General features: G+C 45.6%; 1 protein-coding gene across 1 annotated transcript; it reads left to right on the forward strand.

Annotated features, from left to right (window-relative positions):
- Nucleotides 1–1,331: 1,331 nt before the first annotated feature.
- On the forward strand, nucleotides 1,332–54,116 carry C5H17orf67 (chromosome 5 C17orf67 homolog). The gene is made up of 4 exons (XM_075347515.1): nucleotides 1,332–1,444; nucleotides 14,594–14,694; nucleotides 34,729–34,871; nucleotides 53,717–54,116. The coding sequence occupies exons 1-3, from the start codon at nucleotides 1,390–1,392 to the stop codon at nucleotides 34,843–34,845; spliced, it is 273 nt and encodes a 90-aa protein (XP_075203630.1). The 5' UTR covers nucleotides 1,332–1,389; the 3' UTR covers nucleotides 34,846–34,871; nucleotides 53,717–54,116.
- Nucleotides 54,117–72,089: the final 17,973 nt, after the last annotated feature.

A 72,089-nucleotide genomic window follows, 5' to 3' on the forward strand; every position in this document is an offset into this window, starting at 1 on the left:
ACAGGATGGGTGACATTACTACATAACGGGGGGAGGGCTACTCTTATGTCCCTTATAGAATTTAGAACACTAAATGTATACATACATGTACATGGATCTGACTAACATGCATTGATGGGGGGGCCCAGGTCCAAATTTTGCACTGGGGCCCATCAAACTTCACTGTAGTTACACCACTGAGTTCCGAGCAGTGGCGAGCAGGCTTACTCAACACTAGTTGTCGCCTGTCATACTGCAGATTCCCGTTGGGTCCTGTTGGTTCTATTGAAATGTTTTCTCAAATGTTTTCTCAAAAAATCTTGTTTTCATAAGGCCTGCAACACACATCCGTGCCGCCGCCACGTGTATGTCATTTTTTACACGTGCCGCCGGCACGGAGACACGTTAAGCAATGCTACCCTATTGTAGCAGGCACACACACGTAAAACCACACGGAACGTGTGTCCGTGTGCGTTTGTACGTGTGTGCGTTTTTCAAAGCGCTGACATGTCAGTGTTTTCTCCCGCAGCACGGGTGTCACACGGCCCGCACCCGTACCACACGGGTGTAGTGTGGATGCGGTCCCGTGTGACATGCGCCGGAGAAAACACACGTGTCAGTGGAAAAAAAAAAAACAAACATTTACTCACCTTCTCCAGCCCTCCTGTCTCTGCCGCTGCTGCCTCTTGCTGCCGACCGCCGCTCATTATTCTCATTGAATATTCACTTCACTGCCTGCCTGGCAGCAGCAGCAGCTGGGAGACGGGAGGGCTGGAGACCGAAGATCAGCACCGCGGACAGCAGGAAGGACCAGGTGAGTATGTTAATTACCGGTTCTACGTGTGCTATCGCGGATAGCACACGTAGAACACACGTGTCCCGCACGTACCAGAGGCACGTACTTACCTGCACGCAACACGCAGGGGAAATACGTGTCTCTCGGCACGTGCGTGATTTTCACGTGAATGTGGCAGAGGCCTAAGAGGATGAACTGATATCTATAAGTAAAACTACACTAATACTTGCATTTTCATCAATATTGTTTACTACCTGTGCAGCTAGTGATCACTGCATCATATGTTACAGGTAAATCACAAAAGATGGAGTAGAAAAAAGACCTACTTTTCTTTGATTAGTAAAAATGAATTGGATATATTTACGTAAAGGAGAAAGTATGAACTACATCCCAAATTTATTTAGGTGGCAAGTTATCTGCGACCGACTGGAAAGGTTACACATACTGATCAAATTCCTAGAATCTTTGCACATATTCCCAAACTCCTGAGCACCGGAGAGAAGCTCCAGCCAGGAAAGGGAGGAGGGATTTTAGCTGACGTTGAATCTTTAAGAGGTCTAATTTTTCATAAGCTGTATTCATTTCTTAAACGGTGTCCAAAGGGAAGAACCAAAATGAAGTTTTTTGTGGCACTGATCGCTTTTGTGGTTCTTCTGGCAATTTTTGCAGGTAAGCAAATTCTAATGATGAAGTTAACCAAATGTCATATTCCATGTCTGTATTTTTCATACTTAATACTTTAATATTTGTGTAATGTTTTAATATTAGATTTTAACATTTTTATAAATTATTATTTTTTGTGATAATATACAAAGGAAATGTTTTATAACTTTGTAAATAAGGGATTAGAAAAACACCTGCATGCGGAGAATCAAGTTTGTCATGGGTATATAAACTAATGTCTGACCAGTAGTCAGTGTATACTGGGAATAAGTAGCAGTGTTGAGAAATACGTGTCAATCCCCATCGTCTTTTTACTGCTTCTTAGCATTTCTTTTAGCAAATAGTGAAGGTCCAGACCTAGCCCATCAGTCGTTGGTGCGTTCTCCACAATACATTACTTCAGAACAAGTCAGAGACTTCTCCTTTTTTTTAGTCACATCAAGCACAAATGAAAGCCTACTTGGTCCATACGGTAGCCCATCTTGTTATGTTGCCCTCTAATACCAACTATGAGCAGCTCAATCACCGAACAGATTGAAAATTCTATTCATGTCATGTGGAATCTAATTTCTCAGGAGAGGAGCACTTCTCTGAAAGAAGACTTTTGTCCATTCAGTCTTAAGTCAACATACTGTAGAAACAAGCCGTTCCTTGTTGTATCCAGATTTTGCATTTTTTTCAATAAAGAGCAGGGCCAAAAATTCTTTAAGTGTTAAAACACTAATTATTAAGTAATGACATATACTAGCGGTATTCTATCACCTTATGAGATGGATAAACTCCTTTCATAAATTGAAATTAAACTATTTAATATGCTGTTTCTAATTTGTTGTTAATGGCACTCAGTATTTTTCTGCAACAGATTCTCTACTCTGTGAGGGGGTTATCTCTTGTATAACGCTTTATTAAAGCTGCACTTTTTATTTTTGCAGGATCCATATACCCTTTTCTCTCAGAGCATGTGCACACATTGAGTATTTAGTGAGTTTTTTACCTCAGAACTTGTAAGCCAAAACCAGGAGTGGGTAGAAAATACAAAAGTGGTGCCCGTGCTTCTATTATACTTTTCCTCTGAGGTCACGTGCACACGGTGAGTATTTGGTGAGTTTTTACCTCAGTATTTGTAGCCAAAACCAGGAGCGGGTAGAAAATACATAGTGCCCATGTTTCTATTATACTTTTCCTCTGAGGTCGCATGCACACGGTGAGTATTTGGTGAGTTTTTTACCTCAGTAAAGCCTAGGTTCCACTTGCGCATAGCTTCCAATGCGAGAGTATCGGAAGCGATATGCTAATTACCCTCTGCTGCGGGTGTCAGCCGAGGGTCATGCGACTGTGATCTGATCTTGCGATCGTATCACAGCTGCGGAGAATAGGGAGGGAACACTTTCCATCTCCTCCGCTGCCTGTCTCTGTGTATATTGCACTGCAGTCGGATGACATACGAGTGCATTGCGATGCTTCACACACTCTCATAGACTTGTATGGGAGTGCGTGAGCCGAGACTTGCTGCCAAACACAGCATGCTGCGATTAATTTCTCATGCCGATATGGCATGAGAAATCAATCGCAGATGGACACTGCCATAGTACTGCACTAGAATGAGAGGAATCTGATGTATTATCGGATTGCACACGTCCGTGTAAAACGCAAGTAGAACCGTACCCTTACATTGTAAATCAAAACCAGGAGTGGAACAATTAGGCTATGTGCTCACGTTGCGTAATGTTATGCGTTTACGCTGCATATTGCACTGCAACGTAAACGCATGCGTCCTGCGTCCCGAGGACAATCTATGAAGATTGTGCATAATCCATCCACACGTTGCATTTGAGAGCGCAGCGATTTGCATGCTGAAATTATGATCCAAATCTCTGCTCTCAAAAAAGCAACATGTCACTTTTTGCGTGCGCTTTGGATGCTGCTCCCACTCTGTCTATGGCCTCTTTCACACGTAGGTGCCTCCGGTATATGTTTGGCAGTCTTCTCACGTACTGGAGACACGTACACACGTAGACTTATGTTTCCTATGGTTTTGCACACACGTAAGTATTTTCGTACGGAACGTGTGTCCGTTCCGTACCTATGTGTTTCCATGTTTTTCTCACGCTGACATGTCCGTTTTCTCTCTGGCATCACGGGTGTCACACGGAACGCAAACGTGTCACACGTAATGCGAACAGACAACACGGATGTGTTCCGTGTGACATGCGCCGGAGAAAAGACATGTGTCTGTGAGAAAAAAACAAAACATTACTCACCTTCTCCAGCCCTGCATGCTCTGTCGCTGCTGTCACTTGCTGCTGACCGCCGCTCATTATGCTAATTGAATATTCACTTCACTGCGGCCGGAAGTGTTGCGGGCGGAGGGGTTGGGAACGCCGCTCGCCTGGGAATCGCTGGCGCTCGGGTCCGGTGCTTCTGCTCCTCGGTGACTCGAGCACGGGGCCGGACCCGGGGGCTCAAGCAGCGCCTCCTCGCCCACGAGTGAAAAGGGGAGGTTTGTGGTGGGATGTCGGTCGTCATGCCACCCACGGGGTCGTGGTGATGGTGGGCACCACCGCTGCTGGTAACGGGGGTTCCCGGGAGCGATGGCGGAGAGCAGCTAAGGTGTTGACCCCTCCGTGGGTAGGGGCTGTTGGTCCCGGGGCCCCGGTTGGAGAGCAGGGAGGAGGTATAGGTGCAGGTGCTGATGCGGGGAGGCAGCGTGGGCGCGGGTGAAACGTTGCGGTGCAGCGCGGTTCCGGATGGCACCTTTGTATTCATTCAGACACAGAAGGACAGAGTCTCTGGTAAACCAAATGGCTGGATGGACGGGGCCCGCAGCCGGCTGCGGTGTTCTCACTCTCCCCGGACGGGTTGATGGTGGCTGTCGTTTCCTGCACCTGTATGTGTGTTTGACTCCTATGCCTGCCCACGGGTAGTCCGCTCCCCAGCGTATACGTGTCGGGAGAGCCCGTTTTGCCCGCAGGCACTGGCCCTTGGATCTCTGGCCTTTGGTGGGGGCACTTATCCGGACAGGTTGGGCTGTTGCCTTCTGACGGGACTTGTTTGGGAATGAACCCCTGAGGTCCAGACCGCAATCAGAGAATTTGACCTTTTCGGCGGCTCCTAGCCTAGTTGGGGTCTGAGTACCCTGCCTTGGTGCTTGGCTTCAATCTGCTCACCGGTTCGGTACCGGCGGGCCACCGCCCGACCCCGGTCCTACGGTTCCGCTAACCTCCACCAACTCCTGCAGACGGCCACCACTGTCTGCCGACCTTGCTGATTGTGCCTGGGCTCCAACCCAGACACACACAGTCTTTGCTCCTCTCACTTCCACCTCTCAACTTCAACTCCAACTTTCAACTCACTGGCTTTTCCCGCCTCCAGGCCTGTGAACTCCTGACGTGTGGGGTGGGATCAACCGTCTGGCTCCGCCCCACCTGGTGTGGACATCAAGCCTGGAGGGAGGCAGCAAGGATTTTGTTTGACTGATGTACCTAGCCGGGGGAGGGGTGTCTGTGTGTGTTGCTACTGTACTGTGACCCCTGGGGTCCAGGGCGTCACAGAAGCTGCAGCAGCGGGGAGTCGGTAGGAGCGGAAACCGAAGATCAGCAACATGGACAGCGACGCCAGGGACAGGTGAGCAGAAAGTTCCGTTCTCCGTGTGTTATCACGGATAACACACGGAGAACAGACGTGTGCCATAAATACGGCTCACGGAGGGCAAAACGCACCTCTGACACGTCCATGAAAAACGTGCGTGGTTTTTCACAGACATGTGAGAGAGCCCTATGGGAGAGCAAGCATCCAGAGTGCATGAAATCGGCATCTATTCTGCAGACACACTGCATCCATTACGCAGTGTTTCTGCAGCGATTTGAAGCACACATGCACTGCCAAATCGCTGTAGATTTTTCAGCATGGACACTATGCAACGTGCGCACATAGCCTTAGAGGAAAAGTATAATAGAAACATGAGCACCATTTATTTTCACTTACAAACACTGAGGTAGAAAACTCACCAAATACTCAACGTGTGCATTTGGCCTCAGAAGAAAAGTATAATAGAAACACAAGCACCACTTCTGTATTTATTACCCACTCCTGGTTTTTCATACAAACACTGAGGTAAAAACTCACCAAATACTCAAGAAGTGCACGTTGCCTCAGAGAAAAATATAATAAAAACATGTCCTCCACTTCTGCAGTTTTTACCCACTCCTGGTTTTGTCTTACAAATACTGAGGTAAAAAACTCACCAAATCCTCAACGTCTGCACGTGGCCTCAGAAGGAAAGTATAATAGGAACACGGGCACCACTTCTGGATTTATTACCCACTCCTGGTTAAGCTACAAATACTGATGCAAAAAACTTGACAAACACTCAACATGTGCACGTTACATCAGAGGAAAAGTATAATAGAAACACGGGCACCGCTTCTGCATTTTATACCCACTCCTAGTTTTGGTTTAAAAATTCTGAGGTAAAAAACTCACCAAATACTCAGTGTGCACATGACCTTAACTTACTTGCATTTCTAGTTCAGCTCTTCTTAGATTTTGGTCATTGTTTCAGCATCAGTGATGCCATAATAATGATGTCTTGTGGATAAAATAAACATAATCTACAAATAACAAAAGCAGATTTGTCCTTCCTTATGTCTAAACCCGCCATATCCTGAGAGGAAACTGCCATGTACTCTTTTGGAGTGGGCGCTTACTCTTGATCAGCAGTCTGTAAGCACTATAGGTGCTGGAAATGTATTTCTATATTTCTCTGCATGTATTGTATATAGCATTGCCCAGTAGTTGGGAACTTACAATACGCTCTGAAGATTATTTAAGATATAGCAAAGAGAGATAAAACATACTGTAACTTTTAATAGATATAATAAAATGACAATGACCCTAGACTAAAGTGACTAAGTAAAGTGCAAAGACATTAGAGTCCATCTCACCCATTTAAAGAAGACCAGGGATTACTCTAAAATCGGTCGGGGGGGTATGCTTTATACCCTTTCATGGCCCATGCATCACTTCCACCCTGAAAGGGTATGAAGCATACTAGGCTCGTTTGAAACTTCTTAGGTTTGATCAAACATCTGAAATGGTCCTGCTAAACTCATGGCCAGACCTATGCAATTTCATAAAGACTAGACTGCCATTAAAAAAAAAAATCACTGTGGAACCCTAATAAACACTGTCCAAACATACATCAAAGTACATCCTCATAGTGTCATCTCGTGAGCATTGCAATGCGGTGCTTCTATTTGAATGACAAATCAGTAGGTGGTTAGGGTTTCAGTATTGAATGAGGGCCTTGGACTTTACATGTCATGGCTTCTTGTATTCTAGTCTTACATTTTGTTATGGTGCGAGAGAAAAAAAGAACTGAAACTCTAACAAATTGTTGGGTAGATAATAACTATTGGATCCCATTGCTGGGACCCCCACTGGTCACCAGAACATGGGGCAATAGCTCAAAGATAACCAAGTGCAGCATTTAGCTATCTTCAGTGTCATAGATAGACCTTGCTCACATCCTCACTGTCCTTGTAGCCAGAATACCCCACTCAGAGTCACTGAGCTCAGTTATTGGCTACCATGCAGTCAGCATTGCAGCCAATAAAGGACATTGGAGACTCCTCTGCAATGGACCCGGGGATGATGAGTACACAAGGTTTTTATTTTTAGGAGAAACTGTGCCCTGGGACCAGGATTTTCTGAACGGGAAATACCTGCTTAAAGGGAATCTGTCACCCTTTTGTGTTTTTTTTTTTTAAGTTATTAATATGGACATACAGGTAGCATAGAGGTGAAATTAGCCATACCTGTATGCCTACTAGAGGATAGGCCGTTTTTGAAAAATTCTTATTTACATCTTCTATCTTCCGGGCAGTACACGCCCCATAGCCCAGAAGATAGAAGATGGACATACAGGTAGCATAGAGGGGAAATTAGCCATACCATCTCCATCCTGGTTTATAGCCCCCTCATCCTTTTATATAGCCCCATCATGCTATATAGCCCCCTCATCTTTAGTATATAGCCCTACATCCTGGTATATAGCCCCCATCATGCTATATAGCCCCCTCATCCTAGTATATAGCCCTCCATTCAGGTATATAGCTCTCCATCCTGGTATATAGCCCCCATTATGCTATATAGCACCCTCATCCTGGTATATAGACCCCATCATGCTATATAGCCCCCATCCTGTTATGTATCCTCCATCATTCTATATAGCACCCTCATCTGGTATATAGCCTCCCATCCTGGTATATAGCCCCCACATCCTAGTGTATAGCCCCCTCATCCTGGTATGTATCCCCAATCATGCTATATAGCCCCCTCATCCTGGTATATAGCCTCTTCATTCTGGTATATAGCCCCCATCCTTGTGTATAGTCCCCACCACGTTGCACACAGTATAAAAAAACTATTGTACTCACCTACTCTGCGCTTACAGCACCGGCAGCTGTCAGAATATTCTCTGCTCACCCATGCCCAGGATTCTGTGCGTGGGGAGCAATGACTATTCATTGGCAGCTGGCACATCTCAGTGCAGGGACTTGAACAGATCTTTTTAGGGGAGAGTGTAATAACAGCTGCTGTACTTAGTGGCTATCCAGTAACAACATATACAACTCTACAGCCCTGTCTGTAACCTACACATGGCTTTGAATAGTTTTACTTTGTGCAGATACTTCATCATAATCGGCAATAAGCATGAAACTTTTCTTAAAATTGCAATCGGAATCGTCAGATAATTGCTTTCAAGATGCAGAGAACGAAGATATCTGTGCACTCAGCGATATAATAGTTTGGCTCTAAGAAGGTTGAGAGTAGCAGCAACCTGCTAAAACAGTCTAGAAGAAATTCCACTCATGTCCTGTGCATTCTGATTTCCCATGAGGAAGATGTTTCTCTGAAAGAAGACTTTTGTCCATTTATTTCAGCATAGTGACTGTAAAAACAAGCTGTTCTCTGTTATATTTAGGAATGTTTCTCAAAGGTTTGAGCATCTCTAAGTAGCTCAGTGTTCTTTAAATTAAAACAATTAAACTAAAATACAAATATTTGTTATGGAGAATTTAACTTTCAATGTACAACTAAGGATATATTCACATAGCATTTTTGCCAATAGTTCGTTGCGCAGTAGCTTTGGTCTGAAGCCCAGTGAAAAAATGACTGGAATCTCTGATGGGTTCAATGACTTAAGGATATTTTCACGTTGCATTTTTAGCAATAGTTGGCTCCACAGGAACTTCCATCTGAATGGGACCTCAGACAGGACCATTGATTTGAAAGAGGCACACCGAAATTTAGAAAAATTATTGCACCCAGAATATGATGATCCAAAAAAAATGGCACCAATAATAGTCCACAAAGACAAGCCCCCACTGAGGTCCATCATCAGATAATGGAGATATATAATGTTTCAATATTACTTATAGCACAAAAACTCTAGGAAAACAATATGGCTCTCCGTGAAAGAAATTCGGCTAAATCTGTGCGCTAAAATCCAGATGTACGCCTCCGTTTTGAGCCTCACAGTGTGCCTAACTGCACTTAGCATCCACCTATTTGCCATTACAGTAACGAGGAGAGACCGCTTAATTTACAAGGTGTGTTTCTCTAGAAGCTCAAGCTGGACACAATGTATGGACACTACGATGTACTGGGCACTACAATGGCATATTTGTAATTTTTGCTCTGCAACATTCCCTGCTTTTTTCTGAAAAACATCCGTGAGTTGAAATCATCATTACACTTATAGATGAATTCCCAGAGGGCTGTAATTTCCAAAATGGGGTCACTAGAGTGGGTTTTCGGCTACTCGGGCACTTAGAGGATCTGCAAATGGAGTCTCCAAACTACGCTAGGAAAATCTGTGCTCTAAAGTCATGTGGCCAAACAGTACTGTAGAGCCGCATAAATAGTATTGCAAAGTTCAGGAAAATCGTCTAACAAACTTTGAGAACAGTTTTACCTATTTTACCCTCTGAAAATATAAAATCTCAGGCTAAAACAACATTTTAGTAGTAGAAATGTAATTATTTTTTCTTCGCTGCTCAGTGAATTATGTGAATGTGGTGTAATACTGCTCCCCACCCCTCTAGATGATTTCATTAAGGGGAGAAGTTTGTAAAATGGGGTCACATATGGGAGAGCTCTGCTGTTTTGGCACCTCTGGGGTTTGGTGAATGTGGCATGGCACCTGCAAACCATCTAGTAAAATCTGCACTCCAATATGGCCCTCCTTCCCTTCTGAGCTTTGCGCTGTTTTGGAAAGTTGTTTCCAACCACATATAAGGTATCATCGTACTCATATGAAGAAGTTACATTTTATGGTCCGTTTTCTCCTATTTTTCTTTTGAATATTAAAAACTTGGGGCTAAAACAACATTTCAATGCAAAAAAAATGTAATTTTTCATTTTCACAGCTCAATGTTATACAATTCTGTGAATCACCTGTTGATTAAAAATTAACACTACAACCCTAGATGAATTCCTTAAGGGGTGTAGTTTCCAAAAATCGGTTCACTTTTGTGGATTTCTTCTGTTTTGGTATCTCATGAGCTCTACTAATATGAAGTGGTGTCCACAATGAAGCAAACATTGGGTTCAAAAAGTTAAATGCTGCTCCTTTCCTTCCAATCCCTCCCGTGTGCCCAAATAGTAGTTTCCGACTACATATGTGGTATCCTTATACAAATTGTGAAATTCTTGTGAAAATCAGGGCTAATTCAACATTTTCGTGTAAAAACACCCCATAATATTTCATTTTCACAACCTAATATTGTAAGTTTCAGTAAATCACTGATGGCTACAAGATGTTCAACATATCCCTAGAAAATTCATTAAAAGCTGGAGTTTCTAAAATGGGGACACTTCTGCTGTTTTGACACCTAAGGGGATCTGCAAATACAGATTGTGTCTACAATCTATTCCAACAAAAATTGTGCTGCAATTTCCCTTTAGAGCCTTTCGAGTCCTACTGTTTTCTTAGAGTAGTTTCTAACCACATATCAGGTATCTGTGTACTCAGGAGAATTTACATGACAAATTGTGGGATCCATATTTTCCTTTTTACTTTGTGAAAATAAGAAAAGCTAAAGGAACATTTTAGTAAAAAAAAAACCAAACATTTAATTTTTACTTTTTTTTCCTTCTAGTTTGCATTAAATCTTGCAAAGCACCTGAAAGGTTTACAAACTTTTTAAATGCAGTTATAATTACAGTGGAACCTCGGTTTACGAGTAACTTGGTGTGCGAGTATTTTGCTAAACAAGCAAAGGTTTCTGTAAATTTTAACTCAGTTTACGAGCAAGCTTTGCTGTACGAGCAAATACTCACCGCACATACTTCCGGTTCCGTACTTTCAGTGCGCTCTGACCCGCTCTTGCAGTCCACACAAACACGCACAAACACACACAAACACGCACAAACACACACAAACACGCACAAACACACACAAACACACACGCACACACACATATTATGCTCACCTTACCTTCCTTTCCTTCGCCAGCCTCCCAGTTCTTGTAGTTTGCCGATACAGGATGTGTATCGGGTAACCATCGTGACGATGGAGGAACTTCCGCTGTCAGCCGCTTCTCAAAGGCAGCGAACTGACCAATCAGAGGCAAGCGGCTCATGCCTTTGACATCAGCGCTCTGGCAGAGGAAGCTCCGGCATCGGTCGCGATGGTTACCTGCTGCACAACTTGTACCGGCGAACTACAAGAACCGGGAGGCCGGCAATGGAACGGAAGGTAAGGTGAGTATAATGTGTGTATTTGTCTGTTTGTGCGTGTTTGTGTGTGTGTGGAATGATACAATAGGGGACCAGGATGGGACATTGAACAAGTTGTGGAATGAATTATCTGAGCTTGCATTATTTCCTATGGGAAATTTTGCTTTGCTAGACGAGTAACTTGGTTTACAAGCACACTCCCAGAACGGATTGTTCTCATAAACCAAGGTTCCACTGTATTTTCATGGGTTCAAATTTAGAAATGGGGTCTTGTTAGTGCATTTTGTGGCATGTAAATGTTATAATGATTCTGGGATATCAGGGAACTGGGGTCCCTAGGCTGTTTTTCAAGCTAGACAGTCCTATGCTATCCCTAACCTCCGGGATACTCCTGATGGTAGAGAGGTCTGAGTCTCCTTCCTGGCCTTGTTGTTGACCAGTCCTGATCTGATTCCCCTCCCCACAAGGAGGGACATGATAGGTGTTACGAACCGGCGCCGCCATAGCCGCAAGTAGCCTGCTGCGGTTCCTGTTGCGCCCAGGCGCTGGCTGCCGTTCTTGGCCGTGCCTCGAGTCATCCAGTTGGCTGCTCCTTCCACCACGTCTAAGTGTGGAGAGACGGCTAGTGCGCATGCGTGCGCCGATTTACCCTAGCCAGAGTCTAAGCCCGGTGTTTTGCCTAGTGAGCATGCTCAGCCTGATTGTGTCATTTCTGAGACTAAGTCCTCAGTTCAGGCTACTGAGCATGCTCCCACAATTAACTCTAACAGCCTCTTTGCACAGGTACTTGGACTTCGTGCTGTGTCTAAGTTCTGTGATGTACCTACTGAGCATGCTTTCTGAGCCTGTTGCTCAGGCTACTGAGCATGCTCAGGCACTTAGTGCATCAGAGGCTAGGTCTGGTAAGGACCTCACTGAGCATGTCCGTGAGGTGGCAGGCCCTGATAGGGCAGAGGGTGTCAGGTGTCCTGATGACGTGGCAACTCCGGACTGGCTCGCAGAGGCCCACCCCTATGATCTGGCACCTCACCATTGGTCATCAGACGATGACTGGTGAAGTGTTTGGGGCGTGGCTGCCATGAGGTCATCAATGACGTGGCGGTTCCGGATAGGTCGCATGTGATGTCACTGATGACATGGCACTCTGCTATTGGACCTTGGTGGTTCCACCCTGGGTTTGGGGCGGACCCAGGTTATAAAAGGGGCTAGAGACAACATGGAGGTGCGCAGTCTTCATTTAGAGTTCATGGTGGCATAAGCCTTGTTGGAAGCGGTAGGTAGGGCTAGGCGAACGGTGCCTGTCACGCCAAGATTCGTGGCTCAGCACATGAGGGTCAGGCGCCATGCTTCCTTGCTACCGTTCCTGTTGTGCTAGATCAGTCCAGTGGCGTTAACTGGGCTGCGGCTGCTGCGTCACCTCTCCAGTTGTGCCTCCTACGCACACGGACAGAATACCTGTTGCGTCACCTGTCCGAGAGTGCCCTCTATGCACACGGACAGTGTACCTGCTGCGCCACCTGTCCGGTTGTGCCCTCTACGCGCACGGACAGCGCACCCCAGAACCCCTGTGAAGTTAACAGGGTGTTCCTGGATTGGGTGTGTGAACCCTATTATCCTCCTCGGCTTCCCAGTCAAATGCTACTGGTGTGACTACCTGGTCTGACGTGTCCTTTACACACGCGGCCAGTCGAGTGGTGGCCAGAAACGCTAATCGGAGGACTGCTCGGCCTGACGTGTCTTACACACGTGGCCGACAGGGCGCTGTCACAGCGGTCTTCTCGGTCAACGCTAACTGGTTACCATCCGGCCTGACGTGTTCCCTACACACGTGGTCAGAGAAGCGTCCGCTCCACCGAAACGCTAACTGGGTTGTCGTCCAGTCTGACGTGTCCCTATACACGTAACTGGTTCCCTGGGTTATCTCAGAGCCGTCCAGCTCTATAGTCTCCGCCTAACCCACAGGGTGCCAGCAGCTCCATTGCTATCTGGAGCACGGTGGGCCCCGACTGGCGATTGGGATATATACCCCCTGGTCCTAATCCGCCGGTCCCCCCGTAATAATAGGAGTGTAATGAAAATCACACATATAGACACACAAGGGAAAACCAAAACTCTGTCACACAGTGCAAGCACTTGTAGAAATTCAGGAGGAAACACAAGAGTTGGAAGGAAGAATAAAATATCAGGGGTAAAATATACAACCGCACCATGCAATAAGCACAAGTTTCAGTACAGAATCTGGAACACCACACCACGCAGACTAACATAAAAACTATAGCTGGCATGGGTAGAAAATTTCATCCAGCTTAAATAGAAGGAGAGCAGATGTGATAGGTCTCCCCACAACATGTGACCAAAGGAGCAAGCAGACCAGCAGAGATTAACTCTTGCTAGCCTGCCTATGAATCAGCACACAGAATGTCTATGCCCGAGTCTGCCTGTGTTTATCCCTGACACCAGAGAAACCGAGTGTCAGAATCTGCAATGTGAACAGAGCTTGACGCCACCATGACAGTCTGCAAAGTTTGTGCAAAACTTTGTGTGGCAATAAGCACGTCAAAGTCACTTTAAAAGAAAGTGGTCCCTAAAAATGTAAATTTATTGAAAAACAGCTGTTAAACTTTTAACACTCTTAACATCCAAATAAAAATATAAAATATTTTCAAAAATTGTGCTGATATAAAGTAGACATATAGTAAATATTTTTTCTTAAATATTTTGGGTGGTATGACTATCTGTTTTAAGGGCATAAAAATTTAAAGTTCAAAAATTGCTAATTTTTTCACATTTTTGTAAAGTTCTTGATATTTTCATAAAAAAACAAAATCATATCAACATATATTTCCACTAATATAAAGTACAATGTGTCATGAAAAACACAATGATAGCATCAATAGCATATGCGGAAGCATTCCATAGTTATTATTACCACATAGAGTGACACTCAGATTGAAAAATTTTGCCTGGTCTGGAAGGTGAAACCAGGCTTAGGTGAGAACAAGTTAAAAAAAAATTTCAGAAAAAGCTCAGACACTATTAGAAGTTTTAGTTTAAGCCATCTAGCAGAGCTGAGTGACCTTCCACGCCTACACTAGATTCTCTATAGAGATTATACATTGACAGTGAGGTGTCAATCAGAGAAGGTTGTGATGGACTGCTGTGCGTGTGACTTTGTGGTCCGAGCAATGATAAGAGTCCTGCTGCTTAAACAAAATAGCAAATAAACAACAGATTGGACATTGACAAGACATGCATCCCTGAATTCTATCTTTTAACCCTTGCAGAATGCTGTCTTCAGCTTACATAGCAAAAACTTGCTGACAGATTCATTTTAATTGGAATAAGTACAGAAGAAAAGTTCATTTTGTAGACATAAGTCTAAGTTCTGTAACTGTTCTTCCATTATTGCAGATGCATCCCCAATTCTTACGGAAAAACAGGCCAAACAAATGTTACGGACCAAGCGATCTGACAGACCATTGAAGCCAGGACATGCCGATGAACCAATGAGGGTATATATTTTCCATTTATCATAGGTTAATACTTTCTAACATGAAGCATGTTCTTAGATATGTAGAAAAGTAAGAAACAATATCTTATGAAAAGGACAGATATGGTTCAGTTTGTTGTCACATCAGCATTGTGTTCTGTTTTTATATGGAAAAAATTGTGTAGTTGGAAGAGCTATTACTGCCTTCCAACACTCCAGAAACATGAAAATCCTGACTATAAGACAAAATACATCAAGATTAATTTTATTCTGCTTGAAAATGTATCCATTACACCTGTAATGCCTCAAAATGCAATACTGCCATGACGTCTGTATTTCCAAAATAATTAGACAGTGTAATTTTAATAACTAAAAGACACCAAGTATCACTAAAAAGGCATGGCAAAAAGGATCACAAATAGTGATGAGTGAGCACTACCATGCTTGGGTGCTTTGTACTTGTTAAGAGAAGTTGGATGCTTGGATAGGCACAACTTGAACACCCGGGTATAAAGGATATCAATGGGGGACTCTAGCATTTTTTCTGGAAATCTTCCCTCATGGTAGTGATCGCCCATCACTAGTCACAAACACATATTATCTTTATTAATCATTAAAACCATAACATACTAATGATATAAACAAGATTGGAACATAAATAAATAAATATATATATATATATATATATATATATATATATATATATATATACACACACAGTATATATATATATATATATATGTATATAAAATATAAATATATATATATATAAATATATATATAAATATATTATATATATATATATATATATATATATATATATATAAATAAAATATATATATATAATATATATATATTAAAAAGCATGTAGCAATCAAAATATTTAGATGATGACAGGAGGGAGATTAAGCACTGAACCATATGCTTCACTTCTATGAATAAGAGGACTTTTCCTGCCTAAAGAGATAAATGATATTGTTCTTCTTTATAGGCAAAATGTACTAGTAAATAGAGCTACACCTTTACATACAGTAGTTTTCTTTAAACCTGTACATTTCCATATTTATTAGTATATTAGATGTAGTAAGAATTTTTTTTCCTACAAAATTACTAAAAAGTGAAAATCAATTGCCTGACAGGTTCCCTTTAAAGTAAAAAAAATCCACAATTGTGGGTGCATGCCTAAATTGTTTAAGTGCATGTAATTTATTAGCCTGTGTGCATTTTTTACTGTATTTGCGTGCCTGATGTGAATATGTGAATATGAACACAAATGTTCCTGCATTTACGCAGGCAGGTCCGGATTGATTGGGGTCCTAGACACAAGTCCTGCTCAGGGTCATTCACTGTCAGTGAACTCCCTTGACCCAACATATACAAAGGGTTTATCAAGCCAGCTGCTTCAAGTACATCAGAGGACACCCCATCCACACCATGTCTTTCTTGAACGTCTAACTATAGTATTTTTATTATTTTTTTTTACATAACTATAGGGGAACGTCTGCTAGCAGGATTAGAGATATGCTTAACGGCAGCAGCATGGACCACAGGACCCTATAGTCTGGTGAAGTCTATTGACTGATACATAAGTCATTGTGCAGGGAGGTGAAAGTCAGCTGTTTTTTTCATTTAGATAATGACAGGGAAATGAAAGAAATCACTAAGGATAATTTTAAAATATTTTTAACATAAATACTTGATGTATCAAGAGATAATTTTCTGATTAATAGTTCCATTTAACCTTAAAGGTTTCCCCTCTCCCTGTTAAGATCTAAATATGAATTGGCAAGATATGAATACTGTGTCCAGAATAAATATCATATCTGCTTGAATACTCTGCCACATGTTTGCAGTAAATTATATTGACAAAATTCAATTTACAGGGATATACTACACTTCTCCATTCCATTCATAAGAACTTTTTCTTGTATGTAAATTTTGTGTTTTTTAGCCAGAGGTGACAGAGGCTATTGAAAGGCCGGCTTTCCTCAATTCAAAGAGCCTTTTTCAGTTGCAGAGGGGCTATGTAGTGAGCAAGAGCAATGCTATTAAAGCACCAAACCAGCATTTTTTTTATTTTACCACTGAAGTAGTGCTTCAAATCTAAAGTCCTAAGTAAAGGATTGTTATAAACAGTGGCGTAACTACCGCGGTCGCGATCGCAACCGGGCCCGGGGGGATAGGGGCCCGGCGGCCGCCAGGCAGATCAGCAGCCAGCTCCTGTCAGTGTGAGAGGAGCTGCGCTGATCTGTCACAGACCTCGCAGCCGCTATTTGACCCGCTGCCGCCGCCGACACTGGGCCCCCCTGCCTGATGTCAGCGGCGGCACCGGGGCCCCCTGCCTGGTGTCAGCGGCTGCAGCGTCTCCCCCGTCACCACACACAGCTATGCATCACCATTCTCCCCCTGTGCGATGACGTCACTCCCGAGCGACTGCTGTGCTGAGTGCAAGGAGTGCAGGACAGGAGGACGCCGACCGCAGCACCGGGAGAACGAGCAGCGGGGAAGACAGCAGCGGTGGAAGGAAGAGAGAAGGTGAGTACTTGTTTTTTTTTTAATATAAGTGAGTAAACGGTGGCCAGAGGCTTGGGAAGGCAGTTCTGGGGAAGCTGCATTATTGTATATGGAAGCCTGGAGAGGCTGCTTTATACATGGAGGTCTGAGGAGGCTGCATTATATGTGGAGGTCTGGGGTAGCTGCATTATTATACATGGAGGCCTGGAGAGGCTGCTTTATACATGGAGGTCTGAGGAGGCTGCATTGTATATGGAGGCCTGGAGAGGCTGCTTTATACATGGAGGTCTGAGGAGGCTGCATTATATATGGAGGCCTGGAGAGGCTGCTTTATACATGGAGGCCTGTAGAGGCTGCTTTATACATGGAGGTCTGGGGAGGCTGCATTATATATGGAGGTCTGGGGTGGCTGCATTATTATACATGGAGGCCTGGAGAGGCTGCTTTATACATGGAGGTCTAGGGAAGCTGCATTATTATACATGGAGGCCTGGAGATACTGCATTATACATGGAGGCCTAGAGATACTGCATTATACATGGAGGCCTGAGGAGGCTGGGTGCATTGTTATACATGGAGGCCTGGAGAGGCTGGCTGCTATATTATACAAGGAGGCCTGAGGAGGCTGGGTGCATTGTTATACATGGAGGTGGTCTGGAGAGACTGGGTGCTATATTATACATGGAGGCCTGAGGAGGCTGGGTGCATTGTTATACATGGAGGCCTGGAGAAGCTGGCTGCTACATTATACATGGAGGCCTGAGGAGGCTGGCTGCATTATTATACATGGAGGCCTGGAGAGGCTGGCTGCATTATTATATATGGAGGTCTGGGGGGGCTGCATAATACAAAATGAATACAAAACATTGGGGACTATGTGGTACAGTATAATATATGGAGAACTATGGGGTGAATTATAATATATGGAGAACTATGAGAAATTCATTATAATAATTGGAGGGCTACTTTATACAAGGAGGACTATAGGGCTGCATTAGAATATATGGAGGCCTATGTGGTGCAGTATAATACATGGAGAACTATGGGGTGAAATATAATACATAGAGAACTATGAGAAATTCAAGATAATAACTGAAGGGCTACTTTATACATGGAGGATTATGGGGGTGCATTATAATATATGGAGGACTATGTGGTGCAGTATTATATATTGAGTACTATGGGGTGAATTATAATGCATGGAGAACTATGGGAAATGCATTATAATGCATGGAAGACTATGGAAGTGTATTCTAATATATGAAGGGTTATGTGGGACCCTTTATACTATTTGGAAGGCTATGTGGGTGCCATTATTGTATTTGGAGAACTATATACAAGGGGGGACAAAGATACAAACAGGGGATGGGAACGTTTTGTGCTGAGGGAAAAAGGCTCTTTTCCCTCAGCACCCAGCTTTCCCATGCTCTGCTATACATCTTCTCTCAGCAAACACAGAAGTTTGATCAATGAAAATGACCGTGCACCACACTAAATAGTTAAGGTGTAAAGAAATTGGTACATATTCAAAAATGATAGTGTGTGGGTCATATGGATGTGATTGACCTACGGTAACATAACTAGGCACCGAAAACAGAACAAAAAAGATTCAAGAGGAAACCGATTAGGTCAAAAAGTATAACAACTTTATTATTAAAAATGATTGCCAACTGGCAGAAAACCTAAAAACAGTGGCATCACATGTATAAATATTGTGTGCAGTAAGGGCAGGTATCAAAGTACAGGTATTACAATGTTAATGTTGGGGCCGATTAAAGGCATACAAAAATGTAAAATCAATTCGCAATACTAAAGCTGATAGTTGCTAGAAAAATTCAAAAAGGTTGGAATATCATATCAATTTGACATCAATAGTATAACCATAAAGAGAAAAGCCACAAAGCACACAGTTATCAGCCTGCATGTGTACAGTGGTATTAACAGTGGTATGTAAAGTAAAGGTTTACATGTAAAAGTATAAAATACCAAAAAGGGGGGGGTTTCAAAGTGTATGTACACATGTATAAGTGGAAGTTGAAAGGGTGTACATGTGAGGCATATATAGATAACAGTTATATGGAGCATGCATAATAGTTAAAAATCTATAGTGCAAGGAGTAACTGTGGCAGAAATTCAGCCAAGATTTAGATGTGAAGGATACATATAAAGAGGTTTTTTTACCTGGACACGGGGATACCAATGCTCACATGTGATGCCAGCCCCGACGCGCACGTTTCGGCGTCACCTTCGTCAGGGGATCTTCTCTCAGCACCCAGCTTTTCCATGCTCTGCTATACATCATGTCTCAGCACCCAGCTTTTCCATGCTCTGATATGGGAAAGCTGGGTGCTGAGGGAAAGATGTATAGCAGAGCATGGGGAAGCAGTGTGCCGAGGACAAGATGGATATCAGAAAATAGGAAAGCTGGGTGCTGATAGAGGGATTTCAGATCATGGGAAATCTGGGTGCTGTGGGTAAGAGCCAAGTGTCAGCATCATTATCCTGTACCCCGAGTGTCAGTGTCATTATCCTGTACCCTAAATGTCGATGTACGTGGAGGGGGGCCCAGGTCTGAACTTTGCACCGGGGCCCATCAAACTCTAGTTACGCCCCTGGTTATAAAGTATACTTGACTTGGAGCCCTGTTGACCAGGAGAGGCATGTGTGCAGTGTAAGTTGGTAGAAGAAAGAATGAGAGATGTTGAAATGCCCCTCAAAGCCGAGTAGGCCTGGACTTTGTGTTTATTTGATTTTTGTTTCCCATCTCTGTTGGATTTGGACAAACTTTGAGCCCTCTGGGTTGAAGGAAGATATTCCTCAGCCAGGACCTTGCTCTCCACAGCTCTCAAGGACTTTGCCCCTCCCCCTTGTCCCCCTATGGACTTTTCCCCTTTTATGAACTTTGCCCTTTGGCACCCTGCCTCATTCTGTCCTGACCAGCCCCTGAGAGACTGTGCCCAGTGCTTAGTGAAAGTGAGGTGGAAGGAGAAATCGATGACCTGATGTGCTAGCCGGGACAGGAAATGGAATGTTGTTCCAGGTGATGTGCCTCCAAAACTGTTTAGATAACTCTTTTAAGGATTGTACCCCCACTCTTACAGCTGGTAGGAGATATGGACAAAACCATCCAATGGTCCTCACTAAGATGTCAGATGAAGAGACACTGCCCCTGGACTTGAAGGGTCACTAGTGTTGGCTCATGGGCCTGTTGTTGTTTTTAATGAACTGAACTGTTGTGAGCATCCTAGGTTCCATCCTACTGGAACCAAGGTCAGGATGACCTAAAGTGAAAGAAGAGGTCGGGATGCCGGAGAAGAAAATAATTGTTATTGGTGTTTTATTGTTATGATGACATGCTTTGGTGTTTTGCAGGTCATTGCATGGCCAGGGACAGCAATGGTTAAAGAGGGGAGGAATGTAGGAGGGTGTCCTGTGCCCTACAACCCCACTGATGACGTCATGGTTCATACATGTTTATTTATGTGAAATTTTATTATGTGCGTGTCTTCGGTTGCAATGTTTGCCAGCTACTACTAGATGTCACCGGTCCTAGATACCTTAGCTGTAGGGGAAAGCTTAGGGCTGAGGTGATGTGGCAAGACTAAAGGCAGCGTTACACGCTACGATTTGTCGTTGCGTGTGACACCTACGTGCGACTCCGAACGATTGCAAATAGGTTGAAAATCGTTGATCGTTGTTCATTTTCAAAATATTGTTCGTCGTTAGGATCGCAGCAGACATATTGGTACGTTTGATACCCTGGAAACGACGAACAACATCAAAACGACCGCCTTGGGCAAACAATGTATCGTTGAACGACTTTGCATCGCTTGTGTGATCGTTACTTGTGACCGCTAATAAACAACCTATGAGCGATCTCGGCAAATCGTAACTACGATCTGGGCGTGTCACATTGCTACTGAGATCGTCAGATAAATCGTAGCGTGTAACAGGGCCTTTAGAGAGTTAAAGAAAAGAGGCCAGCTCAAGTAAGGAGATACAGCAGTTTTTCCTGATTTTGGTCAGATAGGGACACGAGAGAGTGGAATACAGAAGCTGTACCTGTGGGAGTTATAATGAGTAAATGTCCAGTGCTTAATTTGGTCAGACCCTCAGGGTCACCCCAGGAAGTCCAGGGCAGGTGGGTGGGAAAAAACTCTTTGGTAGCCGGGTTTAGAGACAAGTCTGTGCCCGTCTTCAGAAGTTATATTCCTGGGCTCTAAGAGGGCTTCTTGAAAGTTGCTGACTCCAAAAGGAATGGTATTGGTGACAAGTATAATAGACCTGGGCGAATGGATTGGCATGGAGACAGTGGTGAAGGAACCCTGTCCTGTGGTAAAATTAATCCGTGTGGGTGGGGTCGCAGTTAGAACCATGCGGGACACTTTGAATTTATTGCTTGCCATTGTGGTGTAATAGGGAGAAGAAGACAGTCCTAGAGCAACAGCAGTAATGTACATAAAGGAGCAGTCTGCAGCAAAATGTGAAATTAAGCTAAACTGTAACCAGCTCTACCGGGATAAAGCTAAATTCCCACTAAAGTGGAAGCATCACAGGTGCAGGAGAAGCAAGTCACACACACACACCTCCATGGAATGGAAAGGGGCAAATGCTAGATGATAAAACTGCACACTAGTGGCTTGCATAGAGCGCTGTTCACCCATGCAGATAACAGTGTAGGGACCTACAAGCATGAGGTCCCGTGACGAGGGTTGTAGGCTTACATTTTATGGCCATAAATACCAACAAAAACCTCATATATGTTTTTGTTTGTACAGGATACAGCCAGGGCCCTTTCTGTTGGGCCTTGCATTGTAGAGTGTCTGTCCATGCATGATACACAAGTGGGGTATGGCTTGGCAGCCCACCTGATCTAATAGTATGGGCATCACCTAATAGGCTGCAGGTTTGTGACTGTGTTATCTTCATGTGTGAACAGCGCTCTATGCAAGCTACTAGTGTGCAGTTTTATCATCTAGCATTCGCCCCCTTCCATTCCATGGAGGTGTGTGTGTGATTTGCTTCTCCTGCACCTGTGATGCTTCTGTGGCACCCCAGGACCTGGTCGCCACAACAGCATTGCCCTCCCAAAGGGTTAATGCTGAGCCTGGAGGTAATTGGGAGATCTATTGGCCAGTAAGTTAACACCCAACACAGTTCTCCCTCCGGCCAGCAGAGGGAGCTCTGAACCTGGAATTTCAGGGAGGATTCCTTAAGTCTGGCTGGAGGGAGGAAGTAGTGGTTAGTCTGTAGACAGGAGTGAAAGAGGACAGACGGAGAGTAGTGCTGCCTTGTAGAACTGGGGCCTAGAGCTGGGATAGCTTGGCCCAGTGAAGCAAGAGGTGCAGAGAGGCACAGAAGAGACTCGGACATCGGAGTCTGTGGTTGCCAGGGCATAAAATCCATCCCTGGTAGCTGAATCCGGAGGGCAGGAGAGCTGCAAGCCCCCTGGCCCAGAAGTAATCTGAAGGTACAGCTGCATCCCAAGGGCCCGGTGTGGACTCCAGCAGAGAAGCACCAGAGAGGGCCTGCGCAGTCTACCACACAGAAAAAGGGACGAACCACCAGTCCCAGCAGCAAGAGGGCAATTGCGAACCCAAAGTGCAGTGACCTAAAACAGCAAAGAAAGATTATGCAGTAGGCCTCATACTCAACTGGCCAAAGATCACCCCAGGCACTTCCAGGCCGGCCGGACCATCTTTACCATCTGTGACGGTCTCCCTGGACTAAACTTCTGCCGAGTAAAAGAGGAGAAGGTAAAGAGACTACCGTTTGTGCCTGTTTCTTTCATTGCTTGTCGGCCCTGCACTGTGTTAGTCACACAACACCATAGACTTCCACAAGCACCAACTGTGTCCCGGGGCACTGCTCCACCTGTGGGGAGCAGTATCACCATTGCTGCCACTTCATCACCCCGGAGGCCTTACACAGCAGCGGCGGATTAATAGCCGCATACCACAGGTGGCGTCACGAACACAAACTTAAAGTCGTCAGCCACATATTCTACTGACACCCACCAGGGCCACGGAGCCGGGCCCAGCCACCACTGACTACCACCGGACTAGTCCGGCCCGGCGCCGGGTGTCCCATAGCCCTGGGGTGGGCGAGTCAACTTTTGGCATCACGAACAGGATTTCGTGCCCGGTCACACCGGGTACTGTGCGCCTGCAGGAATTGGGCTTAAAAGACTGTGTACTGTCTGCAAACCGCCCCCGCCATTAGCCTCGCCGAGCGCAGGAAGAAGGGGGGCGTGCCTGACAAAGAGCGCGAAGGGAGCGCGCCATCAGAGCAGAGCGCTGTGAACCCCGCACGACCCGGAAGGAAATTTGAAAAGTGAACGGAGCCTGGTAAGGTTCACTAAGGGGGAGGAAGATGTCCGACTCAGAGGGAGAGCAGGTGGCTGCCATCGCCCGAGGCACCGCGGCACCGGCCGAAGCAATCCCAGTCGCCGTCGCCCCAGCCCCCGCTGCAGCGCCGGTAATGCCGATCACAATGCCATACATCCTGGGAGCAGAATGGCTACCGCAGTACTCCGGGGAGTCCCATACCTTGAGCGACTTCAGGGAAAGCCTGCACAGCTTGTTCCGGGTGTATCCTCTGACTGAGAGCCAGAAGGTGGGCATATTAATGGGACAGCTAGCCGGCGCAGCCCAGCGTGAAGTGAAGTCCTGGCCTGATACAGATAAAGGGACAGTAACCCAGATATTGGCCAAGCTAAAGAGTACTTTTGACACCCGCACCGCAGCAGAGATAAAGATGAGATTCTTTGGGTGCAAGCAACGGGCCACAGACAGCATAAGGGACTATGCCTTAAACTTGCAGGAGGCCCTGAAAGCCGTTAAACAGGTGGACCCAGAGAGTGTACGTGAAGAACACAAACTCCTAACTGAGCAGTTCATAGAGGGGCTCCTGTCAGATGCCCACAGGACCCAGCTGCGTATCATGGTCCTGCAGAACCCTGCTCTGGACTTTGCAAAGTTTAAGGACCAGGCCATCCGGGTACTGAGAGAATCTACACCGAATGACCCAGTATCCCTCCGGCCTCTTGCTCTAACGTACCCCGGGGTGGTGCCTGCAACACGAGCCGCTGCAGGGGCAGAGGCGCAGTCCCTGGATAAGGATCCCGCTGCAGAGCTCAGACAGCAGGTCCAGGAGCTGACCAAGACTGTAGCTGCCCTTGCCAAGACCATGCAGTCTCTACAAGTGACCCCATCGCCTGCAAGACTCGAGTTGGCCTCCAGCCCAGATGACGTCCCCTGGATGCGACAGAGGAGGATTCCGCCGACCCGAGGCAGAGACACAGACCGGTATGATTCAACGGGACAACCGATCTGCCGCCGCTGCAGCCAGGCGGGCCACATTGCACGACGCTGTCCTTTAAATGGGCCGAGCCTGGGGCCAGGAGCCAACCCCCAGGTGTGAGGAAGCCCGGCTCAACCCCCAGCCGCAGCAAGTATGTGGGAGGACGACCGGTCCTTCCTATTGTGCTGGATGGGATCCCTTTGAATGCCCTCCTGGATACGGGGTCCCAGGTAACAACCATCCCCTACAAACTGTACAAAAGATATTGGGCTGATTCAGACATTGACCATGGCCCAGATGATGATTTAACAATTGTGGCCAGTAATGGTCAGCCCTTACCTCAAATTGGGTACAAAGAAGTAACCATTAAAGTGGGGCAGGTAGAATTGCCATGTCAGGGGATGATAATTGTAGATATAGATCGCAAAGAATCTGACCCACTGCTAACCATTGGTACAAATGTGATAGAAAATTGTATTGCCGAAGTGATAATTTTGTTGCAACAGGCGTCTGAAACAGCCAGCTCCGGGCAGCAGCGTGCCCTACAGAGGGAGATCAGAGCCCTGATGAGGAGGCAGCAGGTAGAGCTGGCCGGAGGAGAAATTGGCAGTGTGAGGGTAAGTGACCCCCTCCCCATTGCAATACCCCCAAGAAGTGAAATGTTGATATGGTGTCGGGCAGCAATAGGCCTCAAGGGTCAGGATTACCATGCCTTGGTAGAACCGGTGTATTCAGACAGTAGGCCGGGAGTCCTGGTAGCCAGAGGGGTAGCAGACGTCCGCAAGGGGAGAGTGCCCGTCCGTGTCCTGAATTGTGGGGAGGAGGAGGCCAAATTGCCCCGGTACGCCACTGTAGCAAAACTGTACACTGTCAGCAACAATACCATCAAAGCAGTGGAACCCTTGATCCCGTCCGACCAGGCGGAAGACAATGGCTCCAAGGGGCAGCTGGAAGACTGGTGCCAAAAATTGCATGTGGGCACCGACTCCACCCCCTCACACCAAAAGCATGGGGTTTACCGGGTGGTACAGGAGTACGAGCGGGTCTTCAGCAAACACCCCCTAGATCTTGGGCAGGTGAAAGGGGTTAAACATCAAATCCCCACGGGTGATCATCATCCCATTAAAGAGAGATACCGCCCTGTACCCCCCCGCACAGTATCAGCGTGCCAAAGAAATGTTACGGGAAATGAAGGAGGCTGGGGTTATCAGAGATAGTTGTAGCCCCTGGGCAGCTCCACTAGTGCTCGTAAAGAAAAAAGATGGTACAATGAGAATGTGTGTAGATTACAGGCAAATTAACCGCATTACACATAAAGATGCTTATCCACTGCCCAGAATAGAGGAGTCACGAACAGCCCTAAAGTCAGCTAACTATTTCTCCACCTTGGATCTCACCAGTGGGTATTGGCAGGTTCCCGTGGCAGAGGCGGACAGGGAGAAGACTGCATTCACGACACCAATGGGCCTCTGTGAGTTCAACTGTATGCCATTCGGGCTCTGCAACGCCCCAGGGACATTCCAAAGGTTGATGGAGTGCTGCTTGGGCCACCACAACTTTGAAACCGTGCTGTTGTACCTGGATGACGTCATAGTCTACTCCAAGACTTATGAAGACCACCTGAGGCACTTAGCAGAAGTGTTTGAGTCCTTGTCGAAATATGGCCTGAAGATAAAGCCGTCCAAATGTCACCTCTTGAAGCCAAAGGTACAGTACCTGGGTCATGTGGTCAGCGCAGAAGGTGTGGCACCTGATCCGGAGAAAGTCACCGTAATCAAGGACTGGCCAAGACCCACCACGGTAAAGGAGGTGCGGCAGTTCCTTGGGCTGGTGGGCTACTACCGAAGGTTCATTGATGGTTTCACCAAGATAGCAGCGCCCCTTCAAGATCTCCTGGTGGGCCAGCCAAAGCAGGCTAAGAAGCAGAGCCCTCCATTTGAATGGAGCAGCCAACTAGAAACATCCTTTGTCCGGCTGAGAGGGGCTCTCACGGGAGAAGAGATTCTGGCCTACCCTGACTACAGCCAGCCGTTTGTACTGTATACAGACGCCAGCAACGTGGGACTGGGAGCAGTTCTGTCCCAGGTGCAGGGAGGCAGAGAGAGGGTGATAGCGTACGCCAGTAGGAAGCTACGGCCCACAGAAAGGAATCCAGAAAACTACAGTTCCTTCAAGCTGGAGTTCCTCGCTATTGTTTGGGCAGTGACTGAACGCTTCAAGCACTATCTGGCATCGGCTAAGTTCACCATCTTCACGGACAACAATCCGTTGACACACCTGGCAACAGCCAAGTTAGGTGCGTTGGAACAGCGATGGATGGCCCGGCTGTCTAACTTTGACTTTACCATCAAGTATCGGGCTGGCAAGAAGAATAACAATGCTGATGCGCTGTCCAGAATGCCTCACTTACCCGAGTCTGGAGAAGACCTGGATGAACTCGAAGAGATAGAGTTACCGGCTTTCCATCACCAAGGTGTGTCCCAGTGTGAGCATGCTGTAGGAGTGAAGCGCTCGAGCCAGCACGAAGTCTCGGTCAACCCATTACTCCACCATAATTGGGAAGAGACGCAGAACGGTGACCCGGCCGTGCGATTGGTCAAAGAAAAGCTAGCACAAGCTGAGACTCATCTTGACCCAGATGCTCCAGAAGAAGCCCAGCAGTTGTGGAAGGAGAGGGGACGGCTGTTCACCTATCAAGGCAAGGTCTGTAAGAGATATGTCAACTGGCGAATGAATTAACTCGTCTGGCAGATAGTGGTTCCGCAGAGGGATGCTCCAATGGTCCTAGCAGCTTATCATAATAATGCAGGACACTTCGGGTGGAAGAAGTTGGAGGCCCTACTCCGTGATCGGTTCTACTGGGTGCACATGAGAAAAACAGTCGAGAAGTGGTGCCAAGACTGTGGTCCGTGTAACCTGAGGCGGAAAGATGATGCTAGCCAGAGGTCTCCCCTACAGCCAATTGTCACGAAGCAGCCCCTGGAGTTGGTGGCTCTGGACCACGTGAAGTTAACACCAAGCCGGTCAGGTTATGTGTACGCCCTCACCATTGTGGACCATTACTCTCGTTTCCTGGTAGTAGTGCCCGTGAAGGACCAGACAGCCAGAACAGCAGCGAGAGCATTTCAGGCCTACTTTTGTCGACCTCACGGTTACCCTGAAAGGGTACTGACTGATCAGGGTCCTGCATTCGAGGCAGAAGTGTTCCAAGAGTTCTGTAACCTGTACGGTTGTAAGAAAATCAGAACCACACCGTACCACCCCCAAACCAATGGATTGTGCGAGAAGATGAACCATGTGGTTATTGATATGCTCAAGACTCTACCTTTGGAAGAAAGAAACCAATGGCCAGAAAAGTTACCAGATCTGGTAGACTTGTACAACCATATCCCGGTAAATTCGACCAACTGCAGCCCTGCTTACCTGATCCCCTCCAACTTTGACAACAGTAAGGTATGCCTCATAAGCAAGGATGAAGGCAAGACTTATCAAGCAGTCTCTCGAGACCGCCTGAAAGCGTGCCCTGAACGGTGCAGAATCCAAAGAGAAATGGAAGAAGTACAAGGAAGTCCCCAAAGTCAAGAGAAAGAGGGGGAGATGATCCAAACAATCCTTGGAAAATTCCCCAAAACTTGGACCCGAATAAACAATGCCATAGTGGTACCAGTTTTGACGTTTCCGCAGATGGTCGAGCCAGAAACAGAAGAGGTTCCGGATCCACCTAAAGAACCGTCCGCTCCAACACGAGATGAAACGCCAGCAGTGGAACAGGAGGATCAACCCCCTGTCAGTGGTGAACCTGTCATACCCTTGGCGACTCTTAGACCACATAGGCAATCATCACGCTTACCTATCTGGGTTAGGCCTACCTGTAGTGCTGAGGTAGAAGACACACCAAGTAGTCAGGGGCAAACACCAGAGCTACGCAGGTCTCAACGCAGCACTCGGGGACAACCCCCTCCAAGGTATAGAGAGTCAACTGTATAAGGGAAAAAGAAAGAGTACTTATTAGAATGTAAATAGTTAAGCGAAATGTCTGTAATGTTGTGTACAAAATGTTTTTTTCTTTGATTGCGAAAATGGACAATTGGGCCACTGGACTATGGGTGGCCAACACCTAAATTGTTCATAGTTAGCACCAGTGTGCTCAATACCCCTGAAGAAAAACCCGTCCGGCGTGCATAGAGTGGGGTCATCAATGCTCTGACGCACGCCCAGAGCCTACGTTGGGGGTTTGATCGCGGCGGGTCCCCCATGGAGCAGTGTAATGGACACCCGGCAGGGAGCCACACTGGACTCTTATAGTAATGTTTAAGTTTGTAACGTTCAAGTAATGCGCCTCCCATAATGGGATGAAATGTTCTAACATGTCATGTTTGTTTCTACAGTCCGGGAGTACTGAATTTAACTAAGGGGGAGTTTGGCGCCCCAGGACCTGGTCGCCACAACAGCATTGCCCTCCCAAAGGGTTAATGCTGAGCCTGGAGGTAATTGGGAGATCTATTGGCCAGTAAGTTAACACCCAACACAGTTCTCCCTCCGGCCAGCAGAGGGAGCTCTGAACCTGGAATTTCAGGGAGGATTCCTTAAGTCTGGCTGGAGGGAGGAAGTAGTGGTTAGTCTGTAGACAGGAGTGAAAGAGGACAGACGGAGAGTAGTGCTGCCTTGTAGAACTGGGGCCTAGAGCTGGGATAGCTTGGCCCAGTGAAGCAAGAGGTGCAGAGAGGCACAGAAGAGACTCGGACATCGGAGTCTGTGGTTGCCAGGGCATAAAATCCATCCCTGGTAGCTGAATCCGGAGGGCAGGAGAGCTGCAAGCCCCCTGGCCCAGAAGTAATCTGAAGGTACAGCTGCATCCCAAGGGCCCGGTGTGGACTCCAGCAGAGAAGCACCAGAGAGGGCCTGCGCAGTCTACCACACAGAAAAAGGGACGAACCACCAGTCCCAGCAGCAAGAGGGCAATTGCGAACCCAAAGTGCAGTGTCCTAAAACAGCAAAGAAAGATTATGGAGTAGGCCTCATACTCAACTGGCCAAAGATCACCCCAGGCACTTCCAGGCCGGCCGGACCATCTTTACCATCTGTGACGGTCTCCCTGGACTAAACTTCTGCCGAGTAAAAGAGGAGAAGGTAAAGAGACTACCGTTTGTGCCTGTTTCTTTCATTGCTTGTCGGCCCTGCACCGTGTTAGTCACACAACACCATAGACTTCCACAAGCACCAACTGTGTCCCGGGGTACCGCTCCACCTGTGGGGAGCAGTATCACCATTGCTGCCACTTCATCACCCCGGAGGCCTTACACAGCAGCGGCGGCTTAATAGCCGCATACCACAGGTGGCGTCACGAACACAAACTTAAAGTCGTCAGCCACATATTCTACTGACACCCACCAGGGCCACGGAGCCGGGCCCAGCCACCACTGACTACCACCGGACTAGTCCGGCCCGGCGCCGGGTGTCCCATAGCCCTGGGGTGGGCGAGTCACTTCCACTTTAGTGGGGGTTTAGCTGTATCCTGGTAGAGCATTAGTTTTTGGCCTGGGTGATGTAAACACTGCAGCCCAACTTGCTGTGAGTAATACTTAATTTTTGGAGGATATTATCCTCTTTTTGTTGCTATTTTTATAAACTGTAACCAGCCTGTGATCTTGAAGCTTTGTATCCGCAGGAAGTATGATTCTTAAACACTGTGAGTTCCTAAGTAAAAGATTGTTGAAAATTATATTGGACTTCTTGTCTAAATGAACCCTGGAGAAGTGGGGTTGTGGTGTCATTAATTGCACTGTTGTAGTGGCCTGGGTGCAGCCCAGAAGAGAAACACTGCCTGGACACAGGGGCTTGTCCTTGCCCATGGCTGCTGCCCTATGCCACCCCTACACATTGACCCACACATTAGTCCTTAGAATGTATGAATGGCACCCCCAGAGTAGACCCCACACTATATGAATGTCAAACATATTTTATGATGCACCCACAGTCACAACACACATTTTAATTAAAATGAAAAACATATGTTGACCTAATCCAGAATCCTGGTGAGTCCACCGGCAAAGTTCAGGAACCCACCAACATGCTACAGTCAGATGGACAACAGCATATGACAAATTACACTGTCATTATTTATTTAACAAAAACTATGCCACAATACACAGTTTATATAAGAAATATGTATATACAGTACGTGATAGCAGTTTCACAAAATCTTTTATCTTACACGGTGTACTCAACATTTAGGGGTGCCACTGATGTTGACCACCACTGTCATTACATCAGCTTTGTTTATTTAGTAGGATCCTTTTTATTTTATTTGGTGCTGTAGACATGTTTTTCCATTTTAATAATTATCTTCAAATTTGATGAAAATAATGAAGTAAACCTAAATAGTGTTTGACTTCCCTGGGCTAGGAAATACAGAGTCACTGAAATCAGATATTAATTCAATCTAATGTACTGCTTGACATTTTCTTAAAACTTTTTAACGTCGTGTATTGCCACATTTCTTTCAACACCATGTCATGGATAGACACCATGAAAACACTGAATTGGATTATGTTCCATTTATACATGAGATGATGCATGTGAGATTAACTATTACAACAGCAATGAGTTATGTAAAAGTTGATCCTAATACAATGTGACTGCTGGGTATGTGTAATGCAATTATTTTCCCCCTGAGCTATTACTGAGTGTCACAGCTGTCTCTCTGCATAGGTGTTGGTGCCATTAGCACCACAGTAGTTTGTTACTGCAAAATGCGCAATAATATACTTTAAATGGCAACATACTTAACAGTGATATCTGATAAATCTTTGAGTCAAGCTATGGATGCCAACTTGTATTAAGCAATGTCCATGATTTCATTTTGAACATACACAAGTATAGTCCACAAATACTTAGACATTATCCCATAAATGACTTTTTGGAGTTAATAAAAAGCTTTTTTACAAGAAGCTGCAGCACTCTTGTCAATCCTGTGTCCTGATTTGTAGCTTAGACTGCTTTCACACATCCGGTTTTAGCAGAGCCGGCCAATCCGGCTCTAAAACCTATGCAACGGATGCAGCGACAATACCGCATCCTTTGCATACGTTTTTGACATGCGGCCCGTCCGGTTTTTGCCGCTTGCTGCAGGCTACTGAGCATGTGCAGTGGAAAAAACCGCATGCGGCGGCCGGATGCGGTGTTTGCCGCAGGACTCCGCATGTGGCGTCCATAGGCATGCATTGCAAATCGCGCCGCATCGGCCGGCCAAAAAAACGTGCCAGGCAACGTTCCATCTGGCCGCCGCATCGGCTAAATCTGCCGCATGTGGCAAAAACCGGACCGAACGCAACCCCATGCGGCACAATAGGGCGCTAATGAAAGTCTATGCAAAAAAAACCCAACCGGTGGCAAAAAACGGTTGCGGTTTTTCTGCAAAGCGCCGGATTGTGACGCACAGGAAAAACCGGATGTGTGAAAGCAGCCTTAGCCCTCTTCAATGAATGTAGATGAGCAGCGACATCAGGCACAACCTGTAGTTTTGGTCTTGACCCCAAACCAAATGAACAGGATCAAACAGTTTTAAGGCTAAAATCAACTACACTATTACATAGTTAATATGCACTAAAGTTACCAGAACTATGCACTCATTTTCTATCATTAATAATGTCTCTTTAGGGATTATTTTTGTAATTTTATCATGACAATGGTGAAAGGAAACCTGTCATTTGGTTTTCCCCATATAAAGTACGGCCACCATCACTATGACCTTATATACATCATTTGATAATGCTCAAACAAAATACCTGTGGCACATGTTTCTATGTACTGTATGAATAGGGTCTACAGACCAAAAATATGGAGGCAGCCCCCTAAGACCGCTCCATAAACCATGTAGAAAAGCAAAAAGAAAAGGAGTGTTTTTAGGTCAATTTGTTTTCATTTTTTTATTAATGCAATTCTTAAAGTTGACACATGAGGTCTAAAAAGACTTAGGCGGGCTTTGCACATTGCGACATCGCAAGCCGATGCTGCGATGTCGCACGCGATAGTCCCCGCCCCCGTTGCAGGTACAATATCGTGTGATAGCTGGCGTAGCGAAAATTATCGCTACGCCAGCTTCACATGCACTCACCTGCCCTGCGACCGTCGCTATGGCCGGCGACCCGCCTCCTTCCTGAAGGGGCGGGTCGTGCGGCGTCATAGCGACGTCACACGGCAGGCGGCCAATAGTGGCAGAGGGGCGGAGATGAGCAGGATGTAAACATCGCGCCCACCTCCGTCCTTCCGCATAGCCGCCGGCGGCAGGTAAGGAGATGTTCCTTGCTCCTGCGGCTTCATACACAACGATGTGTGCTGCCGCAGGAACGAGGAACAACATCGTACCTGTCGCGGCACCGGCATTATGGAAATGTCGGTGAATGCAACGATGATACGATAACGACGTCTTTGCGCTCGTTCATCGTATCATCTAGCATTTACACAGTACGATGTCGAAAGTGACGCTGGATGTGCGTCACTTTCGATTTGACCCCACCGACATCGCACGTGCAATGTCGCAACGTGCAAAGCCGCCCTTAGAACCTTTAGACACACAATGAAATACATATAGACACCATCACAGGACATACAGTGGGTACAGCCCAAAAAGGCATGCAGTGTATGTTGGGTCTCAATTATATGATTTCCCATCCATTGTCACATATAATAAAGTGCTGACCAAATAGTTGAATATTATACAGTACCAAAAGAGATGCACATAATTTTTGCATACAAAAGAGGTTGAGTGAACAAGGCATTAACAAACACACAAAGATGTTCCTGGTCTCATACATATAGAATACTATCAATTGCATATAAAGCAGAACCCAAGTGGTTCAATATTACAGACTATAAATAATGAGACCTTCAACATCATACCTCCTAAAGTGCCAGTGGTGTAATAAGGGTGAGTACCTCCATGCGGAGACCCCAACGCGCGTTGTTCTTTACCTCTTATTCATTCGGGTGTATATACAGTAAGTCCACAAGCCGCTCTGCTTAACATAAAAAAAGACCTTTTATTATACTCACCAAAGGGGTCGTCCGGTCCTATAGGGGTAGCTTGTCTTGATCTGACGCCTTCACTCTTCCTTCATTGTTGGTCTCCTTCCCTGCTTCATGTGGATGATGCTTCTTACGTCATCCACACAGTGACTTCCATTGCGCTCTTGCACATGTACAATTCTCTCTGCCATGCTGAGGACAAACCAAACTATTGTAGTACACATGCGCAGACACTCTTTGGCCTTTCCCCGCGCATTTGCATTACAGTACTTTGCTCTACAGAGTGTGTATGCCTGCACAAGAGTGTGGTAGACTGTGAGGAGGATGTAGGATGTGTCCTTCATACAAAGCAAGAAGATGGATGACTGCAGATCAAGACCAGTAACGCTCATCGGACTGGACTGCCCCGTAGGTTAGAATAATCAAATGTTATTACGTTATACTAATCGGATTTTGGGATATACAGTATACAGCATTCTAGAATGCTGTTTATAAGGGCATACAGGTGCTGGCCGCAGTTTATATGTTGGTAACTTAATGACTAGTTCCCTTGTTACCAGTTTTATGCTGCCCAGTCTAAGAACAGTATATAGTAATGCAGAGACCCTGTTTGCAGCACTTTTCCACTTACTGGGTTTCTTGCTATAGTTTTGATAAGATGCTGTTTTATCTGCTGCAGCCTTGCTAGGTCTCGCAGTGATGAATTATTGCTATGTGTCATACCTCAATTTCAGGATTCAAACTGGTGATCTCTTTCTCTGTGGTTGGTTGATCTGTCTACTGAGCTATGAACCTTTTCCTCTTGGTCCTAATGCTTATGGTTACTATTAACCTTTTTGTCCTCTCTGGTTCTTATCCTCCTCAGCTGTGTTTCATTGTCCTGTTTTGGTTTGTCCTATCACAGCCTGGACAGGGATATAAACTGTATGTTCCCCCTTCAGTACATTTCTTTGCTGGCTAAAGTTCTATATGGACATGAGAATATTAAAAATGCAGCAGATATAAGAGTAATTTTATCAAAAAATTTAAAAAAAAGCACAGTAAGTGAACCAATACAGGAAACAGGATCTCTGGTCACATTTTATGCTGCTCATGGATTGGATTGGGTACTGATTTCCTTTAAAGAATCCAGAAATCTGATTTCTGCAATAACAAACCCTGAGACCTTCATCTTCTCTGTGCATTATAACCCTAAGCCTTGTGTCTCCCTTAGGAGTACATGCTGTACCTGCAACGTCTGGAACAGAGGTCTGAGGAACAGTTCTATGAGCATTGGTGGAATCCCCACTGCCAGCCTCACTGCAATCGCAACATCGTAAACCCTGTTTAAAACCTACCCTGTGCCTACACATGAAGGTATAAATCTTCTCTTGTGGTGATACATTAGTTGTCATTAATCTCCATGTCTGGTCTTCTTTTGTTGGGTTACAATATGTCTATACACACAAAAAGGTGAAAAATCACTGAAAATAAAATATAAATCTTTATTGATACATGTTAATAAAATCACAATAAAAACAGAAAAAAGAGAGGGAGTGGAATAGAACCAAATCCAGAAATGTATGGGGTAGGGCATGTACCAAATGTAAAAAGATGTGGAAAGTGCCAAAGATACACAGCAATGAAAACAAGTGTCACGACAAACTGAATAAAAATGTGTGAAAAAAAAATTCCTTTTGATAAAGCTTAATGCGAAACGTACGTTGGAGTCTGGTTGGCGGTTTACTGTTTATTATAAGAAGAAACGTGTTCCAGCGGTATTGTACTAGTTGTTATATATCCATGAATAAGAACTAACGACACTGCGTTATATCGAAACGCGTTGGATGAACTGTGCCTTGTGGATGCTCTGTGCCTTGTGGATGCTGTCTATCCATTTTTAAAGTGATGAAAATAAAGGGAAGTTTTTAATTCATCTGCCTGCGATCTGCTGAATTTTGTTACTTTGTAATTGTAACTGTTTATTATAGGTATCTCTTTCCCTGATCGTGCAGCAGAACTGATATGTTAGTACTATATGTGTCACTTTGCATATAATTTTCTTTGTGTGATTGAGATATTACCCACTTATGATTTTTTGTCATAAAAATTTTACACACTTTTTTATTCCATTTGTCGTGACACTTGTTTTAGTTTCTGTATATCTTTGGCACTTTCCATATATTTTTACATTTGATACATGCCCTAGCCTATACGTTTCTGTAGGGCAGAGCAGATCAAAATGCGCTTGCGCAAGAGCGTCATTGAGGCCTCTGTGTGGATGACGTAGGATGCATCATACACATGGAGCTCAGAAGGAGAATGGTGATGGATGGAAGAGAGGAGGCACCGGGCCGAGAGCAGCAATTCCCATTGGACCCATCTGCCCCCCTAGATAAGTATAATAAAGGTATTTTTTTAAGTTATACAGCGTGGCATAGGCACCTATATACAGTATTCTAGAATGCTGTATATAAGAGCTTAGTGGTGGTGGCCGTAGATTATAGGGAAAATCCTGGTGACAGATTCCCTTTAAAGCAGAAGAGATAAGAGTCTTTAAAAGGGTATTTCAATCTCCAAGATCCTATCCTGATATGTAATAAGTGTAACAATAATAATATTAGCAAATACCTCCAATTAGAAATGTAGTATAATTCTTCTCATTCACTATGTTGCTTCCCTCATGTACAAGGCATTGCAGAACCTTGGGTATCCATGGTTATGACCACTAGCAACTAACTAACTGTTATATAACAAAATTTCAGGGTATCAGATGGGGTAAAAATAAATCTATAATGGCCACTCCATATACGCATATTTAAACAGAGGAAAAGAAGGAGTGTTAAAAGGCCCATATAAAGAGCAAGAACATGTACAGACTCCTTGTAAATGTCAGAATAAGAATTTATTGTACAATCAATAAAGAACAAGGAGACAGTAATCATGGTGAATGTTAGACATACATAAGTGCAGGAAAGACGTCCCAGAGAACAAGATGGTTCCCAGACCATGGGCCTCTGCCACAAGGGAAATATAAATAGGCCCGCAGCAATCCCATACCAGGAACAATTAAGTGTCAGTCACTATTACGATTGCCGCTTATGTGGCGCCCCTGACCTGGTCAGGCACCACTGAGTACTGCACCCATGCTGGGGACAGTACAACACAGGTAATCCAGAAGGCTGACCGAGGTGTGACTACACAGGCGCATAGTGATCAGGTCTCACACATGTACCTTTGAGAGGACCCCTGGGGATCCCAGGAGGGGGCAAAGCCTTCACCTCCACTGGAATAGTGGAGGGGGTAAAAGCCTCCATCTCCACTCAAGGGGTGTGGTGGAGAGCCTGGTTGCTAGGTGGCGTAGGCAAGAACAGGAGAGGAGGAGCAGTGAGCCGGTTCAGTGTGCAGTTCAGGGGGAGCAGACGTCAGGAGCAGACCCCTGGGGCTGTTGCAGTCTGACAGCGTCCGCGCAGTGGCTACCGACGGGGGAGAACGGTCACCTAGTAGTGCTACCCGAAATCCATCTTCAGCTAAAGAGAGAGCAACGGAGTGGGAAGTAAGGAGACTGCTAGGGAGTTACCAGGCCCAAACGGGTAGTAGGTCCCAGTGCAGGGATAGATCCACCTTTCCTTGCCAAACCTGCTTGAGGGGGCACTTCACACCCCCAAGAACACACCACAGAGTCCGCAGCCACGTAGCCACAGTTAGGGCCCATAGTTCACAGGAGGCAAGCAGCCGGAGTGTCCTGGTCCAGGCTACAAGCAAACGGGCCAAACGAAGGGGAGAGAGGCATCAGCAACTTCCCTGGGTGACCCCCATAGGGACTAAAAGTCGGGGTTACCCCAAAACGCAAAGGGCTAAGGAAGGCGAGTCGGTAGTCACCCTCATCAGTCAGCCTGAAGGACACCTGGTTCCAGCCTGGTTCATCCCAGCTACGCCCGGGTTACTCACTCTGCCACCTTCCGTGAGTAAAATCCCTGAAAGACATTTAGCTTGTGTGGAGTTATTCTGCGCCTTGTGGTTCTACACACCTACATAGGGCCCTGGGGCTTGCCTCACTCTCAGGAGGCTATTACAACCGACTGCACCCACCATCAGCCCCAGGCATCCCTTAATCTGCAGTGGCGGTCCCCACTGACCGCAATTCTGAGAGTGGCGTCACGACAAATAGAAGATTTCCTACCTGTGACAAGATCCAGCCGAGTGGAGTCCCTGAAGGTAATGCACCGACACAACACTGGAGGGGCTTCACATCTGGCGTCACGAACAGGATAAGGACTAGACCTGTTCAGACAGGTGACCATGTGCCTAGGCGGTCCGCTTGGAAAATTGGAAGCGCCGCCATATTGCCACCATGAAAAGCGCGCTGAAAAACAACAGCAGCCCGCGCTGGGAGAAGTTACCGCCCACGAAGAGGTGTGGCTACCCAGAGATCCCCTGCAGGGTCCTGACCTCGCAAGTGAAGAGAGCGGAGGCGTTCAGAGACGTCGGGACAGAAAGGGAGCCAGAAGCCTGCTGTTAGAGGAAATGGCGTCTGGATGCAGAGATCCCGAGCCAGGCTCCGCTGCCTGGTGGGCCCGAGAGCTTGTTCAGTGCTGCAACCAACTAGAAACCAGGGTTCTACGGCAGCTCAGCGAGGGACGCAAGGAGCTCCTGGGGATGGCTACGGCGGTACAGGCCTACGAGGAGAGGGCCACGCGACGAGTGCCAGACCGAGCGGCGACGACTCAGACCCCGATGCTGCTACCGATGGGTGAGTCCAGTGTTGCCCCTGCCAGCACGAGTGCCCCGACCCCTGCTGCCACGCCCGTAGTCCCCGAAGAGGCGCCCGCCGCGGCGACGCTGAACCAGGCCGCAGCCACGCCAGGTGCGGCCCGCCAAGCTCCGATCGCTGCAGCGACGCCCAGCCCAGCCTGCACAGATCCCATCGCAGCTGCGACGCCAATCCAGGCCGCCGCAGCGATGCCCTGCCCGGCCCGCCAAGAACCGGCCACAGTAGTGATGCCCGCTAAGACTCCAGCTGCGACCCTGATTGACACAGCGACGCTGATCCAGGCCGCTGCCATGCCCGGCACGGCCCGCCAAGACCAGGCCGCCGCCATGTCAGGCGCGGCCCGCCAAGACCAGGCCGCCGCCATGTCAGGCGCGGCCCGCCAAGACCAGGCCGCTGCCATGCAGGGCGCGGCCCGCCAAGACAAGAATGTACCTCTGTTTACCCCGGCCCGCAAGGCCAGAGCAGACACCGCTCCCCAGTCTAAGGAAGTCCCTGCTAGGAGGTCCCTGATAGGAGAGGACCCTGCATACTGGAAGCTGAAGGCTGATCTAGAGGCCCAGTTCCCACAGGAGATGGTGGATCGGTACCTGCTCCCTCCGCACACCCCCAAGGCGACTTCTGCAGCAACCACGCCAAAGAGTCCCCCGCCCGGGCCTGCTGATGACCACCCATCCCCGGCGCTGCCACAACAGGAGTGCTCAGAAGAACTAAGGGGGAGGGGAGGCCAGGAAGCTGAGAAGCTGACCCCGGAGCCATCAGCAGTGGATCCATGCCCCGAGCCAGAGATGCTGCCGTATTCCCGCTGGGATGAAGAGGAAGAGTTGCCCAGAAACCTCACCTGGGGGCCTGCAGGCAGTGAAGTAACGGCCCAGCAGAATCCAGCCCGTAGGACACGGCGCCGTAGCAGAACCAAGCTTTCCCCTGCACAGCAGTCTCCAGAGCAGAAAAACGAAGTCATGGCCAGAGACTTGGAAGAGAAACGGTTCCTGAGAAGGGCCAAATCCCAGGTCAGAGGTCCACTTTGTCGTGGAGTTGTAGAGGATTTCAGTTTGAAGAGTGGATATGGCTTCATAGTAGCTCCTGGTATGAAAGAAGGCATATTTGTGAATAGAAGGGATGTTAGAGCCCATTTGCCCAGAGGACATCCGGGAAGGAACTTACAGATGGGAGATACAGTGGAATTCACAATGCATCAGGGAGAAAGAGGATGGTATGCATTGGATGTTACACCATGTACCAGAAAGCCTTACAGCAGTCCTGCAAAAGAAACAGACACAGAAGAAGACGGAGATAGAGATAAAGAACCCACTGATGAGACCACCACGGACGATGAAAGAGATCGAGAAACCAACAGGTGCCGCAGCCCTACAGGCCCAAGCCCTGGTATGGAGGAGTAGAGGAAAGTAAAGTAAGAAGTACAACAAGTTACTGTTTTGACCAGTTTGAAGTTTTTGCAACGTTTACAAGTTTAAGCAATGTGCCCACATAAACTAATGTGAGAAATGAACCTTAAGGCTATGAACTGGCTATAGCCACAAACTCTCGCAGTGTAAATAGTTACACCAGAGGGTACCACCACCAGAGCCAGCCTGTTTAGGGGCCTGGCTCGCCTGCAACCAGGGAGCACGTCCGTTATGGGGCCTTGGCTTACCTGCAACCAGAGAGCATGCCTGTTTATGGGGCCTGGCTCTCCACCACAAAGAGGGTACCTGGTCAGCACCAACTGTGGAGGCCGCCTCTACATCCTGCCAGAAGAGGCTGAAGGCGCGGATCCACCAGGCCAGGTATACCCTGAAAACCACCAGACCCTGGAAGCCGCCTCTACATCCTGCCAGAAGTGGCTGAAGGCGCGGCCAACGGGAGAGGCAGATTGGAGGAAAGGTCTGGGGAAGTGGATGGCCCAGATCTGGTTACCAAAAGGACCGGTGACCTGCCTCCTGAAAGGGTTTGGGTGGGTTAACGGACTTGTGGGTGGAGGGTGGTGATGTATGGTACCTGGTGGTTTTAAAATGTTTTACCATGTTTTACTGTTTTATGCATTTCAAAATGTTGTCTTGCAGCCCGAGGACGTGCTGGTGATAACTAAGGGGGAATGTGGCGCCCCTGACCTGGTCAGGCACCACTGAGTACTGCACCCATGCTGGGGACAGTACAACACAGGTAATCCAGAAGGCTGACCGAGGTGTGACTACACAGGCGCATAGTGATCAGGTCTCACACATGTACCTTTGAGAGGACCCCTGGGGATCCCAGGAGGGGGCAAAGCCTTCACCTCCACTGGAATAGTGGAGGGGGTAAAAGCCTCCATCTCCACTCAAGGGGTGTGGTGGAGAGCCTGGTTGCTAGGTGGCGTAGGCAAGAACAGGAGAGGAGGAGCAGTGAGCCGGTTCAGTGTGCAGTTCAGGGGGAGCAGACGTCAGGAGCAGACCCCTGGGGCTGTTGCAGTCTGACAGCGTCCGCGCAGTGGCTACTGACGGGGGAGAACGGTCACCTAGTAGTGCTACCCGAAATCCATCTTCAGCTAAAGAGAGAGCAACGGAGTGGGAAGTAAGGAGACTGCTAGGGAGTTACCAGGCCCAAACGGGTAGTAGGTCCCAGTGCAGGGATAGATCCACCTTTCCTTGCCAAACCTGCTTGAGGGGGCACTTCACACCCCCAAGAACACACCACAGAGTCCGCAGCCACGTAGCCACAGTTAGGGCCCATAGTTCACAGGAGGCAAGCAGCCGGAGTGTCCTGGTCCAGGCTACAAGCAAACGGGCCAAACGAAGGGGAGAGAGGCATCAGCAACTTCCCTGGGTGACCCCCATAGGGACTAAAAGTCGGGGTTACCCCAAAACGCAAAGGGCTAAGGAAGGCGAGTCGGTAGTCACCCTCATCAGTCAGCCTGAAGGACACCTGGTTCCAGCCTGGTTCATCCCAGCTACGCCCGGGTTACTCACTCTGCCACCTTCCGTGAGTAAAATCCCTGAAAGACATTTAGCTTGTGTGGAGTTATTCTGCGCCTTGTGGTTCTACACACCTACATAGGGCCCTGGGGCTTGCCTCACTCTCAGGAGGCTATTACAACCGACTGCACCCACCATCAGCCCCAGGCATCCCTTAATCTGCAGTGGCGGTCCCCACTGACCGCAATTCTGAGAGTGGCGTCACGACAAATAGAAGATTTCCTACCTGTGACAAGATCCAGCCGAGTGGAGTCCCTGAAGGTAATGCACCGACACAACACTGGAGGGGCTTCACACTTACCCATAAATAAAGTGCAGAAGTGCTTGGACAGATGCCAGGGCAGAGGTCCGGTAGAAGGAGGAGACCCCAACGCGTTTCGCTGCTTCTTCGTGGGGCAGTGTGTGACAGACGTGCCTCCGAATCCACCCATATATGCTCCGGAGATGATAGAGAGTGCCATCACCTGCGCCGCATGCGTCCCGTCGGGCATCCCCCATTCACCCACCACTTCCGGGTCTCGCCGGCGGAAGTGACTCACTCGTGACGTCACCTCCCACCACTAGGGAGATCCTCAGTGTGGGCGAGGTAGGGAACGGCAGGAGGCATGCGCCGCAGACATCTCTATTGTGGGTGAGGAAGTGGGCGTCCCCAGCTTCACAAGCCCATCCTAAACATGGCAGGAGCGACGTCACCACCGGGCCACATCAATGCACCAAAGGTAAATGTGAAAGCAGAACGAAAACATCATGAAAACATGATGTAAAGTCCGCTATATCCCTGCATATAAGTAGATATATGTGGATCGGGGGGACGAAGCTCCAAAGTCATGAGCACACATAGAAAACGGGGCATATATGGGAAAAATAAATAGTGGTCCACACATGAATCCAGAATATAGATTCCCATACTGAAACACATGGATTAAAAACAGTCATTTGTATATGCATCATATATAGCACATATATAAAGGAGAGAGATTGATATACAGTAATAAATTCACATTTTTCTTCTTCTCTCCATCTGTGCAATAAAAGATGTACAATGTAGAAGTATAACTAGACTGTATATACGCTCATCCTGTTCCAGATATGGGATGCTCAATAACCAGAGTAGATATTTCATATATTAAATAGTGTTCATTAGTGATGAGCGAGTACTAAAAAGCTCGGGTGCTCGAAGCTCGGGCCGAGCCTCCCAAGATACTCGTGTACTCGGCCCGAGCAACGAGCCCAATGTTATCCTATGGGAGACCCGAGTATTTTTGTGAAATGACCTCCCGGCAGCATGGAGAAACCCTAAAAATGGCACAAAAGTCTCAGAAGAGTGCTCAAATGACATGGCAACAGCATGGGGAAGACCCCTTGAAGCATTTATCACTCAAAAGTCACAGCTGTGAACAATTTTGTCCGCGTTTTACGCCATTTTTACGGAATCACCAGAAAACCTTCCAAAATGACCCCAAAATGATTTTTCATGGCAGAAATGTTAAGGGCACATACCCAATAGTGAGATAGAGCTGGTGTATGTTACTTTTTGAGATTAATACATGAAAGATTTTACGTGAAAACATTGTGTGGCACTCCGATGTCCCTGAGAAGAGACGTACATGAAGGCCTCTTGAGTCTAATGTGCCCATTTTGAGGAAGTGAGTCTTTGTAGTATTTTCCTTTGCCAGGGCAGTCCAAAATTGTGAGGTTCACCAATGTCCCTGGATAGAGACGTGCATGATGGCCTGTAAACCTGAAGTGCCCATTGTAAGGAAGTGGGTCTATTTCAGTATAGCCCTTTGCCAGGGCAGCCAAAAATTGGGAGGCTCCACATTGTCCCTGGATAGAGACGTGCATGATGGCCTGTAAACCTGAAGTGCCCATTGTAAGGAAGTGGGTCTATTTTAGTATAGCCCTTTGCCAGGGCAGCCAAAAATTGGGAGGCTCCACATTGTCCCTGGATAGAGACGTGCATGATGGCCTGTAAACCTGAAGTGCCCATTGTAAGGAAGTGGGTCTATTGTAGTATAGCCCTTAGGCAGGGCAGCCAAAAATTGGGAGGCTCCACATTGTCCCTGGATAGAGACGTGCATGATGGCCTGTAAACCTGAAGTGCCCATTGTAAGGAAGTGGGTGTATTTCAGTATAGCCCTTTGCCAGGGCAGCCAAAAATTGGGAGGCTCCACATTGTCCCTGGGTAGAGACGTGCATGATGGCCTCAAAACATTAAGTGTCCATTTTAAGGAAGTGGGTGTATTTCAGTATAGCCCTTAGGCAGGGCAGCCAAAAATTGGGAGGCTCCACATTGTCCCTGGGTAGAGACGTGCATGAGGGCCTCAAAACATTAAGTGTCCATTTTAAGGAAGTGGGTGTATTTCAGTATAGCCCTTAGGCAGGGCAGCCAAAAATTGGGAGGCTCCACATTGTCCCTGGGTAGAGACGTGCATGAGGGCCTCAAAACATTAAGTGTCCATTTTAAGGAAGTGGGTGTATTTCAGTATAGCCCTTTGCCAGGGCAGCCAAAAATTGGGAGGCTCCACATTGTCCCTGGGTAGAGACGTGCATGATGGCCTCAAAACATTAAGTGTCCATTTTAAGGAAGTGGGTGTATTTCAGTATAGCCCTTAGGCAGGGCAGCCAAAAATTGGGAGGCTCCACATTGTCCCTGGGTAGAGACGTGCATGAGGGCCTCAAAACATTAAGTGTCCATTTTAAGGAAGTGGGTCTATTTCAGTATAGCCCTTAGGCAGGGCAGCCAAAAATTGGGAGGCTCCACATTGTCCCTGGGTAGAGACGTGCATGAGGGCCTCAAAACATTAAGTGTCCATTTTAAGGAAGTGGGTGTATTTCAGTATAGCCCTTAGGCAGGGCAGCCAAAAATTGGGAGGCTCCACGTTGTCCCTGGGTAGAGACGTGCATGAGGGCCTCAAAACATTGTTCCCATTGCAAAGGAGCGGGTCTCCTGTCGTTGTAATGTCCATTCTGCAAAGAATGGGCGAAAAAATTTACCACTGGGGGTATACCTGAAACAAAGACCTAACTATTGTAACGGTCATCATGATGGCGCATGAGGAGAAGGAGGAGCAGTCCAGCGATTATCCAAAGTCGAGAAGTGTACCCATGGGTGAGTGGAGGTACATGGCAAACTTTAAATTCCGCTCTCATTTGCTGGTGGTGTGGTGAAGTCTGGCCCAATCCAACCCTTGTTCATCTTTATCAGAGTCAGCCTGTCAGCATTTTCAGTTGACAGGCGGGTGCGTTTATCTGTAATGATTCCACCTGCGGCACTAAAAACACGCTCTGACAAAACGCTAGCAGCAGGGCAGGCCAGGACTTCCAAGGCGTAGAGAGCCAATTCATGCCACGTGTCCAGCTTGGATACCCAATAATTGTAAGGCACAGAGGAATGTCGGAGTACAGTTGTTCGATCTGCAAGGTACTCCTTCAGCATCTGGGCAAACTTAGGATTTCTTGTGGCACTACCCCGCACCTCAGGGGCTGTGGTACGTGAGGGGCTGAGAAAACTGTCCCACATCTTAAAGACTGTTCCCCTACCTCTGGCGGATTGGACTTGTGCCTCTCTCGGCTGTACGCCTCGGTTGTCCACTGATTCCTGACCTATGCCGCTAGCGTTTTGTGAGGGGAATGCTTTGCCTACTTCCGTGAGTATGGCCTTCCGAAACTGCTGCATTTTGGTTGACCTCTCCTCCACGGGAATAAGAGACAAAAAGTTCTCCTTGTAGCGTGGGTCTAACAGTGTTACCAACCAGTAATGATTGTCGGCCAAGATGTTCTTAACGCGAGGGTCACGAGACAGGCAGCTTACCATAAAGTCAGCCATGTGCGCCAGACTCTTAACAGCCAGGACTTCAGTAGCCTTACCAACAAGATGACTGAACATGCTGTCCTCCTCCTCCTCCTCCTCCTCCTCCTCCTCCTCCTCCTCCTCCTCCTCCTCCTCCTCCTCATCTACCCTGTCCTCTGGCCAGCCACGCTGAATCGAGGATATGACTGGTGTGCATGTCATATCCTCAATTTGGCCGGAGAGTTGCTCCATGTCTTCATCCTCCTCCTCGTCATAGTCCTCCACTGCACGTTGTGATGAGACGAGGCTGGGCTGTGTGTTATCACCCACACCCACTACTGTTTCTTGCTGCAACTCATCGCGCTCCGCCTGCAATGCATCATGTTTGTTTTTCAGCAGGGACCGTTTTAGAAGGCAGAGTAGCGGTATGGTGACGCTAATAATGGCGTCATCACCACTCACCATCTTGGTGGAGTCCTCAAAGTTTTGGAGGATGGTACATAGGTCTGACATCCATCTCCACTCCTCAGGTGTTATGTGTGGAGTTTGACCCATTTCCCGACGGCTTAGGTGATGCAGGTACTCAACAACTGCCCTCTTCTGCTCACATATCCTGACCAACATGTGCAGAGTTGAATTCCAACGCGTGGGGACATCACACACCAGTCTGTGAGCCGGAAGATGCAAACGGCGCTGAAAGCCGGCAAGGCCGGCTGAAGCAGTAGGTGACTTTCGAAAATGTGCAGACAGGCGGCGAACTTTTACCAGCAGATCAGACAGCTCTGGGTATGACTTTATAAAACGCTGAACCACGAGGTTGAGCACATGGGCCACGCATGGAACATGTGTCAGCTGGCCTCGCCTCAAAGCCGCCACCAGGTTCCGGCCATTGTCACAAACGACCTTTCCTGGCTTTAGGTTCAGAGGTGTGAGCCAGTGATCTGCCTGCTGTTTCAGAGCTGTCCACAGCTCTTCTGCATTGTGGGGTTTGTCACCTATGCAGATTAGCTTCAGCACAGCCTGTTGCCGCTTCGCCGAGGCAGTGCTGCAGTGCTTCCAGCTTGTGACTGGTGTGGAGGGCACAGTGGATGAGGATGCGCAGGAGGAGGAGGAGGCTGAAGAGCATGACATTCCGGAGCTGTAGAGTGTGGGCGAAACACTGACTGAGGTAGGGCCTGCAAACCTTGGTGTGGGAAGGACGTGTTCCGTCCCTCGCTCAGACTGGGTCCCAGCTTCCACAATATTAACCCAGTGTGCCGTCAACGAGATGTAGCGGCCTTGCCCACAAGCACTTGTCCACGTGTCTGTGGTTAGGTGGACCTTGGGTGAAACAGCGTTGTTCAGGGCACGTGTGATGTTTTGTGACACGTGGTTATGCAACGCGGGGACGGCACACCGGGAGAAATAGTGGCGGCTGGGGACCGAGTAACGTGGGACAGCTGCCGCCATCAGGTCACGGAATGCTTCTGTCTCCACCAGCCTAAAAGGCAACATTTCCAGCGCAAGCAGTCGCGAAATGTTAGCATTTAGAACTGTGGCATGTGGGGTGTTGGCAGTGTATTTGCGCCTGCGTTCAAAGGTTTGCTGAATGGATAACTGAACGCTGCGCTGGGACAAGGACGTGCTTGATGATGGTGTTCTTTCTGCGTAGGCAACTGCAGGTGCAGGAGTGGAGGAGGCTTGTTCGCAGGCAGCATGGACAGAGGATTGGCTCGCATGCACAACCAGCGAAGACGTAGCAGTGACATCAGCAAGCACTGCTCCTCGACTCTGTTGTACTTCCCACAAAGTCGGGTGCTTGGCTGACATGTGCCTGATCATGCTGGTGGTGGTCAGGCTGCTAGTTTTGGTACCCCTGCTGATGCTGGCACGGCAGGTGTTGCAAATGGCCTTTTTTGAATCATCTGGATCCAACTTAAAAAACTGCCAGACTCGTGAAGACCTAACATTTGTACAGGCACCTTGTGTCGTCGTGTTGTTCCGGGGAACGGTTGCCTGACTTCTGCCTGGGGCCACCACCCTGCTTCTTACTGCCTGTTGTGATGCTACGCCTCCCTCCCCCTGTGCACTGCTGTCCTCGCTCTGCATATCCTCCTGCCAGGTTGGGTCAGTTACTGGATCATCCACCACGTCGTCTTCCTCTTCCGCACCCTGCTCCTCCTCCTGACTTGCTGACAATTGTGTCTCATCATCGTCCACCACTTGTTGAGACACGTTGCCAACTTCGTGAGAACGTGGCTGCTCAAATATTTGGCCATCTGTACAGACGATCTCCTCATGACCCACTTGAATATGAGCTGGCGAGAGGCCAGAATGTGTGAATGGAAACGTGAACAGCTCTTCCGAGTGTCCAAGTGTGGGATCATTAATGTCCGAGGAGGACGTGTACTCAGCCTGGTGGTAGGAAGGAGGATCAGGTTCAGAAATGTGCGGTGCAGTATCACGGCTACTGACACTTGACCGTGTGGAAGACAGAGTGTTTGTGGTGATGCCAATCTGACTGGAAGCATTATCCGCTATCCAACTAACAACCTGTTGACACTGGTCTTGGTTCAAGAGCGGTGTACTGCTGCGGTCCCCAAGAATTTGGGACAGGACGTGCGAGCGACTAGATGTGGCCCTTTGTTGTGGCGAAATTAGAGCTTGCCCACGACCTCGGCCTCTGCCTGCACCACCATCACGTCCACTTCCTTGTTCCTTGCCAATGCCCTTGCGCATTTTGCAATGCTGTGCACTGCTGACGTGTATATTCACTACTTGTGCGTTATATCAAAGTTTCTGGAAATTGCACACAAGTGCACCTGTACGCTGCCACCGACAGGCACACACGTGCGGTTTTTAAATGCAAGCACGGACGCACTAAGAACCTAACACAGGTTTTAGGAGCAAAAATTAAGAACTCTGACACTATCAGCCACTGCTGACTGACGTGTATTATACACTACACTTGTGCGTTATATAATAGTTTGGTAAAAACGCACACCAGTGCACCTGTACGCTGCCACCAACAGGCACACACGTGCGGTTTTAAAAACCAAGCACGGACGCAATAATAACCTAACACAGGTTTTAGGAGCAAAAATTAAGAACTCTGACACTATCAGCCACTGCTGACTGACGTGTATTATACACTACACTTGTGCGTTATATAATAGTTTGGTAAAAACGCACACCAGTGCACCTGTACGCTGCCACCAACAGGCACACACGTGCGGTTTTAAAAACCAAGCACGGACGCAATAATAACCTAACACAGGTTTTAGGAGCAAAAATTAAGAACTTTGACACTATCAGCCACTGCTGACTGACGTGTATTATACACTACACTTGTGCGTTATATAATAGTTTGGTAAAAACGCACACCAGTGCACCTGTACGCTGCCACCAACAGGCACACACGTGCGGTTTTAAAAACCAAGCACGGACGCAATAATAACCTAACACAGGTTTTAGGAGCAAAAATTAAGAACTCTGACACTATCAGCCACTGCTGACTGACGTGTATTATACACTACACTTGTGCGTTATATAATAGTTTGGTAAAAACGCACACCAGTGCACCTGTACGCTGCCACCAACAGGCACACACGTGCGGTTTTAAAAACCAAGCACGGACGCAATAATAACCTAACACAGGTTTTAGGAGCAAAAATTAAGAACTCTGACACTATCAGCCACTGCTGACTGACGTGTATTATACACTACACTTGTGCGTTATATAATAGTTTGGTAAAAACGCACACCAGTGCACCTGTACGCTGCCACCAACAGGCACACACGTGCGGTTTTAAAAACCAAGCACGGACGCAATAATAACCTAACACAGGTTTTAGGAGCAAAAATTAAGAACTCTGACACTATCAGCCACTGCTGACTGACGTGTATTATACACTACACTTGTGCGTTATATAATAGTTTGGTAAAAACGCACACCAGTGCACCTGTACGCTGCCACCAACAGGCACACACGTGCGGTTTTAAAAACCAAGCACGGACGCAATAATAACCTAACACAGGTTTTAGGAGCAAAAATTAAGAACTCTGACACTATCAGCCACTGCTGACTGACGTGTATTATACACTACACTTGTGCGTTATATAATAGTTTGGTAAAAACGCACACCAGTGCACCTGTACGCTGCCACCAACAGGCACACACGTGCGGTTTTAAAAACCAAGCACGGACGCAATAATAACCTAACACAGGTTTTAGGAGCAAAAATTAAGAACTCTGACACTATCAGCCACTGCTGACTGACGTGTATTATACACTACACTTGTGCGTTATATAATAGTTTGGTAAAAACGCACACCAGTGCACCTGTACGCTGCCACCAACAGGCACACACGTGCGGTTTTAAAAACCAAGCACGGACGCAATAATAACCTAACACAGGTTTTAGGAGCAAAAATTAAGAACTCTGACACTATCAGCCACTGCTGACTGACGTGTATTATACACTACACTTGTGCGTTATATAATAGTTTGGTAAAAACGCACACCAGTGCACCTGTACGCTGCCACCAACAGGCACACACGTGCGGTTTTAAAAACCAAGCACGGACGCAATAATAACCTAACACAGGTTTTAGGAGCAAAAATTAAGAACTCTGACACTATCAGCCACTGCTGACTGACGTGTATTATACACTACACTTGTGCGTTATATAATAGTTTGGTAAAAACGCACACCAGTGCACCTGTACGCTGCCACCAACAGGCACACACGTGCGGTTTTAAAAACCAAGCACGGACGCAATAATAACCTAACACAGGTTTTAGGAGCAAAAATTAAGAACTCTGACACTATCAGCCACTGCTGACTGACGTGTATTATACACTACACTTGTGCGTTATATAATAGTTTGGTAAAAACGCACACCAGTGCACCTGTACGCTGCCACCAACAGGCACACACGTGCGGTTTTAAAAACCAAGCACGGACGCAATAATAACCTAACACAGGTTTTAGGAGCAAAAATTAAGAACTCTGACACTATCAGCCACTGCTGACTGACGTGTATTATACACTACACTTGTGCGTTATATAATAGTTTGGTAAAAACGCACACCAGTGCACCTGTACGCTGCCACCAACAGGCACACACGTGCGGTTTTAAAAACCAAGCACGGACGCAATAATAACCTAACAGGTTTTTTTGGGGAGCGACAATTACAGTACAGACAAGTCAGACACTATCTGGACTGTTTTACACTGTGTACACCAGCCCCAGATATGAAGGCTGGTATACGGTCACCACTACCCTGCCTGCCTGCCTGCCTGTATACTGCTACAATAGTCCTGACAAGGACTCTTTTGGTCACTAGCCTGTATTCAGACCTGGCTATACCCTGCCTGTATATAGCAACAATAGTCCTGAGAAGGACTCTGCTACTGTACTCCGACCTGGCTATACCCTGCCTGCCTGTATACAACTAGAATAGTCCTGAGAAGGACTTCTGGTCACACTGTTTGCAGCCCTGCAACTGAAAAAGCTATAAAGGGCCGCAAAGCTTTCCCTGAATCAGCGACACTCTCCCTACACTCACTGTCAGAATAGCTGTGAGCAGAGCACAGCGCGCCGGCCTATATAAAGGCTCGGTGACGCTGTGCAGGCCGGCCAATCACTGCAATTCCACAACTAACAGGGCTGTGGCATTGCAGTGGTCTGCCAGCCAATCCCTGCATGAGGGCTGGCTCTCAAAAGAGCGCCAACATGCAGAAATGAAGACCACGAGTAAAGCACGAGTATCGCGAGATTACTCGGTCCCCGCCGAGCAGCCCGAGTACAGTGATACTCGTGCGAGTACCGAGTAGTGACAAGCATGCTCGCTCATCACTAGTGTTCATGGGACCACAAGCGGATTCATTTGCCTATAGTAGAAAGTCACACAATGGGACAAAAGAAGGAAAAGGAACAGAAATTAAAATCAAATTTAAAAGAAACAACACATATGTGATAAAACATGAAAAATACACACATGAGTTGCCCCCAGAGAGACAGAACAAAAATCAATTAATAATAATTAAATAGTATCTCATAGCTACAGGAAGGACGAAAAGCTGAGTTTCTCATTGAGACCACTCGGCGTCATGGTCCCCAGGCGAACGATCCAGGCACATTCCCTTTGGACACGTGTTTTACTATAATCCCCCCCCTTCATCCCAAGGTGTACCACATCAATGCCCCTCACTTTGAAGTGAGTTGGGTCACATCCGTGGCTCACCTTATGATGACGAGGTAGTGTCGTCAGACATGGGTCATCAAAGTCCAAATCGGAAGCTGCCATGATGTTTCGAACATGTTCACGTGTGCGCACTCGTAGCTCACGTGTAGTGAGGCCAATATATATGAGGTTGCAACCACACGTGGCATAGTAAACCACATTACTTGTGCGACAAGTAATGTGGTGACGGATTTGATATTCTCGACCGCCGTCAGCAGAAAAGAACGAGGTCGCCCTGATCATATTGCGGCAGGCAATACATGTGCTGCAAGGAAAAAAGCCCCAACGAGGTTCACCACCACCAAAGATACGTGGCACCCTGGCTACGTAGTGACTATGAACCAGGGCGTCACGTAGATTGGAGGCCCTCCTTGCTGTCATGGGGGGAGCATCTGGTAGATTAGGCCCAATAGATGGCTCAGTTTTAAGTATCCTCCAATGGCGTTTAAGAATCATTTTCATGTCCTGCCATTTATCATTATAGGTAGAAATGAAACGGGCGATTGGAGCAGACTCCTCTCTTTGTTTAGATACCATGTCTGTTTATCTGATGCACAGGCGTCGTGCACAGAAAAACAGACATGGGGATGTACACATACACAGACAAGCAGACACATGCATGGAGACATGTACACATATGTAGACACACAGACATACACACAAATGAAGGCACACACACGCAGGCCTGCACATACATGCAGACAGGCACACAGACACATTGGCACACACATTCCAATAGGCACACACACACACAGACAGGCACTTAAACACACACATTTGCAGACACTCAGACACACACACACACACACACTCAGACACACACACACACACACACACACATAAATAGGCACATAGAGACACACATGCAGATATGCACACACATGCAGACAAAAGCACACATACAAGCAGACACACTTTCATAAGTATGGGGAGATAAGGTATGCACACCAGTGACTATGTAAGGGGAATACATGAAATAGCAGAAACTGCTGTGTGAATACTGACTTGAAAAATCCAATAGCTATATGTAAGAGTGAAAATGTGAAAAATGGAATCTGCATTACTGCCATGAACATATGAATCAAGAGAAATTTAGCTACTGAATTGATCAATGCAATAGAGCCCCAACACTACGCCAAAGTATTTCTCTACGTTGGGGTCCCTAGCTTGTGTGTGTCCTCTCATGCAGTTAAAAAACTTACCGTGTATGGGAAGCTGAGACCCAGGCTATTTATGCGTATGATATGGATTGGCAATAGGTGTGGTTGGGGAGGGTTCACAAACGAAAAACTACTAACAAATAAGGAATAATGTTTGGAACACCATTCTAAGTCCGAACTGGGTGCAAAAACCTAAAAAAACATCACTATGGGGAGATAAGGTATGCACACCAGTGACTATGTAAGGGGAATACATGAAATAGCAGGAACTGCTGTGTGAATACTGACTTGAAAAATCCAAGTCCTAATTTGTTAGTATTTTTTTGTTTGTGAACCCTCCCCAACCACACCTATTGCCAATCCATATCATACGCATAAATAGCCTGGGTCTCAGCTTCCCATACACGGTAAGTTTTTTAACTGCATGAGAGGACACACACTAGCTAGGGACCACAACGTAGAGAAATACTTTGGCGTAGTGTTGGGGCTCTATTGCATTGATCAATTCAGTAGCTAAATTTCTCTTGATTCATATGTTCATGGCAGTAATGCAGATTCCATTTTTCACATTTTCACTTTACATATAGCTATTGGATTTTTCAAGTCAGTTTTCACACAGCAGTTTCTGCTATTTCATGTATTCCCCTTACATAGTCACTGGTGTGCATACCTTATCTCCCCATAGTGATGTTTTTTTAGGTTTTTGCACCCAGTTCGGACTTAGAATGGCGTTCCAAACGTTATTCCTTATTTATTTACACTTTCATAAGTAGACACACAGACACATGCACAAAAATGCACACACACACACACACACACACACACACACACACACACACACACACACACACACACACACACTGGTATCTACTCTCATACACACATATGAAGACATACACATGAATGCAGACGGGCACATACCTGTACATATACGCAAACAAGGAAACATACGTAGACACACAGACATGCACACACACATGTAAACATGCTGACAAGCGCATACACAGACATGCACACTTATGCAGACACAAACATACTAACAGATACATACACATACAGGCATATCAATATTTGAAGACATGTATACAAAAATTTATATAAACAGACATAAATATATACAAACTAACATACACATATTAGAGGCTCTGCACAGGTGCTGGTGCTGCAACGAGGGAGCATATGCCCCTCTGGCCACTGCTCAGTCCACCGTTAGAGACTACCGTACTTAATGTAACAAATATACCATTCCCAAAAAACAGTACAAGTGAACTGAATAATGTGTAAGCTGAAGATTTTTTTTTTCTTTTTTTTCTTACAGATATGAACCTGATAAGAAGAGATTGTTTAAAACTGCGTACAAGAAGCATTTGCCTACTGATAGCCCCCAAATATTCTTCAGCCTGTTTTCTGGATTACACCAATAATGTTGGTATATACATTACATAACGTAATTGAAGCCCACTTTTCAACTCCATTGTACCAAAAGAATCTTGCTGTGTATTTACAGGCCAATATCATTAAGATGGCAAAAACGTTATCTTTTGAATCTCTATGAACATATATAATTTCAATTGTATATTTTAAGCTAATGGCATTTACAAATGTTATAAAGTATTAGCCCTTGTACTCCATTGTATATATGCATGTATACAGTATAATCATATAAACTCTTAAAGTGTCTGTAATAATAATATCAATAAAATTATTGCTAACCCCAAGCATGATGTGGATTTTGTGAAAACTCTTTTAAGGGAATTTTCTAGTATTTCCTACCCCACAAGAACATATTCTGGTTAAACTTTTAAGGCAATAAAAAATGACAAAAAGACTTCTGCTGCCACTTGTAATTTAATGGGAACTGTATAAATCCTTCTATAGTTATCGCCCTCTAGTGGAAGTTACAGGCAGAAAAACTTCATTTACAGTTAGGCCCAGAAATATGTGGACAGTGACACAAGTGTTGACATTTTACCTGTTTACCAAACATTTTCAATATACAGTTATGTAATCATGTGTTTTAGGGCATATTCTCAGCTTTAATTTGAGGGTTTTCACATTTTAATTGGAGTAAGGGTTTAGGAATTACAGCTCTTTAACATGTAGCTGCCTCTTTTTACCCCTTCACGACCGGCCGATTTTTCGCTTTCCGGTTTTTTTTTTGTTATTCTTTTTCTGAGAGACGTAACTTTTTTATTTTTCAGTCAATATGGTCATGTGAGGGCTCATTTTTTGCGGACCGAGCTGTACTTTTAAATGAAACCATAAGTTTTACCATATAGTGTACTGGAAAACAGCAACAAAATTCCAAATGCAGAAATATTGCAAAAAAAGTGCGATAGCACTATAGTTTTTGAGATATTTTATTCACTGTGTTCACTATATGGTAAAACTGATGTGTGGGTGTGATGCCTCAGGTCAGTGCGAGTTCGTAGACACCAAACATGTATAGGTTTACTTTTATATAAGGGGTTACAAAATAATCGGAAGTTTGACCGAAAAAAGTGGCGCACGTTTTACGCCATATTCAGTGACCCATAGCGTTCTCATTTTTCGGGATCTATGGCTCAGTGACAGCTTCTTTTTTGCGTCTCGAGCTGCCGTTTTTAACTGTACCATTTTTGCGCAGATGCTACGTTTTGATCGCCTCTTATAGCATTTTGCGCAAAAGTTGTGGCGACAAAAAAAGTCGTTTTGGCGTTTGGAATTTTTTTGCTGCTACGCCGTATACTGATCAGATTAATTGATTTTATATTTTGATAGATCGGGCGTTTCTGAACGCGACGATAGCAAATGTGTGTATATTTTTTATTTTTTTAACCCTTTAATTTTCAATGGGGCGAATGGGGGGTGATTTGAACTTTTAGGTTTTTTTGTTTTTTTTTTTAATTTTTTAAAACTTTTTTTTTAACTTTTTTTTTTAATTTACTAGTCCCCCTAGGGGGCTATTGCGATCAGCATTCTGATCACTCTGCACTATCTGCTGATCACAGCTATACAGCTGTAAACAGCAGATACGCTCTCTTTCTCTTTTGCTGTGCCACTGGCACAGCGAAAGTGAAAGCAATTCATGTGTAGTACAGGAGTCATCACATGACCCTGTGCTACCATGACAACTATCGGAAGTCACGTGATCGCATCACGTGACTTCTGGTATCGGGCGGTAAGTAAAAGTTTACTGCGATCGCGCTTATAATGGCGCTGTCACATATTGACAGCGCCATTTAAGGGGTTAAACGGCACGAGCAGATAACGATTCTGCTCGTGCCTAGCAGGCACACATCTCAGCTGTGAAAATCAGCTGAGATGTGCGCCGATCGCGGCATGCTGCCGCCGGCAGACCGCGGGCAGTAACATGATGACCGCTAGGACGTAATTTTACGGCCCGCGGTCGTTAAGGGGTTAAAGGGACTAAATATAATTGGATATAAAATATAAATCCAGCGCAATCACATGGAATATTAAAAAGTTGTCTTTATTGATAGTTTTTCATAAAATCCAAAAGGTACATGCAGCATAAAAATAAAGGATGCCCAGGTCAGAGCGACGCGTTTCAACAAACTATCTTAATCATGGTCTGAACCAAGACTGACCAAATCCTTCCTTAGGGTATGTGCGCACGTTGCTTTTTACCTGCTTTTTTGCTGCTTTTTCTTCTGCGCTGTTTAATGCCAAAATGGATGTGTTCTTCTATTCAAGCAAAGTCTATGGGAATTTGGGTTTCTTGTTCACACTATGTTGTTCAAAATGCTGCCTTTTTGTGGCAGAACTTTGGTCAAAAACTCAGCTTTGCAGTGCAAAACTCAAATGGCAAAAACAATTGGCATGTTGCTTCTTTGAAAAGCTGAGTTTTTGACCAAAGTTCTGCCTCAAAAAGGCAGCATTTTGAACAACATTGTGTGAACAAGAAACCCAAATTCCCATAGACTTTGCTTGAATAGAAGAACACATCCATTTTGGCATTAAACAGCGCAGAAGAAAAAGCAGCAAAAAAGCAGGTAAAAAGCAGGTAAAAAGCAACGTGCGCACATACCCTTAAGAAGGCAATCCACCAAAAAGTAATTGCTCACCTGTGAGGTTAGCTACTAGGGGGTTAACACATAGAAATATACATACATAGTTAAAAACACATATACAAGTATACAAAATACCATATTAATAGAGATTGTGAATAATATTAGGAATCATAATAGTCTTGTCTCAAAAGGGAGATGAAACCTATTCATTTTATAAATATTAACATTATAATTATTTTTTTATTTTTCAATTTTATAATTATTTAATTTTGTCACTTAGGATTCCATAATTAAGAGTAATATAAAGATTAATATTACAGACAAGTTTTTTTTTTTTTTTCTTTTCATATCCAGAAAATAGGAAAAGGAGGGGAGAAAAAAAAAAAAAATTTCTCTTCTTTTTTTTTTTTCTCTTTTCTTTTTTCTTCTTCTCCTTCCCTCTCTCCCCTCCTTTTTTTGAATTAATAGACAGATCAGTAATGCAAGATTAAATCTTGTCTGCTATTTAGGCCATGGGGATAGCTACATTCCAGGGTGAAGATCCAGAAGGTTTCTCGGTTGAGACGTTTCCTTCTGTGATCTCCACCCCGTAATGGTTTTATTACCTTTTCAATCCCCATGACTTCCATGCTGTTTAAATTACCTCCGTGCATATCGCTGAAGTGCTTTGAAACCGCAGATGCGGCTAGTGCATTAGAATTCCCAGCATCTAAAATATGTCTCCTGATTCTCACTTTTAAAGGGCCACTTGTACATCCTATATATTGAGTAACACACAGAGTACAAACTATTGAATATACTACGTACTCAGTGTTACAATTGATATAGTTTTTAATCAAATATTCTTTTTTATTGTGGCTCGAGGTGAAGTTTTTATTACTTTTAACATATCTACAAGTTTTGCATCGGCTCGCACCGCATTTATAAAAACCATCTGCATTCAACCAAGTTTTTCTTAACCTGTTAGTACCCTCTCCTAAATACAGGCTTGGTGAAAGCAGATTGGCCAATGTAGGCGCTTTTTTTGCAATGCAGTGTGCACCGTTGCTTAAGATTCTTTTCAATTTCAGGTCCTCATTTAAAACTGGTAAGTATTTCTTTATTATTTCAGCGATTTTATTGTATTGCAAGCTATAATTAGTAGTAAAAACTAGATTTCTGTTGTTAATATTCTTACTTTTATTTTTATCAGCAAATAGGAGTTTATTACGATCAGTTTCCCCCATTATAGATTTCGCTCTATTTAAAGACCAAGCAGGATAACCCCTATATAGCAATCGTTCACATGTCATTATCTCATGTTTTTTGTACTCTTCAATGTCTGTACAATTGCGTTTAATACGGGTAAGTTCACCTACTGGGATGTTTTTTATGGTATGTGGCATATGGCAGGAGGAGGCTTTTAGAATGGAGTTTGTCGCAGTGGATTTCCTAAAGGGTGTAATATTAACTTTATCATTTTTTATTGTCAAAGATACATCCAAAAAAATTAATATCTCTAGGATTTGAGTATGATGTAAATTTGAGGTTGAAATCATTATTGTTAATATAACATATAAAGTCTGCAATCTCAGCATCAGAGCCTACCCAGACGATCAAAAGATCGTCCAGGTATCTCCCGTACAATAATAGATTTTTGCAGAAAGGATTCTCTTCATTATAAAGCATATCCTCCTCCCACCTGGCCATCACTAAATTTGCCAGAGACGGGGAGAAGCGAGCCCCCATACTCACTCCGCGTCTCTGCAAGAAAAATCTCCCATTGAAGTAAAAGTAATTGTATTTCAGCAGAAATTCAACTGCTGAAATTAAAAAGGTTTTTAGATTATCGTCATACTGACTGTATTTATTGAGATGGTCTGTTAGGCAACGTAGTGCTACATGGTGGGAGATAGAAAGATATAACGAGACCACATCACAACTAAGCCATTGGTACGTTGACTTCCATGGCAAACTATCAAGAGCTTTTACCACTTCCTTGGTGTCTTTTAAGAAACCAGGAATTTCATAGACTAGGGGTTGTAAGCAGTGATCCATCCACCCCCCAAGATTCTGCCCCAATGACCCGATTACCGAGACAATCGGTCTCATTGGGGGAGGAAAAACATTCTTATGTATCTTAGGGAGTGAGTGGTAGATGGGCAGAACAGGGGTAGACACATATAAATAATCTCTCATTTTATCATCAATCACTCCCATAACCAAACCTTCCTCTAAAAGTTTACTTAAGAGGGAATTAAAGTTATCAGTAGGATTACAGTTTATTTCCAAATAGGTGTCGACATTTTCCAAATCTTGGAGATTAATTTTCTCATACAATCCAGCATTCAAAAGAACTATTGCTCCCCCCTTATCTGCCTTTTTTTTTTATTAGATCTTTATTATTTTGTAACTGTTGTAAGGCAAGGCGTTCTGCTTTTTTTAAATTATCACTAGTTTTTTTCACATTATTTTTTAAATCTATAAGATCACTAACAACCAATTCCTGGTATACATTTAATACTTTAGGACGTGATTTAATGGGGTAGAAGCAAGGATTACTGGTAGGGAACAAAGCAACAGTCTTGTTAATATCCTCTATAATATTAGATTCACTTTTTAGTTGTCTGAGGCATTGTAGTGATTTTTGTTCATAGAACAATGGATAGTTCATATTATCATTTTGTTTAGATAAATCACACAATGTCTCAGAATCATCAAAAGCAATCCCATCATTTTCAAAGTGACATTTTAACGTGATATTGCATGAAAATTTATTTACATCAAGAATTGTTTGGAAGATGTCAAAATCCACAGTTGGACAAAAACCAAGTCCTTTGGAGAGAAGGGAAATTTGTTCCTCAGATAATATGTAGCTAGATAAGTTCCATATAGGGAGATTCAAATCATCAGAGTCAGGATTATGTACAACTGACGATGTTTTCTTATGTTTCCTCCCACCGCGCCTTCTGCGTTTTTTGGGGAAGGTCCGTTTTTATTCCTGTTTTTATTCTTGTTATAAGTTTTCGATCTTGTGGAGAAATTATTGTACTCCTGGGCTGGGATGGAATTATCTGAGGTTCCCTCTGATGCAGCAAAGGAGGAGTTATACACTGAGGAGTTAGAATCATCAAAACTCACTCTATTACCATTATTGTAGTGGTTTTTCTTGAGGATTGGGCGAGGTCTTTTTCCCCAATTATATACCTCATCACGTGCATAGTCATTGGTATCTCTGGTAAATTTTCTTTTCTTAAGATCCATAATATTGGTTTCCAGTTTAGTCAATTTCACTTGGATTTTATCATGTGCATTTTTATACTCCTCCTGCAGTGTGTAGCTTGTAAGAGAATCCCGAATTTTATTTATATTATCTTTCAATATTATCAATTCAGTCTCTTCCTGCTTCACAATAAGATTCATTAGTTTTAGGGAACAATCACTCAAAATTTCATTCCAGTTTTTGATAAACTCGTTGTTATAGGGGCATGTAGGAAGTTTTTTAATCCGGAGTCCCCTCGGTATCATATCCTTCTCTATATAAGTCTTCAGTGAGGTTGCATCCCACCAGATTTTCATTTCTTTAGTAAGATTTGTTTCCAGATCCCAAAGTAGTTTGTACATAGAATCCATTTCCGCAGGGATCAAATTCCTGTTGCTATTAAAGATCTGTGCAATTTTTAAAAGTCTGTCATACTCTTCTCCCTCCAAGACATGATTCCTTTAATTGTCAGTCATAGTGTGGGCTTAGTATTATCAGAAATAGATTATGGTAATAGCTGGGAGCACGAAAAAACTTCCAAGAATAAGCAAAAATAGGTAATATCAGCTCACCAAGCCTGCTGCAGTCCCATAATCGTCCTGTGGTGGATGATCAGCGCACGGATGGTCAGAAGTCACCAAATAGATATAAAATATAAATCCAGCGCAATCACATGGACTGCCTTCTTAAGGAAGGATTTGGTCAGTCTTGGTTCAGACCATGATTAACCCCTTCACGACCGCGGGCAGTAAAATTACGTCCTATTTTAACGTGACTTAACGACCAGGGACGTAATTTTACTGCCTAAACTTCATTTGATTGCCGTGGCCATAGCAACGGCTTTCAAATGATGTCCCCTGCTGTTTCTTACAGCAGGGGACCTTTGCTTGACCCCGGGGGGGTGGCATCGCCACCCCCCATAGGCGATCGATGTGATTGGCTGTTCAAATCGGAACCGCCAATCACATTGATCACGCTGTTTTCGGCAAAAAAAAAATGCCAAAAATAGCGTGATCTTGTAAAATCCAGCTAAGACCGGGGCTGCAGCAGCTCCGATCATTGGCTGGAAGCAAGCAGACACCGTGCCCTCCCCCTGCAGCACTGATTGGAGCGATCGTGCGATGACGCGCAATCGCTCCAATCAGTGTGCAGTGGGGCGGTCTGATCTGCCGGTGGCCGCCCTCCCCAGGCCTGTGCTGGTCTGGGGACCCTCCCCCAACATGTCTGCAGCGTGCAGCACTGGCTGGTACTAGTGGTACCACGCCACTGCTGCTGCTGCCACGTCACGTCGCAGGAGCGGTGAGTATTGTGCTCACCTTGCAGCCCCTGCGCGTGCCCCCCTGCGATCTGCCCCCAACATCCCGATCTGCCCCCCTGACATCCCGATCTTCCCCCCCCCGACATCCCGATTTGCCCCCCGCCATCTCTATTCTGCAGCTCCTCCGGTATCCCTCCTCCCCTGCTCTCTTGCAGCCCCTGCGCGCTCTTGTGATTTGCTGCTGCGCGCTCCTGTAATGGCCCCTGCCCGTGCCCCCCTGCGATCTGCCACCCCGCCATCCCGATCTGCCCCCCCGCCATCCCGATCTGTCCTCCGACATCCCGATCTGCCCCCCCAGACATCACGGTCTGCCCTCAGACATCCCGGTCTGCCCCCAGACATCCCGGTCTGCCCCCAGACATCCCGGTCTGCCCCCAGACATCCCGGTCTGCCGGCCTCCCCCGTGATCTCTATTCTGCAGCTCCTCCGGTATGGTCTGCTCTCCCCCTCCTCCTCTGCTGTCCCCCTCCGCTGTCCCTCTCCCCCTCTGCTGTCCCTCTCCCCCTCTGCTGTCCCCCTCCCCCTCTGCTGTCCCCCTCCCCCTCTGCTGTCCCCCTCGCCCTCTGCTGTCCCCCCGACGTCCTCTTACCTGTCTTCACCGGCCGATCACATCTGCCTCCATCGCTGGGTCCTTCTTCCTGGGTCTTCTGCTGAGCTGTCCAACTTCCTGCCTGCTGGCTGCTGCTGTAAAGCTGTTCCTCCTGCAAATCCTCTGGGTACTGTGAGTATAACTTTTTTTTTTTTTCTTTTTTTCCTCTATCCCCTTTCTATTTTTACACCTCATGCGTCCGTGCGTCCCGCCGAGCGCTGATCAGGGATGCAGATAACGTATCTACATCTGTGGTCAGTTTTCGGCGGGACTTTTTTTCCCGTATTCCCGACGCTTTTTGTATCGCATCTGTCCGTGCGTCCCGCCGAGCGCTGATCAGGGATGCACATAACGGATCGGCATCCCTGCTCAATTTTTGGCGTGACAAAAAGCATCGGGGATACGGAAAAAAAAGTCATGCCAAAAATTGAGCAGGGATGCCGATCATTATGTGCATCCCTGATCAGCGCTCGGCGGGACGCACGGACTGATGCAATGCAAAAAGCGTCGGGGATACGGAAAAAAAAGTATCGCATCTGTCCGTGCGTCACGCTGAGCGCGGATCAACATCCCTGCTCAATTTTTGGCGTGACTTTTTTTTTTTTTTCGTAACCCCAGCGCTTTTTGTATCTCATCCGACCGTGCCTCCTGCAGCGGCCGATCAGTGCACTGCGTCTGTGCGTTTGAAAAGTCAAATGGCGTTCCTTGTCTTCTGAGCCCCGCCATGCGCCCAAACAATTGATTTCCACCACATGTGAGGTATCTGCGTACTCGGGAAAAATTGCACCATACGTTTTATGGTGCATTTTTTCCTGATACCGTTGTAAAAAGAAAAAAAAAAACAAACTACCTTGTTGCTGCAAAAATTTAAAAAAAAGTTTTTAAAAAAAATAAATAATTTTCACGGTTCAACGTTATCAACTTTCAGTGGAGCCCCTGGGGGTACAAGGGGCTCACTAAACATCTAGATAAATTCCTTGAGGGGTCTAGTTCCAAAATGGAGTAATTTGTGGGGGAGCTCCACTGTTAAGGCACCATGGGGGGGTCTAAAAACGTGACATGGCGTCCGCTAATGATTCCAATCAATTTTGCTGTCAAATGGTGCCCTTCTCTTCTGAGCTCCGAAATGCGCCCAAACAATTACTTTCCACCACATGTGAGGTATCTGCGTACTCAGGAGAAAATGGACAATATGTTTTATGGTGCATTTTGTCCTGATACCCTTGTGAAAAAAAAAGCTACCTAGTTTTGTGGTAAATAATTTTTTTTTTCTTTTCACGGCTCAACGTTATAAACTTCTGTGAAGCCCCCAGGTGTTCAAAGTGCTCACCAAACATCTAGAAAAATTATTTGAGGGCTCTAGTTTCCAAAATGGGGTCATTTGTGGGGGAGCTCCATTGTTTAGGCACCTCAGGGGGTCTTCAAACCTGACATGGCGTCCGCTAATGAGTGCAGCTAATTTTGCATTCAAATGGAACTCCTTGCCTTCCGAGCACTGCCTTGTCTCCAAACATTTGATTTCCACCACATATGAGGTATCTGCGTACTCAGGAGAAAATGGACAATACATTTTATGTTGCATTTTTTCCCGATACCCTTGTGAAAAAAAAGCTACCTAGTTGAAGCAACAGTTTTGTGGTAAAAAAAATTTTTTTTTCTTTTCACGGCTCAACGTTATAAACTTCTGTGAAGCCCCCAGGTGTTCAAAGTGCTCACCAAACATCTAGAAAAATTATTTTAGGGCTCTAGTTTCCAAAATGGGGTCATTTGTGGGGGAGCTCCATTGTTTAGGCACCTCAGGGGGTCTTCAAACCTGACATGGCGTCCGCTAATGAGTGCAGCTAATTTTGCATTCAAATGGCACTCCTTGCCTTCCGAGCACTGCCGTGTGTCCAAACATTTGATTTCCACCACATATGAGGTATCTGCGTACTCAGGAGAAAATGGACAATACATTTTATGTTGCATTTTTTCCCGATACCCTTGTGAAAAAAAAGCTACCTAGTTGAAGCAACAGTTTTGTGGTAAAAAATTTTTTTTTTCTTTTCACGGCTCAACGTTATAAACCTCTGTGAAGCCCCCAGGTGTTCAAAGTGCTCATCAGACATCTAGAAAAAATATTTGAGGGCTCTAGTTTCCAAAATGGGGTCACTTGTGGGGGAGCTCCATTGTTTAGGCACCTCAGGGGGTCTTCAAACCCGACATGGCGTCCGCTAATGAGTGCAGCTAATTTTGTGTTCAAAAATTCAAATGGCGCTCCTTGCCTTTCGACCTCTGCCGTGCACCCAAACAATTGATTTTTACCCCATATGGGGTATCAGCGTACTCAGGAGAAAATGCATAATAAATTGTAGGGTGCACTTTCTCTTTTCTCCCTTGTAGAAATGAAAATTTTATGGCTAAAGTAACATTTTTGTGTTAAAAAGTAAAATTTTCATTTTTTCCTTCCACATTGCTTTGGTTCCTGTGACGCACCTAAAGGGTTAATAAACTTCTTGGATGTGGTTTTGAGCAGTGTGAGGGGTGCAGTTTTTAGAATGGGGTCACTTTTGGGTATTTTCTGTCACCTCGGCCTCTCAAAGGCACTTCAAATGTGATGTGGTCCCTAAAAAAAATATTTTGTAAATTTTGTTGGAAAAATTAGAAATTGCTGATGAACTTTGACCCCTTCTAACTTCCTAACGAAAAAAAAATTTCTTTTGAAAATTGCGCTGGTGTAAAGTTGACAAGTGGGAAATGTTATTTAGTAACTATTTTGTGTGACATATCTCTCAGATTTATGGCCATAAATTTTCAAAGTTTGAAAATTGCGAAATTTTCCAAATTTTCGCACAATTTCCTAAATTTTCACAAATAAACACAAAAAATATCGGCCTCAATTTACCACTGACATGAAGTACAATATGTCACGAAAAAACAATGTCAGAATCGCCAGGATCCGTTGAAGCGTTCCAGAGTTATAACCTGTCAAAGTGACACTGGTCAGAATTGCAAAAAATGGCCCGGTCATTAGGGTGTTTTAGTGGCCGGGGGTGAAGGGGTTAAGACAGTTTGTTGAAACGCGTCGCTCTGACCTGGGCATCCTTTATTTTTATGCTGCATGTACCTTTTGGATTTTATGAAAAACTATCAATAAAGAAGACAACTTTTTAATATTCCATGTGATTGCGCTGGATTTATATTTTATATCTATTTGGTGACTTCTGACCATCCGTGCGCTGATCATCCACCACAGGACGATTATGGGACTGCAGCAGGCTTGGTGAGCTGATATTACCTATTTTTGCTTATTCTTGGAAATATAATTGGACAATTTTTTTTAAAAGCTCTTTAATAGGCTGCATTGACTATTCCAAATTCATTGTCAAGGACCTATAAGACTCAAAAAAATCCGCTACTTAAATACATTTCAGTGGCTCAGGTCAACAGAAAATGATAAAATGTAAGGATAATATCAAACATAAAGTATAAGATCTTCTCCTCGTTGAAAATATGCTATTTTCCCTTACATAAAAATATATCCTGTTTCATACTTTTGAGTGAATTTTGTATCCAAGTGAGATATTTGTATCTTGGATAGGTTCATTATTTTTATATGGTGGAGGTGTAGACATAATATTTTAAATCAATATATGTTAATAACGTTCAGTTTTATCATTTTCTATCCACCTGAGCCAGTGAAATGCATTTGCTCTTCCCTCATTAATCCATCATCATTTAAGCAGGTAAAAGGTCTGCAGCTGATTCCAGCTGTGGCATTTGCATATGGAAGCTATTGTTGTAAACCCTCAACATGCAGTCAAAAGAGTTCTCAATGGAGGAGAAAGAGAACATCATTGGGCTGAAAAGAAAGAAAAAAATCCATCAGAGAGATAGCAGAAATGTTTGGAGTAGCCAAATCAACAGTTTGGTATATTATGAAAAGAATGAGCACACTGGAGAGCATGGGAACTCAAAGAGGTCTGGATGTCCAAGGAAGACAATAGCGATGGAGGATCACAGAATCCTTTCCTTAGTGATAAAAAAGTAAGTGTTTAACCCCTTCAGCCCCCGGGCACTTTCCGTTTTTGTTTTTTGCTCCTTTTCTTCCGAGAGCCGTAACTTTTTTATTATTTGGTCAATCTTGCCATATGAGGGCTTGTTTTTTGCGGGATGAGTTGTACTTTTAAATGAAACCATAGGTTTTACCATATATTGTACTGGAAAACAGCAAAAAAATTCCAAGGGTGGAAAAACTGCAAAAAAAGTGTGATTGCACAATAGTTTTTGGGATGTTTTATTCACCGTGTTCACTATATGATAAAACTGATGTATCTATGTGATGCCTCAGGTTGGTGCGAGTTTGTAGACACCAAACATCTATAGGTTTACTTGTATCTAAGGGGTTAAAAAAAATTCACAAGTTTGTCCAATAAAAGTGGCGCACGTTTTGCGCCATTTTCCGAAACACGTAGCGTTCTTATTTTTTGGGATCTATGGCTCAGTGATGGCTTATTTTTTGCGTCTCGAGCTGACATTTATAATGGTACCATATTTGCTCAGATGCTACGTTTTGATCGCCTGTTATTGCATTTTGCATAAAACTTGCAGCGACCAAAAAACGTAATTTTGGCGTTTGGAATTTTTTTGCCACTACGCCGTTTACCAATCAGATTAATTGATTTTATATTTTGATATATCGGGCATTTTTGAACGCGGCGATACCAAATATGTGTATATTTATTTATTTTTTAACCCTTTAATTTTCAATGGGGAGAAAGGGGGGTGATTTGAACTTTTAGGTTTTTTGTTTTATTTTTTAAAACTTTTTTTTTTTTACTTTTTTTTTTATTTTAGTAGTCCCCCTAGGGGGCTATAGCGATCAGCAATCCGATCGCTATTATCTATCTGCTGATCACAGCTATACAGCTGTAAACAGCAGATTCAGTCACTTTGTTTTTCCCTCTGCTCTCGGCCGAGGGAAAATGAAAGTGAAACATCAAAGCTGCAGGCGTCATCACATGACCCTGTGCTATGATGGCAACCACCGATAGTCACGTGATAACACACGTGACTTCCGGTGGGGGCGGCGGTAAGTAAAAAACATGGCCGCGCGCATTTAGATCTTGCTGCCAGACTTTGGCAGCAAGATTTAAGGGGTTAATGGCCGCGGGTGGAAGCAATTTCACCCGCGGCTACCAGGCACACATGTCAGCTGTTGAAAACAGCTGATATGTGTGCCGATCCACGCCGCCTGCCCCCTGCAGGGGGCGAGGCTTAACGGGACCCGATCTTGAACGGATAGATCAGTCCAAGGTCGTGAAGGGGTTAAGTCTCAAAGTCTACCATGAAGAGAAGATTTCCTGAGTTCAAAGATTGAGGGTTCACTACAAGGTGCCAACCATTATACAGCCTTCAAAATAGAAAGGCAAGATTAGACTTTGTCAAAAAGTATCTAAGGACGCCAGCCCAGTTCTGGAAAAGCATTGTATGTATGAACAGATGAAACTAAATCAACCTGTACCAGTATGATGGGAAGAAGAATGTTCCAAAGCACACCACATTCTGTGTAAAACAAGATAGAGACAGATTGATGGCATGGGCATGCATGGCTTCCAATGGCACTGGGTCACTAGTATTTATTGATGATGTGACTGAAGACAGAAGCAGTGGGATGAATTATGAAGTGTACATGGCGATACTCTCTGCTCAGATTCAAAACAAATGCTGCAAAGTTGATTGTATGGTGCTTCACCGCACAGATGGAAAATGACCCAAAACATACTGCAAAAGCAACCCAATTGTTTTTTAAGGCAAAAAAGTGGGATATTCTTCAATGGCCGAGTCCATCGGTAGATCTCAACCCCATGCTCCTGGAAATTTTGTGCATGCACGCGGCTGTGTTCACTCATATTGAATCTCATCTGAAGTCGAGTATACATGTCCCTGCTTCAGAGAGGCGCACTGCGCATGATTGGAACAACAGCTTCTGTACTCCCGAGCATGCTCAGTGCACCTCGCTGAAGACGGGACGTGTACACCCGGCTACAGAAGAGGCTCAATGTGAGTGAACACACGTGCACGCATGCATAAGATTTGAAGGAGCTGGCGGTGACGCCGGCTTGTGGAAATCATGTTCTTATGCCCACTGGAGTGTGATCACATGAAAAAGAGGGACAACCAGTCTGGGGAATCAATGCCTCATCAACTAATCAGAATGGGCAGGGTAAGCACCATCAAACATCAGGCACGAGACACTAGGAGTGGGACCTCAGGCACGGGTCCTCAGACATATAGTAGGTTATGGACATTGGGTCAGGCTCGGACATAAGGCTGAAGTCATTAGACACTGGACGTCGGGTAAGGCACCAGACATTGGGCAGAGGTCATCAGACACCAGACATTGGGTACAGCAGGCACGGACCGCAACAGGGCAGTGCAGGCACAGGCGTGGACCACAGCAAAGTGATGTCAGCACAGAAGGTACATCCAGACTTCAGGTTACATAAAACACAACTTTACTCACAGGACACGGAAGGACTTCGGGTACATCACATGGCAGGATATCAGGGTACATCACACGACAGAATATCGGGGTACATCACGCGGCAGGATATCAGGATACATCACATGGCAGGAACACAAATACAGGACAAAGGACCAGGCTGGAGTGTAGGGGGAATGCCAGTAACTGGATATGCCGGTCCCTGAATACACAGGTACCTGAGCACGCCGGGGCAATGGTTAACTGGACTACAGGCAGGATACCAGACTCAGACAGGTGACCGGACTCAGGGAGTATGCTGGACTCAGGAACAGAAAACACCAGCCCTTTAAGAGAAAACCACATACAAAGACACATACAAATATAATACAATAAGCTCTGCCCCTCCTATCAGGGAGAGGAGCTTTAAATAGTTGGTGCCTCCCAGCAATAGGCTGGGGACACCTTAACAAGGTGCGCACATCTCCCTATAAATGATGAGAAAGTGTGTGTGCTTGCCCCCTAGGCTGGAGAGCAGGAAACCCCACACAACATGTGCAGAGCCTGCAGACTAGGTGAGAGCAGAGCCGACCATCACGTGGGCATCCACCGGGAACAACAGCCGGGGACTGCACTTACACATGGAAGGCAGAAAAGTACAGAGGGAAGGCGGCATCCCTATTATGCCGACATGACAGTCCGCTCGTAAGAACCAATGAATGGGCATGGATGTCTGACATCTGTGAGGTTCTACAAAAGTTTGAGGAATTTACCCAGATGATGAGCGGCGGTGATGCTATAATCAGCAAAACCATTTGTTTCTATGTCTACTCAAATACTCGCTACTCACAAATAAAGAGGAAGCTTTGCATGTAAACCAGGTGGAGATGGAGAAGTATATGTGTTTGCATATCCTGTGTTCTCTGGAAATGTTGCCATTTATGTTTGTGGACTCTGAGGTTTTCTGCAACCTCATGATGATGGCAATCCCAGGCTACCTAGTCCCCAGCTGCCACTATATTTCCTGGTGTGCTGCCTCCGCCTTACACCTGCACGTGTCCAATAACATCACCCGTGCCCTGACCAACGCAGTTAAGTTGCAGCAGCAGTATACATACAGAAGGACTGTATAGCAATATACCCTGCCTGTATGCCTCTATTTCAAAACTATCCCTCTTCCAGCAGCTATCCCTACACTCAATGAAGCTAACAGTGGCATTAAAAGGAAATAGAATAGATAGAGCCCTGAAAAGGACATTTAGTTTTATGATGAAGCTGCAAGGACTGTTAGGCTAGAATTCTTGCCTACATACCTCTAATACGCTATACCTTCTTCAGCAGATTGCCCTACACTCATTGGCATAGCTAGTGGTTCAGCTCGGGGAGGGGAGGGGGGCAAAATATCTGAATGGGCGTCTAACCTGGTAACAACTATAGTAGCACGCCTTAATATTGGGTATAGAGGAACCTCAGCAGATGACCACGCTGTTACTGAAAACAAATCTACACAAAGGCCAACACTGTTATTACCGCCATATGGTGACCATATAGTGGTAGATATCAGTCCTGCAGTACATGTGAGAGATTATAGAACAGTTATAGATGACTCCCAGCTAATGTTTTTTCTAACTCATTCACTTTTTTCGTCTTTTCTTTCTGGCCCAGTCCGACGCGATGACTTCTCCAGCCAGGACTCATCTGCAGAGATTAAAACACAGACTCATCTGACTTCTCACATTTCCAGCCCTGATCCCATCTATTCACGACCTTCACAAACCCCTCATCCTCCTCATACCCCAATACTGAGCCACTGCTGCCATATGGGCCCCTATTACTGTACCTGCTGAGTGGTACAATAACAGTGCTTCTCTTACCGCTCCCCATACTAATGCCACCGCTGTACCCCCATATGGTAATAATGCCTCATTTGTGCTCTCTAGATGGTAAAATTGGCCCCTCAAAATTATTATTGCCTTTGGAAAGTGCCCTAGAAAAATGTCCACATTTTGCCCCTAGAATGTAATAATGCCCCCAGTGTGCCTGTGACGATCACAATACTCTGAGTGCCCCTATAACAATAATGCTTCTTAAGTGTCCACTTAACATTTAACATTGTCTCCTGAGTTTCCCAGGTACACAATATGATGGTCCCCATAGGTCTCTATACAAAGTATGATGTTCCCAAAGTTCTCTATACAGAGTATGATGAGCCCACAGCTCCCTATAAAGTATAATGGGCCCACACCTCCCCTATACAAATTATAATGGGCCCACAACTCCTCTATACACAGTATGATGGGCCCACAACTCCCCCTATACAAATTATAATGGAAAAAAGTCTCTAAAACATCACTTTTATTAGTACTGTTAAAATACTAAAATAATACTGATTTCTGGAATAATATCCAGAAGTAGGTACATCAACAAGTCGTGCTTAGTGATAACTGAATAAGGTCTTGAAGGAGGACAGGGGACAGGGGGTGTGCACCGCCTACTGTATTAAATTATTATACTGATAATTATGAGGATGAGATAGGGGGTCAACATGAAGATGGCACTCTGGGCACGAGTGTTTACCGCAAACCAACAGCCACAAACAGTCTCCTAAGGTGGGAGAGCCATCACCCCCTACCCTTACGCAAGGGAATACCGAAGGGACAGTTCCTTCGCGTTAGAAGGAACTGTTCATCCCTTAGCGAATTTAACAATCAAGCTCAGCAACTTGGCGACCGGTTCAGAGCAAGAGGTTATCCTTCCTATGTCATCAAAACAGCTGATAGAACAGCGCGAGACACTAACAGGAGAGACCTCTTGACTCCACGTGAGAAATCTGCAACTGAATCTTGTACAAGACTCATAGGCTCTTATGACGATCAGAGTGACAGAGTGTTTGCCATTCTGAGGCATCATTGGGGCATACTACAGGCAGACCCCGATCTGAAGGATTTTATTACCCCTTACCCAAGTGTGACCTATAGAAGGGGGAAAACAATTAAAGATTTGGTGGTCCACAGTCACTTTGAACCGAAAAAAGGGGAAGGAACATGGCTGGACCGTAAACCCTTTGGTGCATTCAGATGCGGTTCCTGTAGTTACTGTCCATACATCGATCAGACCAAAACCTTCTGTAATCTGACCACAAGCAGAATATTTTATATCAATAGTTTTGCCAATTGTCGGACAGAGGGGGTTGTTTACAGATGTACATGCTCGTGCCCTCTGAGCTATATTGGCAAAACTAAACGCCAACTCCGTGTACGGGTAGGGGAACACCTGGGGGACATAGTGCACAGGCGAGATACACCTATTGCCAGACATGTGGCACAATGCCACCAGGGTAACCCCAAATCCATCCAATTCCAGGTAATTGAGGTCATACCAAAATCCCCAAAGAAGGGAAATTGGGATAAAAGAATCTTGCAACGAGAGGCAAAATGGACCTATCTGCTCGATACACTCAGTCCCAAAGGTCTGAATGAAGTTCTTAGCTTCACCAGTTTTATATAATGGGCGCTTTTCCACCTTAGAATTCTTCTTATATAAGAAAACCCCGATATACTGTACTGAAGATTGTTCATTTTCCAGCAAACACACCTGGGAGAAGGGTGTTTTTTCATTGTTTTTAATAACCTCCAAAAATGACAAGTTGAATTGCACTCGCCTCACCTCCCAAAAGGAGTTGGTTACCCTAGAAGACATAAATGGTATTCGTAATTCCAAAAATTAAACCCCCCCCCCCCCCCAGGGTCCTTGCTCATCTAGTTCCCCCTGATTCATGAACAGAAAACTATATCTAAAGTGATCACTAGCAGCCTGCAGGGCTGTTGTTCATCCTGGTCCATGAATAGAAAACTAGATTGAAAGGGATCACTAGCATGTTGCGAGGCCTAGTCTACCCAGATCATCCTGCTTCATTACTAGAATGCTATATGTATAGTAAACACTGGTATCTTGCAGGGCCTTGTTCATCCAGATCCTCCTGCTTCATTACTAGAATGATGTATCTATTGTAAATACTGGCATCTTGCAGGGCCTTGTTCATCCAGAATCTCTTTCTTTATTACTAG

The sequence above is a fragment of the Anomaloglossus baeobatrachus genome, chromosome 5 (genome assembly GCF_048569485.1).
Source record: "Anomaloglossus baeobatrachus isolate aAnoBae1 chromosome 5, aAnoBae1.hap1, whole genome shotgun sequence".
NCBI lineage: Eukaryota > Metazoa > Chordata > Amphibia > Anura > Aromobatidae > Anomaloglossus > Anomaloglossus baeobatrachus.

What these genes read in the sequence shown, in the direction of transcription:
- C5H17orf67 (XM_075347515.1), top strand. Translation starts at nt 1,390, where the DNA reads ATGAAGTTTTTTGTGGCACTGATCGCTTTTGTGGTTCTTCTGGCAATT. An exon ending in TCTTCTGGCAATTTTTGCAG is followed by an intron (nt 1,445 to 14,593) that starts GTAAGCAAATTC and finishes CCATTATTGCAG; the next exon opens with ATGCATCCCCAATTCTTACG. An exon ending in ATGCCGATGAACCAATGAGG is followed by an intron (nt 14,695 to 34,728) that starts GTATATATTTTC and finishes TGTCTCCCTTAG; the next exon opens with GAGTACATGCTGTACCTGCA.